Source organism: Kogia breviceps, chromosome 7, assembly GCF_026419965.1.
Source record: "Kogia breviceps isolate mKogBre1 chromosome 7, mKogBre1 haplotype 1, whole genome shotgun sequence".
NCBI lineage: Eukaryota > Metazoa > Chordata > Mammalia > Artiodactyla > Physeteridae > Kogia > Kogia breviceps.
This window is the reverse complement of record NC_081316.1, coordinates 2,048,875-2,120,963: the sequence shown is the minus strand read 5'-3', so window position 1 is coordinate 2,120,963 and position 72,089 is coordinate 2,048,875.

Below are 72,089 nucleotides of genomic sequence, written 5' to 3'. Positions count from 1 at the left end.
GTGTTATGACTGCTTTTCTTTAATCTTTTCATGGTTACACGTATTCAGTGCATTGTATTTTATTTGTCCTTTTTTTTTGTTAAGGAAATTTGCATTTCTAAAAGCAAGAAAACGCAACCCCATTTCAAGTTGTGCATTGATTCTGTCACAGCTTGAACATTTTAGTCCTTTGTAAATCTCTCCATACTGTGGTGTTTTCTCCTTTTTTAACAACTGGTACATTATCCTAATTATGAGGTTATTTTGTACCTGTCTTAATACTTTGAGGGTAATAAAAATGGCTTATGGAAAAAATTGTTACATACAAGTAAAAACTTTGACCAAAAACTAGTACATAAGCTAGGAGTAGAAGGAGAGTCAACCTCATCCTGAATTTATGAGTAGTTCAAAGAGCTTCTCACATGCTTTCTTTCTACAGCCAGGATTGACCCCAGAGATGGTTGCCTGCTGATATCTGCAGGTGGTGGTCAGTGCAGGAGTTATATCTTACTTATCTGTGTATCTAAGCAGGCAGGACAGCACTTAGTAAATGCTCAAAAATGTTATATGGAATAAATACTAAGCAGGTGTGCCAAATGTAATAACTGACCATATGTTGATCCTGAGCTATTGGGAAAAGAGACAAACAAGTCAGTCTGAGATGGGTCTTTGAATAATCATTACCACCAAGATGATGTGGAAACCAAAAGAAAAAAATTCACAACTAAAGGGGACAAATCATATACATGGCACAGTCAAGTCAGGAGGGTGATGAAGGAAACTACATCATTACCTAATGTGCTAAGTACGTTACATAAGTCATGGCAGCTAATAGAAAATTTTATTACAAAGGAAGGTAATATTTTATTTACGTGTTAGGGAATTGGAAACTTTTGAAACAAGAATACTCACCCATGGTCACTAAGCCAGAAAGTGGTTGACCCGGAAATCTAACCCAGATTTGTCTTACTTCACAAGTCTGGTCAGAGTTTACTCGTCTAGAAGGGGAGATCTGCATTTCTAATCAAACTTGAGGGCCATTTGGCATGTGTAGATTCTCACTGAGAAACATTGCATTTCCTGCTGCTGATTGCTGTGTTCTCAAAGTGCTCTGTTCCAGAAGAAGTCGGTTCCTCATTAGCTAACTAGGCAGCAAGCTGTATGTGTTATGACTCAAAAGCAGAATCTCTCTTTCACATAGATAAGCCTCCATCTGAGCAATGCAGGAGAAAAATAGAAGGACAAAGTTAAATATGGCTGAGGGCATCAATAGGACAAAGACTGCTCAGATACAGAACTAGAATAAGACTTGTTAACTCACTATCTCTGAGTTCTAAATGTATAGATAGACATTTTAATGGTATATATTTCCTTCTCAAATTTTGCTTTTGAGGGGACAGAGGTTGGAGGAAAGGAACTAGTGGTAAGTGGCTAGTTGTTTTTTTTTTTTTTTAATTCGTGGAAGACAATAATGACGGTGTAGTAGTATGATGGAGGTTGTGGTTGGCAGATGTCTAAGATAGCCTCCAATGATCCCTTCCTTGTAGTAGTAACGCCCCTTGTGGAATCCCTCCATTTGAGGGTGGACTAAACCCAGTGACTTGTCTGTAACCAATAGAGTACAACATAGGTGATGAGATGTCACATGATTAGGTTACAAAAGATTATAATGTCTTTCTTGATGGTAGACTCCCTTCGTTGCAGTTTTCACTTGTACACCTTGATAAAGCAAGACATCATTAGGGAGAGGTCCACATGGCAAGAAACTGAAGGAGGTCTCCAGCCAACTGCCATCAGAAACTGAGACTCTCTGTCCAACAGCTGTTGAGGAACTCAATCATGCCAACTGCTACCTGAGTGTGCTTGGAAGCCTGCGCTTCTCCAAGGGAGCCTTCAGATGAGACCACAGATGCTGGATGGCACATTGATTACAACCTTGTAATAGGCTATGAAACAGAAGATCCAGATAAGCGGTGCCCACATTTCTGACTCACAGAAACTTGGAGATAATAAATATGGGTTGTTTTAAGTGAGTAGATTTAGGGTAATTTGCTATGCAGCAATTGACAGCTAATACAGAAGAGTTTACTGATAATGGAATGGTTAAGTCAGCAATCCTAGAGTTAATTGTCTTTCTCTAGATTGATTATGTACCAAGCCCAATTTCAACCATCCTCAAAACCTGGTGTGAACCCAACAGCGATTGCAAACCCTTTCAACTATCTTCTGTGTGTATCTTGGAAATGAAATATTTCTTTTCCGTCATCTCCATTTTGCAGCCTAACCTGAACAAAGCACACAGAGCCTTTAAAAAGGAGGAAGATTGAAAACGGAAATGAGATGTGAAAGCATGAATTCAAAGAGAGAATATCCCGTGTTGAAGCCTGTAACCGTGGAAACAGTAACTCCAGTACTTGGGGTTCCTTCCAATAATTTTACCATAAATTATAATTGGAATGCATTATAAAAGAAAAATTGGAGTCAACTTACATCACTAATTTGGGAACATTCTTTGTGTAGAATTAATTGAAAAATTACTTTTAAACAACAGACAGTTGTCTTATTGTGTTAGTTTATAATTGAGGAAGTACATAACAAAAGACATTTCCTCTGTCAAAGAAAAATTGAGGTGAGTTAAATATTTGATTATATGGATATTGTCCTCTTTTATTTTTTTGTACTAAATCCATTTTTAACCTATTATAGGAAATGATATAAATAGTAAATGAGAAGCTATATTTTATGGGGTTATATAATTCAGTTTCACAGCACAACAGTATCTCTTTGCAGTTTCCCTTACCAGTCTAACTTACCACAACAGGCAAAACTTTTTAAAAAGCTTAAATAGATAGACTTCTTCCTTCAGAATTTCATAGATCTTTAAATATCTCAATTTTCATTGTGACAACTTAAAGGAATGTGTTTTTTTAATGCAGATTCTCCAGAGTGGCCCTCTCAACAACCCTCTGAAGTAGTATTTTATTGATCTCAATTTACATATGAGTTGGCATACAGAGGCAAATAGAGAATAAACAGCTTTCCAGGGTCAAATAGCAAAGGATAAATTCATACACAGGCAACCTGTTCTCAAAGCCCATTGACTTAAGCTTTATGGCATACTGGCCAGTATCACACATTGAACACTGATTTTTTTTAACCTGTGCTGCTTCCTCTCTCTTGATGGCCTCTCCTTCCCTCCCTTTCCCTCCCCTCTCCCCCACCACCCCTTAATCTATGTATCTATTTCCAACCCCCTTCTCTGCAGTTCGCAAACTTTGTAAACATCTCTTATTTTACCTATTTTTCCTGGTTATTTCAGACTCTCAGCTCTTACCAATAATGAATAAACATGATCTTAACAAAAGTTCCTACCACCAACAATATTCATGCTATTTATTTATGCTCTTTATTTTGATATCCACCATTAACTAGAATCTTAAGATATTTTAACTATGAGCAGACCCTGGGCTGAGTTAATAAGGAAGATAGCAGTTTGGTGTTTCTAAAAACTGAGTAAAGAATTATTATAAATTACAGATTCTGCCCCCACCCATTATGTCTACTTGTGTCCCACTTCCAGCTCAAACAGCTAGTGCTCTGTAACCTCTCAAATATCCTCCTCTTTCAAATATTTGAGCTGGAAAGCTGAGAATAAAGTCTATCAGGGGTAACCTCTAAACCTTGATGGAGGCTTCAGCCTAATGACCATGCTTGGCCAAAGCAGTTGTACAGGTCGGTTATTAAGACCAGGAATATGAAGCTACACCGTCTGGGTCTAAATCACAGTATCTCCCATTCTAGCTGGGCAACCGTGGGCAAACTACTTAACCTCTCTGAACCTCATTTACATTTATAAAATTAAGATAATAGTCTCTACCTCATAGTTTCATTATGAAGGTTAAAAGGGATTGATAACAAGTGCTACATAAGTATTTATAACATAAAAATATAAACTGGTACATGATGAAAAAGTAGAAGATACCAATGAGAGAAATGGACATGAGTGGAGTACGCAGCCCCTGTAAGATGGGCAAGTAGGTTTAGATCCCGACTCTCTAGTTTCTGAAGCCAAAAGATCTAGTACTGGGCTCTTAGGAGCTTCCTTTGCCCCACTACCATAAATTCTCCTTTTTTTTTTTACAATTTAAGCTATCATGGATGAGTTTGTCTTACAACTAGATAGGATTTATTGGAGTAGAATATTACTAATATAGAGTGAGAGGATTCAAATTGTTCATGTTGATAAAATGCTTAGCACAGTGTAAAGCACATAGAAAAACTGTAATAAGAGACAAAGTGTTGCTTCTTCCAATTCACTTGACTAATAGATTCATCTAACGTAGAGAAACAAAATCTATGATTCTGTCATGTCCTGCTCAAAAACTGCAATGTCTCAATATGGCCCAGTGAAAAACATATAATCTTAGTTAGGTTTGCAACAATCCACTTCCTGTTACTTTCCCAGTAGTTCACCTTTTGTTTCCTTAAAACGGGCTCAGTTGTGCGTCACTCGTGCTGCTCCGCCACACACTCTCGCCCAGTCTTGATTTTTGTGACTTCTGAACAAGAAAGACATCTTCTTTGTTATTCCTGTGCTGTACCTTTTTGCTCTTTGACTTTGACATAATTTATGCACCTTTCCTTTGCTAGAAATTAAAGTTTATTGTTCTTAGCCACCCATCTAAAAGGCCTTGCCCAGTCAAGTCCAAACAGTAGCTTGTTGTCATGTTGTAAATCCTCAAAACCTGACTCAGCACTGTATCTGGCATCATATTGTGAATAGGACCAAGGCATAATCAAGAGATTTCACAAAGGACCAGTCATTTCATTGAACTGTTACTCCTGGTAACTGCTTGGAGGAGGTTCATTTATGTTTTAATGTCCTCCTACCACGGGTCTTAGGTTATCAGAAGGTTTGGGAACTCAGCATGTATACTAAGCTCTCGTTCCCTCCCTTAACTGTACTCATGAGCGTAATGAGGTTGGTATTATGAGTGCTTGTAATCAAGAAGTTGGCTCTTGAGGGCATTTCAAAATCTTGAGCATCTGCTTTATTTAACTGCTCACAGAATGTCATGTTAGCATTAGCACCTTTATCCATTTATAAGCAAGATTTTTTTTTCATTAAAATCACAATTATACTTGATCCAGCTTCCTTTTTTATTCACGTTATATGGTGATTTATTATTTGAAAGTATTTAATGAAAATATTTATGGAAGTGTATCAGGAGGTAAAATCAGAATCGCCAAAACTAAAAACTATGAATGAATAAAGGTGACTTTTTTTAAAAAAGCTATGCAAAAACAGCCTTTCCCAGATGGATTTTATTTTCTAGTGAAAAGCAACCTCATGGATTGGTGAAATGCAGAGATCTGTTTCTTGATTTGGCTGAATTCTTTATTTTTCTGTGGCAAGTAAAATATCTTATTTTGAAAGTTGAAAATGTGTCCAAGTCATGTCAGTCTAGTGGGAAAAAATATAAAAATACAGGGCTTCCCTGGTGGCGCAGTGGTTGAGAGTCCGCCTGCCGATGCAGGGGACGCGGGTTCGTGCCCCGGTCCGGGAAGATCCCACGTGCCGCGGAGCGGCTGGGCCCGTGAGCCATGGCCGCTGAGCCTGCGCGTCCGGAGCCTGCGCTCCGCAACGGGAGAGGCCACAACAGTGAGAGGCCCGCGTACCGCAAAAAAAATATATATATATATATATACACACAGATGCTAAAGCTCATGAAGCTAACTGAGTAATTTGAGCGACTCTGTCTAGACAAACAACTTTTTTAAACCGTTTCGTCACAGTGATCTAAGATGGGGATGACAGATCCATTTATAAATAGCTCTTTCCTTGGTCTGTAGCTCCTCTGTGACCTCTGAAGCTCTTGATTCATTCAGTAATTATTAAATGCAAATATAAAGGACAATTATTCTTGCCCACATTTCTAATTTGCCCACTTTGACATTACAAAAGAGTAATTTTGATAGTTATCATCCAATAATACTGTCCTTAAAAGACTACACCACTGTAGATGTTTTTAGAACATTGGCTAAATATGTCTTTAACTTTCTTGTATCCCCAAGCTCAAAAAGCATCATAGAATAATTTTTTGGAAACTATTTATTCAACATTTTCTTAAACCGTCATTATATTTTCTAAGGTATATATTTCGCATTTCTTATCAGATCCCAGAACACATCAATCCCAGTGATTTCCCTTTTATTTCTCTTTATCTTCCCAGATCTAGCTTGTATCTTTGGGGATTCTCTTCTTTTAAAATTTAAGTCAGTGCTTTTTTCCTTGTTATAAAATAATATTGGATATCTTTTTGAAAATTCATAATTACCATAAAATTTCTAAGGAAGAATTTCACTTCTAGAAATCTTGGATTTCTAGCTCATCTGCTTTTATCAGCCATTTGCAGTTTGTATCTGTTAGGAAATGACCAGAAACAGACACTCAAAATAGTTGTTAGAATATTTACATTGTAAATAATATAACCATAGTTTTCTAAGACAAACTATATGCCTCACCCACAACACACAGACAACACACACACACACACACACACACACACACACACACAGCCCTACCAACCAATTCCTTAGAATTCTATGATATCAATTTTACTCTAGAGTGAAGGGTGTATATTTGCTATAGAAATGACATTTAGCAATATCCATTTGCCTGATGTGTATTAAGAAAGCAAAGATAAGACAGTTCTGCTCCTTTCACGTATATCTGGTACAGCTTTGTCAGACATGTGAAAGATTAAGCACTAGGACTGAACTGAAATTTCTAAGACTAGAAATAATAACAAACTTGAATGGTATAGAGACCAGAACCGTTTGTTTTTCAGCTTTTGCAACACTACCCATATGGTATACACACTGTTCTGCTTTCATGTTTACATTTTTCTATTTCTTCCATACAAATGGTCTGTATGGACCTACTTTGAAATGTACTTACCTAACTTGTGGTTGAAGAATATGATTGAGACAAAATACTATTTTTTGGATGAAATAAATCCAAATAGTTCACAAGACAGAGTAAAACCACCACATTTCAGTGGGTGGTTTTCCCAAACATATACCTTACATTTATATATGACAGAAAAGTATTATCAATGTTATTGTATATCATCTAAATGGTTCCGCCCTTTGATAAATATGTAACTTGGAAAGATACTCTTGTTTCTTAAATTTATAATTCCTGCAAATCATTTTGTAATCGAGTTTGGTAAACTGATGGCTGATGAAGGAGGTTTCCATAGGTGCATGCATGTGGCTCGCCAATGTTTTATATTCTCTTTCACCGATTACATCTTTTTCCCTCAGGGCAATATGATTCCATTTTAAAAGTAAGGCACCTTTGGGGAAAGTAGCAGTGGAATAGGAAAAGAAGAAATCTTTCTTCAGTCTCAAAGGAATCTGAGTTCAAGTTTTAACACCACCAATGCCAGTTGCCAATGTGAGTCAAGTCACTTGTTCTCTCTTATCTTTAGTTTCATTAGCTGCATATTAGGGCAGTGGCATGGGGTGGTGGTGGATTATCTCCATATTGGAGCGCTCTAGCAGAATCCAGTGATTATCGAGAGCTCCTAGCGTAAACTCCTGCTCATAAGCAGTGTTCCACAAACATGGCGAATGCCATATTTGCGTTTCTAAAGAATTTTTGAAAAGCCATTTTTTCTTTATGATTTTATGCCAAGAGATATAGAGGGGATGTTTTAGTTTATTCTGCTTTGCAAAACAAAACAAAACAACACAAACAGTAAAAAATATACTCCTTTCAAACGTGAAAATTGAAATTAGAACAGAGTACCAGCCTTGGATTTAAAAGAGATCCTGGAAGTTTTGTCAGTGCTTTCAACTACCCTCTCAGAATTTTCAAACAAATTCCGTAAGATCAATGTGTTTTAAGAAATGAAATTCAACATAATATGACAGCCTTTCTTGCGAACTCTTGGATTTAACCAGTGAAACAAATTTACAACCAACCTATTTATTGATTGTATCCCAAAGCTTTGCCAATGCACAGTATGGACAATATAAACCTTCCACAGCAATATCTTGCTTCACATAACAGTTTTTCAGTTCCTTGGGGAATATTCATGAAAGATTTTCTCTGAATTGTATTTATTTGTACTGAAGCATGTCGCTATTAAAATGATTGCATCATCGGTTGAGTTACGAACAGTGCCATCACATAATTATGCGGGCTCTCAGGAATAGCAGGTAAACCTGAAAAGCATCAATATATACTGTCTTAAAATAACTGTACACACAAATACACAACAACCCGTTTTGCACATGGAAACTACCCACTGCAGGCTTACTACTTTGAATTTAGGAATAGTGGTAATAAATATTGTTGGTGTTAATGCTGAGAATTTCAGTCTGACAGTTAAACCCGGCACTTTGGTTTTAATGGAATGTCCTGAAAAGCAGCCCATACTTTTCTGGGTGGCATAGCTTCAGTTACTAATTGCTTTAATTCTGCCATCAGAGAAATCCATCAACATGCCCTAGTCCTATATACTTATTTAAGCTATCACTTTGGGATTCACACTGGCACAGAGATATAATAATTGCACTTAGAGGGATAAGAAAGAAGATAAAATAAATCATATGCCAACTGAGTGTAGGGATTGAACATGGAATGTCTACCTGTTATTACAGCTTATCTTCTGAAGAACGCTTATATTAGATAAGTATCATCATCTGATCATTCTGTAAATATAAACAAAACACATTCACAGACATTTAGTAAATGGCCCAAGATCATACAGTTTGTAACAGATAGACACCTGATTTAAATGTGTTTCTTTTCAAACTAATGTATATAACAAAACAGAAACAGTCTCACAGATACAGAGAACAAACTAGTGGTTACTAGTGGGGAGAGGGAGGAAGGAAGGGCCAAGATAGGGACAGGGGATTAGGCGATACAAACTACTATGTGTAAAATAAATAAGCAACAGGATATATTGTACAGCACAGGGAAGTATAGCCATTATTTTCTAATAACTTTAAATGAAGTATAATCTATAAAAATATTGAATCACTATGTTGTACACCTGAAACTAATATATTATAAAGCAGCTGTACTTCAACAAAAAACAAATAAATAAATATGTGTTTTTCATGTGACTCCAACTATTAGCTCTACCTGGCCTTGATCTTAAGGGAAATAGAAATAGGTAGAAGATGTGGCCTGTAGCAGACAGATAGCCATACAGAAAGAAACTAAGAATGTAAATCAATACTGTTCTATCTGGCTCGTTAGCAGTGAATGATTTGTTTCAAAGCTTCCTCAAATAAGTAGACTGAGGGTGTGTAGACTAGCTGACTGAGATGGAGAGAGGTCCAAGATTACCTGTGGCCTCTCCTAGAGAGGAAATGTGAGGTGGTAAAGAGGACCAGGGCTGTGAGTCAGATGGAAGTGTATTCACGTCAGTGATGCATTATGTGTCCTTGGGCAAGTGACTTGACTTCATCTGCCTCTATTAAAACGGAGGGACAGTGTCAGCGAGAATTACTGATAAGTGTCTCTCAGCATGTTTGAGAAAGAAATGAGAAATATTTGCAGCATCTTACACAGTCCATTACACAGAGTATGTATTTAAACTATATTAACTAATTATATTAGCTCTTTCCCTGCTCCTCTTGATATTTTTAAAAGTTGTTTCTTTCTGTTGGATCCTGTGAGATAGCTACAGTTTTATTTTTAAATCTGTTTTTTTTAATCTTGGCAGGCGAAACAGCAATCACACCTTCATCTGACTAACATGCACATGTGTCATCCAAATACTTATTTGTTCCCAATGACAGTGCTTACTAGAGAGGTATGATTAGCAAAATACTAGCCATTTGGAATAATACATCCACATATTACGTAAACACCTCTCGTCCCCAAGTGTTTGATACATATGTTTAATGTATGAAAGTGAGAGACTGATATGCATATATAATTGTAGCAACTCAGATATGTGAGGGAGAAAAATGCCACCAGAACTACATGACCTGCAGCTGTTGTGTTTCCATTCTGTGAATAAGATATGGACAAAAACAGTAAAGAAAGAAAGAAAGAAAGTAGATTAGCATGAGTGGCTAGAATTCCCGAAATTCTATTGGTAAAACAAAAAGTACAGTTCTATGGTTAAATTAAAAACGCAGAGAAGGTAGACATGTTTCAAATGACGTACGGACATCACTTATTTCATATTCTTTTCAGTGTTCTTCAAGCACGATTGTTGAGAATGGTTAGGAAAGAATCGAGGATCAGATAAATTGGCGTGGAGGGGGGATAAGTCATGGAACACGGAGTGAATAGAAAGAAGGAAAAGAATGAGAGCAGGAAAGTTGAATAGACTAGATAGAGACACACCGCATGAGATCCCAGTGACAACAGCACGTTCTTCCTACGCTCAGAGCTCCTTTTTCCTTCTGGAGACGCGCCCATCAGCAGATCCCTTCACGCATTTGACCAGCACTTTTGAACATTGACCCCAACCTATTTAGATATGAAAGAAAAAGGGATGTATCGAAGAGTGTCAGAAATGAGCAATTATGTGACATTAAAATGATTCCCTTATAACATTATTACCAAAGGGTCTTGATTATACTAATGTTCATCACTAAAATCCAAAGTAGATAAATAAGATGTGGATTTCTAAATTTATTCAGAACAAAATTCCTTCACCGCAGTGCTTATGATGGAAACTAACAAATATAATCTAAGACATGTGCATTAGACACTTAACTTACAAACATTATGTGTAATTGCTGCATGCTAGAGCCCTTGGTTCTCAAAAGATGTTCTGTCCCCTGCTATCCACCCCCATGTGAGGGCAACTAGAAATGCAAATTGTCATTTTTTTTGATTGTCACAATGACTGTTGGATGGGGATGGCTAAGGGTATACATAGTTCCTCAAGCCACAGATACTAAATGTTCTGCAGTTCCATCCATTAATGAACTGACACCCCTGCCTTCAACCCCTAATGCCAATAAGGGCCCTATTTACAAACAACTGGCTAAACACATATTTGAGGATACTTTTTAGTGGAAAGTCCCACTTAAAATACATTGGTATTTGTTTGGGTCAGTTGTTAATTCTTGTGTATATCTCTTAAGCAATGACTGTTTATATCACGTAAACAATATACACATTTGATGCTGAGCGATGCAGGTTAACAATTATTACAAAAGGCAGAAAAGTATATTCAGTGTATATCAAGAGGGTGGTCTACAGAAACACTGGGCTTCCTAAATTGCTTTCTGATCATGTTAATCCAGTTCTCTGAATCCATCACTGAATCCTTAATATTCATATAAAAAGTGAAAATTACTTAAACTGATATATTCAAGGTTCTTCAATCTGCCTTTGCAGATCTGTTGCTTATTAGCTTCTTCCCAGAATTCCTATACTCTAACCATTTCATTGCTTCTCTTACATGCTTTTTATTTTCTTGTCCTGTACATTTGCCTGCATTGTACTTTCTGCCTGGAAAACCCTTTCCCAGTCTTCTTTACATGTCTCAATCCAACCTATTTTATCATTCTAAGCTTTGCTAAAAAGGCAAAATCTTCATGAAAACATTCCTCATCCTATTTTCTGAAAATGGAAAATAATTTCTTACTTTTTGAAAATTACTAACTATTGTTTTCTGTGCTTATGATATTTGTTATTCTCTATGTTGTATTATAATTACTTTTGCATATCTCTTTATTTCTCTATCTAAATTAAAAATACTTATAGAAATGGATATGTATCTTGCTCATCTTTGCAGCCTCATAGCACCTTAAAGCCTCCACACACATAGTTGACACTTAATGAATAATTGCTGAATTAATTATGAGGCCTTAAAAAGCAGATCTAGGGGACAGAAGTAAAAGAAGTGACTTAGGAGGAAGGAAAGGAGTTAGTACTGGATAGTAAACACACTTCTATGCATGGTTCAATGGCTTCTGAATTCACTAGGTTGAATTTAAAGGAATTTAAAGGAGTTGAATTTAAACTCTTGTCATCAATCCTTAGATCACCCAGTTATCATCCTAGGACATACTGTCTTGTCAGAACTGACCAATTTGCTCTCATTTTGAAAGGTATTCATCTTTTGTCAAGGCCTTTCAATCTCTAATCCTTGATCTTGTGTCATACTCAAACAACTATCAACCCTGAATCAATCTTCTCATAAATTGTTTCATGAAGTTTTCCTCTTATTCTGTAATTAAACAATTAGTTATTAGTAACTCCTTTCTTCATAGGTTATTTTCACTCCTTTATATAGTAACTATTCTCCTATTTGAAAATGCCAAATGGTCTCGTTTTCATTTCTTCAAATAAATTAACAGCCCTTTCACAATTTTTATTATACTAATCCACTTTTAAATCTTTCAGTCATCTGTGCTTCTCCCATATGCAAATGTACATTCTGTTACCTGGGACATAAGATTCTTAACCAGGTATGGTGTTGTGTGACTCAGACTTCAACTGGATTCTGAAAGCTACTGGTTAATAGCCAATAAGTTGAATGATTATCGCAGTCACAGAGTATGTCAAAATCAATATGTTCAGGGCTTCCCTGGTGGCGCAGTGGTTGAGAATCCGCCTGCCGATGCAGGAGACACGGGTTCGTGCCCTGGTCCGGGAAGATCCCACATGCCGTGGAGCGACTAACCCGTGAGCCATGGCCGCTGAGCCTGCGCGTCCGGAGCCTGTGCTCCGCAACGGGAGAGGCCACAACAGTGAGAGGCCCGCATACCGAAAAAAAAAAAATCAATATGTTCTAGTAAAACTTTGAAGTCATCGTAGGAAGTAAAGCACTTTTCAACATTCGATATATTTCTCTTTTTGACATTCATATTATTTTTCAGGTATACTAATCTTGTTTTGTTAAACTGGATACATGGCTGGCACACACTTCTCCCCTTAATAGCTGTTAGTTCTGTATGGCTGAACCTAAATATCAAAAATGATGGGAGAAAGTTGGGGTGCCAATATTGGAAAGAACTGTCTAAAAGGTTTTGAATTGTGCTTCAAAAATAAGGCAGCAAATTCACTCTTTCTCTTGTTAGTAAACCACGCCATCCAATAGAATCAGTACCTTCTGTTCATTAATCTCAAGGTTTGCTGCCTGACATGGACCTCTATGCATTTTGTAGGTAATGCCAAAAAGAAGCAAAAATAAATTCTCTCCTTAGCATCCAGTATGGTTTATTGCTGTCTGCTTTTTGACATTTAGCAATGATCTCACTCCTACCAGTGATAGGTCATTGAAACAAAACACATAATATACCCAATCAAGATCTTATTATTCTCCTTTAACACAGTCTCTTTACATACTGTCTCTCTGATATTCGCAGCCTCTTGTATGGAAAGAGTCATTTTGTGGATTTGTAATACAATAAATCTTTGTAAATAACTTGATTTCTATCTGTCTTTCTAGAATTGGTGATATATTTATACTCTTTTGCATTATTGTCAACACAAAGTAGGAAACATATATAGGGGGATGAATTGTGGCCCCCAAAACGTAAATCCAAGCCCTAAATCTGGTACCTGTGATCTTATTTGGAAATAGGATCTTTGCAGATGTAATTTAGTTAAGGATCTTGAGGTGAAGTTATCCTGGATTTAGGGTGGGCTTTGAATCCAATGACTGTTGTACTTATAAGAGTAGAGAGCTGGAGATTTGAGACACAGAAAAACAAAAGGAAGGTCATGTGAAGACAGTGACAGAGATGAGAAGTATGCAGCTACAAACCAAGGAATTCCAAGAGTTTCCAGGAGCTACCAGAATTTGCATCAAGAAAAGATGTACTTTGAATTCTAGCTTGGATGTCTTAGCTCAGAACCTTAGATAAGTTACTGAAATTATTGATCTCCTTATTCATAAAAATGAAATTTAAAATATCATTCTTATGGAGTTATTGTGGGGATAAAAGAAAATTACTTACATAACTGTCTAGAATTTTGTGGTTTTATTTAAGATATAATAAATATTTCTTCTTATCAAAAATATTTTTTTCAGAACTTTTCAATATTTCATTGAAACACAGTATACAAAATGCACATGCAAATTAATACTCTTTTCCTTTAAACTCTTTTTAATTCGAAAATAATAATTGCCAAGTCAATCACTTATCTAAAGTGATGCTTCAGTTGAAGTCTTTTCTAGATAGTAAAGCATTCATGCAGATAAAAATGTTTCTTACTTCTTAGCCACTCTTTCTCACATCTGATTTTGAATATGCTTGGGAAATGATATAATTATAAGGATTAATTAGTAGTCGGCAGAATAAAGTCATATTTCTCCACATTAGCAATATGTCAGTACAAAAACACTGAAGCTTTCAGAGAAATGAGATCACAAATGTTTAGTGCTTGTTAGGTCAGACAACCCAATGAAAATGTACCATTTTTGTGTGTATGCTGATTTACAAAAATGTAATAGAGGTAGTCAGAGGAAGGGGATGAAGATTCATTAAGTTTGCAAAAAACTCTTTAATTGCTGGTTATATAGGAGTACATCAAATTCAAGTTAGAAACAATTAGCTCTCTTTCTCCTAAGCAATTAATAATAAGGGAGAGAAGATACTTGAAGGGATAATGATATTTCAGAGCTCTCTTTTGGGTAGATTTGAGTATCAGGTATTTCTTTCCATAAAAGTAATTTGACAGCAACAATAGCAATAGGAGGGTTGTTTCTTCTGGAAAGACATCAGTCTATCTTGACAGCCCTAGTGATGGGGATATGTACCTCCAATGTGCCCCAATACTCCATTGACCTGTACTTTATTTCTTTGCCTCCCCCTAAGCTGAGATCCTTGAGAGCACAGGCTGTGAGCAGTTCCACACTGAGTTATATTGGAGGGTGAAACAAAAGAAAAATCAGTAATACTTGTCCTCTCTTTTAATACTTGATATTTTGTTCATCACAGATTTTTTTGCACTGGCTTTCATTTCTTTTAAATGCTGCCTTAAAAACTATCATTTATCTCGAGTACTGTATTTTTGGTACCTCCTTAAATGCCACACTTTAGGAGAGGAATGAAGGCAAAATTCAGTGATGTTTAGAATCCTCTATATTGGGTTGGGGTCCCCTGTTATTTGCTATATGCATTTTGATGATATGAAAATGTATTTAATATATTGATCTATAAATTTGCTTTAAATAGGATTAGGGATTCTTAATTAATTCAAATCTAAAATTATGTTCTGCCCAGGATGAACATTGTATACAATAGTATAGCATCATATATCTATTGAAAAATTAGTCTGTGCAAGAAGCAACACATATTCTAATCTAACTTGGCTATAGTAAATATGTAAAAAAATGATTTGTCCATGCTATTAAAAAAGCAAGATTATAGAGAAAATGTGATTTGAGGTTTGCATTTATGGTTCACTACAGATTGTACATTATATTAAAAATACATTGAATATTAAAACTGGTAAATCCTGTCAGCCACTGGTAGTGGCTTTCAGACCAACATATCTGGTATCTTCTCTCCTAGTTCAGTTCTGGCCTCATTATTGACTTGTATAGGTCAGAAAAATTAATATTAAAAAAAATGGAATCACATAACATATAACTACCTGACATTAAATTCGTTCATTTAGTCGAGAATTTTAAGAATATGCTCTGAGAACAGTACTCACAAAAACATATATGATATGATCATAAACAAACTTTCTGGAAATAGAGTGGTGACCAGTGGGAGGGGAATATTTATAGTATTGTATAAAAAGTAACAAATTGGGCTTCCCTGGTGGCGCAGTGGTTGCGAGTCCGCCTGCCGATGCAGGGGACGTGGGTTCGTGCCCGGATCCAGGAAGATCCCACATGCCGCGGAGCTGCTGGGCCCGTGAGCCATGGCCACTGAGCCTGCGCGTCCGGAGCCTGTGCTCCGCGAAGGGAGAGGCCACAACAGCGAGAGGCCCGTGTACCAAACAAAAAAAGTAACATTGTTTTTTTCTAGTTCAGAGCAGTGTCTCTAAAATGATTCTTGCCTTGGAATATCATCTCTAATTTCAGAAGTCAAGGAGGTCTGTAGTCTTTCCATCAGAGAGAAACCCAATTTTGCAATAGTAGTAGTAGTAATAATAATAATAATGTACTATTCAATAGCTGCAGGTGATTTTACCACGTGCATTCCAGCAAGCGAGTGAGCATTCCTTGCATACAGCTTTGCATGAATCTGTCCATTTATTAAAAGGGAAAAATAGCTATAAATAGAGTAGTATGAATGTATTTCTCCTTTAAATTCTGAACTTTGTGTAGTGTGAAGAAAGAATTTTCTACAATTTTAATACACTAGTTATGGAACTAGAAAGTACAGACCAGACTAAGGTATGAATTAACATGATAGGAAGCAGAAAAGTATATCTATAAAAAAAAGAATAGAGTCCAGACACAGAGAATCAAATTCTGGCTGAGATTTTCACAAGTGATATAATGACAGGGATTGAAAATTAATTTAAGAGCCATATCATGGACGTTGACTGTCTAGCTTTTCTATTGCTGCATTATAAGCCATAACAAAACATAAGGATGTAAAACAACAAAAAAAGTTCTTATCTCTCACTAGTCTGTGAGATAATTTGACTCAACTTTGCAGTTTTTCTGATCCAAGTGATATTGACTGGGCCAAGGTCAAGTGGTTGTGGAATGCCAGGCCATCAGGACAATCCCAGATTGGCCTGGAACAGTCAGGATTGTTCATTACCATGGCTGGCTGCTGGCTGAGAGCTCACAGGGGACCTGCAATAAGAGCAAGTTAGTTCTCCGTATGTGACTTGGCCTTCTCACACTGCAGCTTCAAGATTCAAGAGGAAGAAAGGAGAAGCAGTCAGTCATCTTAAAGCCTGGGTTTCTAGAATGTCACTTCTGCCACATTCCATCGGTCAAAGTCAGTCAAAAAATCTAGCCCTGGGCTTCCCTGGTGGCGCAGTGGTTGAGAGTCCGCCTGCCGATGCAGGGGACACGGGTTCGTGCCCCAGTCCGGGAGGATCCCACGTGCTGCAGAGCGGCTGGGCCCGTGAGCCATGGCCGCTGAGCCTGCGCGTCCGGAGCCTGTGCTCCGCAACGGGAGAGGCCACAACAGTGAGACGCCCGCGTACCACAAAAAAAAAAAAAAATTTAAGAGACATAGAATTAGAAATGAGTAAATAAAACTGCTGTTATTAAAAAAAAAAAAAATCTAGCCCTGATTTAAGGTGAAGGTCACTAAGTTCTACCTCTTGGTGTGAGGTGTGGCCGAAGCCTGGAGATCGGAGTAATTGTTGGACGCTGCCATTGGGCAGTGTCAGCTACCACATTACTTAATATATGTTCATCCTTGACAGTTTAATAGCCTGGGTCTGTTTCATTGCATAGCATAGGCCCATATTTTCTAAAATTGTCCCATTATTTTTGTTTTTATTTGAAAATCTGAAATTAAAATAACTCCTCTATTTATGTTTAAAGATAGCTGTCTGAACCATACAAAGTCAGTTAATAAATCCTGTAATGTTAGAATGGGCAAACCGAGTGTCTATATAATAGTATTGCGTGTACTATCCATGGCAGTGTGTAGAAAATACAGTCTTTTTCATGGTGTTGGAAGCTACAGGACTGGAGTTATGAAAAGTTGCAAGTAGAGAGTTGGCTTTAACTCAGGGTAAACATTGTTAAGTTGCTTGATTTCTTGGAACCTTTGTTTCCTCGTTTATTAAAGAGAAATCCTAACATACTAGTGAACAATTTCTAATCTAACAATGTAGCCATTACTTTATAACTATCCTCATCTAATAGCACCCAAATTTTGTTAGAATGACTACTCATTCCCCAAACAGCCTAGTGTGGGCCTTTCGTGATTTACCTAATTTTTGCATTTCACCCTTCTGGCCAAAATGATGGAGTCAAGAGTAAACTTGTAACTCGAACCAATCCAAAGGGAATAAATTTAACACTTGGAAGACTGAGACAAAGAAAACATTTCTTTCTCTGGACATAAACAAAGATCACGTAGCACTAGGAGTTGTTACCAGTGCTATTCCATACTGAAGGAGAACTGTCTTACCATGATGATGATGATATGGAGTTCAAAGAAGAGGAAATGAAAAACTCCATCCTTAGTGATGCTGTTGTGCTATTGGACCTACCTTTTGAAACTGAAGCTACCTCTACTTTTGGACATTTCACATTTGAGAGTCAATAGGAACCTTATTATTCTGAATCTCCCTGTATTGGAATTTCTGATACTAGCAAAATTAAAAGTCTTAAAAATGTATGTATTTTTCATAAGGTTGTTTTGAGGATGAAATTTAATAATTTTTACAAAACATTTAGCACAATGGCATATAAACAAAGAATCTTTGGGTTTTTTTTTCTTTTACTCAGTATGTTGAAATATGGCAATATTTCTAGTCCATCAAACTATTTTAATGTTTTCTCAAGAATGAGATTTAAATTTTTGTATTTAGTTATTGAACAAAAGAAAAAATCCTGAGAGTTCGACTCCATTTGACTTTAATTTAAATACATAAGGTAGAGCTGTCTGCAGTTACAAGCTTACCTACCAGAAGAATATGGTATAAATAAAAAACACAATAAAAATGTAATTACAGAAGCTGGTTAATTTTTTTGAAAGGAGTTTATGTTGGATAAGAAAGAGCTGATTTCTGCTATTTTTTATGATTACAGTATTCTATTTATATTCTCAGCACTGAATTAATTTCCTTGTCTAATGCTCACCTTGCTGAGGACCCTTATAAAATACTTTAATGACTTGAGTACATAAATCATCTGTGAACACAAATACTCTGCAGGGAGCTTTTTTAAGATTTTAGAGTGGTAGATAAGTCACTCAAAAGCTTCATGCCCCATTTTTTTTAATATCTCAAAGTGAGAAAATAACAGTTGCCCTTTTCATAGACTTAACCGTGGTGAAATCTTAAAAAAACATCAAAAGTAAAGTAAAGCATTGCATAGAGAGCTATGTCATGTATTATAAAAAAAGTCTGCCAAACATAGGTTTAGCATTAGTGTTCACTGTTGTGATTTTTAACCATAAGCTAGCCTCATTCCTGAATTGTTAATGAACTTTATGCCTATAGGCAAATATCCCTATTATGAATGAGAATTTCCTGAAGGCTGTACTATAATATAGTTGGGCTGAAATTTGAGAATTCACAGCTACTTGTTAAAAACCAGACTAAAAAGTAATTCATTCACACCTTTCATTAACTGTAGATATTCACATACGTTGTTCTGAATTCTAATTTTTAAATATTTTATATATTTTTATTCTGATATAGAAGAAAAATTTCTTAAAATGCCCAGCCTTTCTTAGTTTTCTCTGCTTTGATCACCAGGATCAGAATCAATACAGGTGAACATCAATTTAAAAATAAATAAGTAAAAGTGTTGTAGTTCTGGGCTTCCCTGGTGGCGCAGTGGTTGAGAATCTGCCTGCCGATGCAGGGGACACAGGTTCGTACCTCGGTCCGGGAGGATCCCACGTGCTGCGGAGCGGCTGGGCCCGTGAGCCATGGCTGCTGAGCCTGCGCATCCGGAGCCTGTGCTTCGCAAAGGGAGAGGCCACAACAGTGAGTCCCGCGTACCGCAAAAAAAAAAAAAAAAAAAAAAAAAAAGTGTTGTAGATCTGTAATGTGCGTGAGTCATAATTAAATACTTAAATTTATTAGAGGTTCTCACACATGTAACAAGTTCACTCATTCAGGTGGCAGATACTTGTCAATCACAGGGAGAGTTACTAGGTATTGAATAAACACTTTAATTTACTAGTTTGTAAAACTTCATTTTCATATATTGAATTTGCTTAAAGTGAATCCCATCTATATTTTCATTCAGCAGGAGCATCACAAACTTCCACCTGCATAGACACACCAAACATTTTAATCTAAATTAGAATCATTGAAGGGAACATAAAGACTCATCTATTATGTAATTGGTGATATAGTTGTAATTTTCAGTTTCTTTAAAACCATATATCTCTTGCACCCTGCACATCTAACTCATTGTTTGTTGGAGAACTGAGGAAAGCATATTTGTATAGGTTGCTTTATTCTCACCATTCATCATAGAGATAAAATTAGGAAACATCAAAATCCCATCAATACAGAAGGGAATCACAGGTCAAGATCATGAAAAGGAAATTGATTCAAGAACCATGATTCTGATCTGAGATCTATAACAGTAATCTAGCGTTTGTGGAATTTAATTTCTCTAAGCCTTGTGTTTTACTTTTGTTAAATGAAAGATAACAGTAACTTTTAGGCCCTCAAGGTACGTACATAAAGAATTATTAAGCCAAAGATGAACTAACCAACAGAATAACTATTCAGGTATAAATCAGAAGGTAACATACCGAAAAGCTATTTGCAAGTTCTATATTCACACTTTAACTCTCTAGGAGAGCTTTTGGGTCTTAACTACGTAAAACTTTCTGCCTCTTTGATAATCTAGCTAGGTTTCCTGCTTCTTTTCACTCTACAATAGCACAGCCGATTCTTAGGACTTTCCCCTGACCACCACCACCATCATGTTATTCTGGTCCCATTATTTAAATCAGTCCTTGTCTACTGCCTGATTCATTTCTTCATCATACACTTTGATCAATCCATATCATGAGCTCTGGTCATCGAAGAACATAATTATTTTGTTATAACTATTACGGTTTAATTTTGATGGCTAGTGAGAAGACCAAGAGAAAGAGAAATACTTTTCACTAGATATATAATATTTCATTTTTGATTTCTCATCTCCATATAAATATCTGAAAATCATTATTTTGTCATAAATGACTCCATAGAGATTAATCCAGTGCCTTCAAAATTTTCTTTCCATAATATGGGAAATTTGAAATGGCTTTTACTGGTACCTGTGGCCTGTTAAGACAGCTCATTCCTTAAAAGGCTGAAGAAGAAAATATGTAATTATTAAGGATTCTTTTCTCATGTTCAGACGAGGTGGAAGGAATAGAAAAGGAAAGAAGCTTACTTACATAAAATTAATTTTCTACTTGAAAAATAATAAATATCAATGAACTGTATTATAATTATTAAAATAAACAAATCTAATTCTAAAGTTTTCTGAATATAATGGAAATCATCTTAACCTTTTTCCCTACTGATAACCTTGCTTTAAAAAACTTACATCAGCTTTGAAATAATCCCACAATATGTGGCATAATTAACAGAACTGTAATCACGGTTGTAAACCTCCTGAGAATAGTCACTGTAATAAAATTGGCATATTAAATATACAGAAAAAAAATGTGGTGCAACTAAACACGATTAATGATAAACCAACTAATTTCACGTGCAAAGAATATTCAACAGCTGTGGACTTTGACTAGTATCAAACTTTCCATTAATCTGATCCTTTGATAAAAGCAGACATACCAGCGTATACCTTATTTTTCTCAAATATTCAAAATCTTACAATCTCGCTGTTTTATAGTGGATTTTCGTTGGCTACTTAGAGTGGAAATAGACTCTCAAAATTTGATGAGGCAATAGTACAGAAGGTAGCTTCCAAGATTCTTAAGTGTGTATGTTCCAATGCTCAATCCTGATAGAAAAATTTGGAAATCCCTCATTTGTCCCAATGTTATTATGTAGATAATCTCTTCTAAGTGACTTCAACATTGTGCTCAGTGCGTCTCCATGGCCTTGCAATTTTTAAGTAATTTGGTGACTAATGGTTATGCCCTTAGCTCTTTCATAAGCTCATTTCTAGGAAAATTCTAAATTTGAGAGAAATAAATTTCATAATGTCTCACCCATGTGTTTTCTATTAACCATGGAACTTTTATCCAAAGAAAGGACAGGAAATGGGCATAGTCATTATGTTAGAGGAAGGACACTGCCTCTTTATTATGCATCTTAAATCCTATGATTCAAAAATGGTCTTTTTTACTGTGTAATGAACTGCTTTTGATTCCAGCGATGTTTTCTCTGAGGAAGCTTCTGCTTTTGCAGTGACAATAACTAAGACCATGATACTGAGTAGGCAGAATGCACATTATTTACTTGGCCTGAGGAAGGTACCACCCAAGATTACTCCCCTGTATATGCCTGAAATATAACCATCAACTGTACATTGCTTTGTATTTCAAGGATCAACTTTTTGAATTTCTTGCTCTTATGTTCTTTTTCACTGTACTTTTTGCTTTGCCTTTCCTTGTATGTTTCTTAATTTTCACAGCCTTAGTGTTAATCTCTTTAAAAGTCCATGAACATATATTGGGACTACACATTGGGAATTGCACAGACATCTTTAAATTACATCCTTAATATTACTGGTAGCTACCTTTGGATTTTCAACATGCAACCTGGCCAGCAGGAGTAAACTTGGGACTCTAGCTGAGGGACTCAACCCAAGTAATAGCAGCAATGACAGCAAACCTTAACTGAGCAATTAATATGCACCAGACACCTTGGTAAACATTATATAACAAGAGTTGCCTGACAGTTATTAACTCTACAGGAAATGCAGGCTTAATGGGCTTAGCTATCCTGTCCAACTCATAGCTGGTAAGTGGTAGGTCCTGACCATCATGACTGAGCCAGTGTGCCCCATGCTTGAAGCAACCACTCCAGCCTTTACAAGTGAGTCTTCATTGTAATTGAGGCTTGCATATGGGATTCCAGTAGAATGACTCATAAATAGGATAACCTCCTTGAAATTGATTCTGAGTATATCTTGAAATCGAGTATCTCCTCTGTGTTCTCTCTCTTTATTTTTTAATAAACCTTGGTGCCTACATACTTCAATAAATGGGATCTTTCTTTACTACAAACTAACAGTTTTTACTGGGATTATAAATAAATGTGTTGACTATTTAGCCTGTTTTATACACCTGTGTACTGTGATATCCTTTATACTTGCATAGAAGCTTATTTTCTTTTTACCTTTTGCTACTATTTATTAAACATAAGCAATAACGTTGTTGATGATGATTACGTTGTATAGGTCTGCTTCTTTTCTAGATTTTTAAAATTAATCTAATTATTTATTTTTTTTAGCATCAGATCATGCAGGGGAAATGTCATCTATCTTTTTATGAGAAACTGAGTTACAAAATTATAGTGGCCAGAGTAGTTTTGGCAGAAAATCCATAATGTATAGTTGTGCTGAGGACTGAGTCACAAGAAATTGTCACCACTTACCACAAATTAAACATTGTCTTACCCATATATGCTTTTTTTGTGTCTCAGTATATTTTTAATCTGGCCAGTTTCTAAATGTAAATACAGACTCCTTGTTTTCTTTTTAAATTATTTTAAATTAAAGAAGAAAAAAAATCAATTTCATTAGACTATAATGAATGTTTACAGTTATTTCCTTGTTTGGTTTACAGCATCAAACAAATGTATCAGAATGCAGATAATAGGAAATCCCATCAAAATTGATACTATCTCATTTATATAAATTGATATACTGACAAAATTAAGTTAAAGTGGTTTTTTTTTTATCTTTATATCTCCTTGAGTCTTAACTCACTTATAGTTTCTACTTTTTATCACTTTAAAAAAATTTTTTTACATCTTTCCTAGTCTTATTCTTTTTAGCTGCTGAACTGGAAGGGTAATTTTTGAACTGCTACTTTTCTGTTTCTTCTTTCAGCTTGGCTCTTGTTTCCTTCTCTCTGCACCATCACATCACTACCTGTCACCCTCATCTCACTAGAACATGGCATTCCTCTTTGTGGAACTTTTGTCAGATCTCTTTCTTGTGATCCATAGCTCGAGTAGAGAAATTTCTCCAAATACACCGTGATTAAAATTTAAAAAAAAAAGAGTTCTCGGGTAACAAAAGAGACATATGACAGCCAATGAGCTTAAAAATTAATGTAGTAAAATTAAATATGAGAATAGGAAATGGATGGGAAGCCAGCAAAGGGCTGAAAAGGTATTTGGTGAAAATTCATATTACCGGCTATAAGAATTAGGGAAAAAGATCAAAATGGAAAATATGTGCCATACCTGCTCAACATTTTTTAAGCCTCTCAATGAATTCAAAAGTGAGAATCTTTAAAGCATTTGCTCCTGAAATTTTCAAAAATATAAAGAACTATCACTATATTTCTTGGGAACTCCCCAACAGTGAAGCATATTTACTGCTATAGTAACAAAATGACCGTTTGTGCCAGCCTAGGCTTTGTGGCCCATTTTTCAAGTATACACAATCAAAAGTTGAAATCCAGTAAGATTTAAGAAGATAGCTTTTCAAATAGTTTCAGGAGCTGCTGGAAAGCAGACTACTTGAAATTGGCTTTTAAAATAAATAAATAAATAAATAAACAGGCAAACAAACTAAGTCCAAACACCACATGAAGGTTGGAGAAGGGTATAGATGTTCAAGAGCAGAGGAAATTAAATTACAGCCAAGCTAAATCCTATGCAAGATCTATCATTTGATGGCTACTCATTTTATCTGTACTCTCAAATGTATGAAACAGAATAGGTAAAAAATAAAATGACTCGGAAAATAGAATTCTCCTGTTTTGGTTCCTTAAGAGTGTACTTTGGGCATTCAAGTTAATACAAGAAAAAGACGAAAAGAAAACAGGCTATAACCTAATTAGTAATAATATATGTTGCTCATTTATCCTGTTTTACAATATAGCATGTATAAATTAAACCACTCTAGGTTTTCTTTTTTCCCCTCCTAAAAAATTTGTACATGAAAGAAGAGCAAATCTAGGGTCCAATTCTTTTTCTGTTTCTTTAAAAATACAATCTATTTCCATATACTTTGTATGAGATAAAAGATTAAAAATTGAGATTTATATCATATATGCCTCATTTTCAAGTAACTTATCTATTCTTTTTGTTTTTTTCCTTTGCAGGAACAAAACTATTGGATTTAATTATTTTCAATGTGGCAACAGAAAGATGACTGAAAACTAGAATATCATAAGGTGAAGTTTATCTCTCCTCCTCCTAAATCTGGACTGACCTATGACTGCTTTGACCAATAGAGTGTGGCAGAAATAATGCCACACCAGTTTGGGACTTAGCATTTGAAAGATTGTAGCTTCTGCTTTGGTCCTGTGGAGCCATCAGCCAACATAAAAGTATGACTGTCCTGCTGGAGAGACCACATGGAGAGGCCTGAGATTACGTGGTGAGGATGAAGAGGCCAGCTGAACCCTGCCTTCTAGCTGTCACCTCCAAGATGCCACTCATGTAAGTAAAACCATCTTGGACACTCCAGACCTGCCCTAAGTCACCCTAGTTAATCTCAGGTGAGCAAATAAATTGCCCAACAAAGTGTTACCTGCATTCCCTGACATACTCAACTGGGAGATAACAAGAAATCATTTTGGTCAGGCCACTGAATTTTTTTTATTTTTATTTTTGGTTGCGTTGGGTCTTCATTGCTGAGCACGGGCTTTCTCTAGTTGCAGCGAGCAGGGGCTACTCTTCGTTGTGGTGCGCAGGCTTCTCATTGTGGTGGCTTCTCTTGTTGCGGAGCACAGGTTCTAGGCACGCGGGCTTCAGTAGTTGTGGCACGTGGGCTCAGTAGTTGTGACTTGTGGGCTCTAGAGCGCAGGCTCAGTAGTTGTGGCGCACGGGCTTAGTTGCTCCACAGCAGGTGGGATCTGCCTGGAGCAGGCCTTGAACCCATGTACCCTACATTGGCAGGCAGATTCTTAACCACCACACCACCAGGGAAGTCCCAGGCCGCTGAATTTTGAATTAGTCTGTTGTGCAGCCATATATCACCAGAACACTGGACATACAGACTGACTTTAAGCAGAGGAGAAAGCCATATCTGTAAAATTATTTCAGAGTTCAGAAAGAAAAACCTACTTCACTGCCCCATCTCAAAATTGGAATGAAAACAATATGGTTATCTCTTCACCTGTTTAATCCAGCTGGAAGTTCTTTTAACGCTGAAGTAAGTTGGATTGGCTCCTGTCAGAGATAAGGATAATTTATCAAGTTTTACAATTAATGTACGCAAAAATTTAGAACACCTCAATATATTGTTGTTTCTAAGTTGTAAATTCGATTTAGAAAAAAAATGAGTAATAGTACCCCTTATAGATTTTGCAATAGTGTATATCAAAATGTATGTCCATATCTAATGAATTATATTAACACATATTTATTGACCTCCAACTACACACAAGCCCTATTCTAGACAATGGAGATCATATTTTTCTAAATATAACCAATATTACTATGGTAGCTAAATGCCTCATATGTGTCCAAAACAGTAACAGTGACCAACTACCAACCACATGTCATTATATTTCAGTGACTTTAGTAATATCATTTAACTGCCTTCTCATTTTAAACATTTTTTACAATTATCGTGTATTATTTATATATATACAAGAAAATAAATACATCTGTGTACTTTTAGAAAGTCAACTGAGGAAAAAGCACGTAAGTAAATAGTAGAAATGTATGTGATTATTTTGTTTTAAACCAGAATAAATTGTAGTGGGAATTGCTCAAATGATCCCAAGAGTAGAAAATGGTTGGGAAAGAAAAGGTTAAAAAGGGAATATCACCCATACTTTTTTTCATCCTAGACCAACTCTAGAAATGCAGGAAAACATTTTTATCTACAGCCAATGTATTCTAATCAGCTTGGGAAGGGTGGTTTGCTTGAAAAGAGTGTCAAAATTTCATTTAATAGACTTGCATGAAGTAATGTTTCAGTGCAAACATTCACATTAGTGATATTAATGTCCGTACTTTATGTGGAGGAACAATACTGGTGTAACCTGGTCACTCATGCACATCAGGAGACTCCCCTTTTATCATAATAACTTCTTCTCTCTGCAATCTGATCAGGCTCAGTGACCTGGAGGTAATAAATAAGTCAACAAACCAAACAACAGATAAATAAATCCCCTGTCAATAATGTTCTTTCAAACCATCCAATCCCCTGGGACTGATATTTTTAATTAAGGAAAATAAATTGTACTGTGTTGAATCACTAATGATGTAGTGAATCAAATAGTATTTAAATGATTTGTTTTGCAATATTTGTGTACTAATTATATTATTCGATACTGTATGAGCAGGCAAGATAAAGGAAATAGAAATAAGATTTATTTTATCATGTGGTAGATTTTGCTTTATGAAATCATGAGCAATTATTCACTTATTTGAATCAAAACAGGAAAATGAGAATCATCATGACACATAAAAATTATATTTGTTTAAGTCACAGTTGTCGATTTAGGGTGCCATTTTGCAATGAGCCCACCAAACTCATAACTTTGGGTCATTATGGTGAATACTCTTCATTCTCTCAGTGAACACACTGTGATTAAATTAGGATGATGAGTTCCACCTGACTTAACACATTAACAAATGAATAAACAAACAGAATAGAGTAGACAAAACTAAACAGAAGAACAGTAAAACCACACACAATGCAATATCTATTGGCTCCTGTAACTAAAATGTGTAGAGATTTGGGTAAGGTTTAATGCATAAACCCAACATTGTCTTAAAGGAATCGTTTTCTATCCATGTTTTCACTGACTCTTACACTATGACCGCAACTCCATGTGATGACCTGTTATATAGGGTAAATATTTAGGAAGTTAGACTCCAGAACCAATGGCCTATATTTTAATCACTGTGTAGCCCTGGTTTCCTAATCTCTGCCTTAGTGTCCTCATCTGGGCCCTAGTGTCATTATCAGAAAGAGAAGACAACAAAACTACCTACCATGTATTATTGTGAAAATTAAGTTAACTAATAATAAATGTAAAGCTCCCAGTTCAGTGTCTGATGTAATGGATTGGCCAAAAGGTTCGTTCGTTTTTTTCCATAAGATGGCTCTAGTAGCACATAGCTGTCTTTAACTTCATTCAAAACAATTTTGTTAAATTTCTCAATTTCGAATTGGAGAATACGATACAGCATTCTATGTTGCAACTGGTGCAAAAAATTGACAAAACGAAATCTTTTATATGAAGATAGTAAGAACATGAACAAGACTGCAATAGATAGTGTATGTGAAAAGTAATAGAAAATAAAGTTGAAGGAATATTTGGCTTTGCAGTCAAGAGAGAGAAGTTGGACTTGATCCCAAGTCGGAAGCCATAATAAGTCCTTGAGTCTTTTTCTGACTTGATGAAACCAGTGTTTCACAAGAATTAGCCTGACTGAAATACACGGAGACTGCTGAAGGTAAGGGAACTAGTTCGCGGATTGTATGGTAATTTAAGATTGAGGTGATATAGAGCAGTAGACTAAAGTAGCAGCAGTGGAGCAAGCAGGAAACAAGGACAAGCCTTAGTGAAAAATTTAATTTAGAATATGAAGGAAAAGGTCTAGACCAATATGTTAGCTTAGTAATGAAAAATCATGGTAGTATTGATGCAAAAGTGGGGTCGGAGAAAAGTTAACATTGCTGTGTTTGTTATGTCTTGAAAGTAGGAATTTTAAAGTAGAGAAATTCCAAAACCAGTTGAATATATAAGGGTGAAGTTCATGTGAGAGGTCAAATCTGGAGCATCTCAAAAGAGTCCTCTATTTCTTCACACATTTCAAAGCTAAATTGGAGATTCCAAGGAAAGCTCATTTAAAATGTATCCTCTTGTTAGGTCTCCTTTTATTGAATCCTTTGAATTATCTGGTAAAAAAGAAACAAATGTCTTCTCACAGAATGACTCCATGATTAGATTCAAACATATAACTTACACATAACTGTGTTGCCATTATTTTGATTAAATTTGGTTTATTATAATAATCAGTGGTAAATAAGAGTTTGCACTCTATTTCCAAAATTTGTCTTTTTAAAGTTTTTCTTAATCATCAAAGAAGCCAAGGGCGTGGTCTAAACTGTGGAATCAGCAAGTTTGCTTTGCCTAAAGTAGGAGAGAAATTAAGTCATTATCCATTTAATATCTTCTGTTGTCAGTAGGAAGCAAGAACTTCTTACTGTATGCTGAATGCAAAACAGATGTTGTTCAGTAGGTTTGACTATGGACTCTTTCAATTTTTTACTTTTAAGACAACGTTAAAGGTGCCAGATTGCTCTAATCACAAGTGTCAACCATTCATTAGCTTAATGGAAAAAGGTAACAGGTTATGTATATAATAGTCACCAAGGGAGAAGATACACATTTACAACCCACAACACTTACGTAGATAGATTGTAGACATAATAATCTTCCACAGGAGAGAGAGAGAGAGAAACAATTACTCTAATGGAAAGCAAAGAACGTGATTAACATTAAATGCCACCCAAAGACAGATATTTGTGGTGGGAATGACATGCAGGATAGCTGTGTAACTTGGCCTTGAGTTTGGGGCAATAGAGGTAGGGAAGATAATAGAGATGCCGCAGTCTGAAGGAACCATTGTAGATTTGCCTTTTACTTTTTGAAGGAATCACACTGTTTTTTTTGCCTCGTGTGAATTTATAAAATGGCTTCCAAAGATAACACACCTTAATTCCCTGTAAATATGGTGAGATATCACTCTCATGATGATGTTAGGTTATATGTCACAGTTGACCTTAGGATAGGGAGATGAACTTGCTGGGCCTTATCTCATTATATGAGCTCTTAAAAACAAAGAAATATATTTGTCTGATGGCAGAAGTCAGAGAGATTTAGGACAGGGGAAGGGCTGGATGTATCGTGGGATTTAGGATAAAATGGATGACGTGAGAAGAAATGTGGCAGTCTTAAGGAACTGAGAGAGGCCCCTGGGGCTGAAAGCCAGCAAATTAAGGAGAACCTTGGTCCTATTACTGCAGAGAACTGAAGTCTGTGGAGAAAAGGAATGAGCTTGGAAGAGGACCCCAATTTCCAATAAGAATACAATTGGCTGACACTTGGATTTCAGCTTTCTGAGATACTGAGCATAGAACCCAGCCAAGCCCCCCTGGACTTCTGACGTATAGAACTGTGACTTAGAAAAAGTAACATCAGAGAACAAATCCATGATTTCATTAGAGCTGGAAAACCAACAATTTTGTTATATAGTAAACATGTACAGTATGGATTTAAAAAATAATTTCAGATCTGCAATATGGATCGCCATGAATGAGCAAAACATAGATATGCTGTTATCCAAAACTGATTTAAAGTGGAGATGGTTGGGAAAAGTGTAATAATACATCCATATTCATTTTGAATAATGGGTGTTAAATTGAGAAACCGAGAATTTCAAGAAAATGTCTTTGGTTTATACTGGTGGCCTTATTAATCTATAATGAAATGCAACATGTGGCCAAACATAAATTTTGAGTTTTCCTTTTCTTTGAATTACTATGATATTATTTATTAAATATCTGATTTATTTGTACTTACAAATGAGAGAAAGCATTGCACTTTTGATCTATAGTTGTCTCATGTAGCATTTCTTAATGAGGAAATAAGTACATAAGAGATTTCCTCTCTATTTTACTCTCCATTTTGATTGTGAAGATGATGACATGAGATAATAAATACTGATTTCAATTTAAGGGACTGCAATTTCAGATGTACTGTGGCAGGTAGCGATATGGAGCTTTGTGAAGTCGTAGATGAAGAAGGAAAGAAAATAAACCACTCTTTTTTAAAAGAACACTACCATCCATATATATGCAATCAGACTAATGTGGAATTTCTAGGTTTGAGTAACTGTTGTGGTATTCCCTCATGCTCTTTTCTTTTGTTGGACACGTGGTGTTTCCTGTATTTTTTTGCATTTCTCTCCTATGATTATTGCCACTAATTTCTAGGAAAATATGTCCATTACTATTGAGTTTGTGGTAGGAACTCATAATAATTCCTTATTTCTTACTTCATTTTTTATTTTTCCCATTTTTTTCTGCTGTTATTATAAAGCTTTGTGATTCTGCTGAGTGTGCATTTTTTTCTATCTGATTTCATTGGGGAGAATACAAATATTAACATCACCTTTGCTTTTTCTGTTACAGTTGTTTATTCTGATGGCTCTAATGTTAAGTGATCACCGTTTTAAATCATGATTCAAGAGTAGTAGATGTGATTGATCTCTAGTGGGCTGTACAAATGAACCATGAAAGAGATTCAGTGTGACCTCCAGATGGCCGAATTAGAGAACACTTGGAATTGCTGCATAGTTGATGCCCCTGAACCGAGCTGATAAGCTGTTCTACACCCTCGCCCTCTCTCCACTGTCTCTCGTCTTTTCAATGGACTCCAGTTTGGCTTCCTCCCAAAATAATACATGTAAGCAATTCTCTGTAAGGTCAGAAATCTATGTTTCTAAATCCAACATGCTTTTTTGAACTTATATTATGGGCTCTTTCAATATCTGATACTATTGAGCATACCTTCCTCCTTAAATCACACATTCCTCCGAACAACTTGAGTTCTTCCTACTCCCCACATGGCTTCTTGTCTGTATTTCTTTGTGTTCCTATCCTCGTCTTCCTGGCCACTCAATGCTGAAATCCCCGAAGTTTCTTCATAGGCCTAATTTGTTATTCTTTATTCTGCCTGTAGGTGATTTCAACTACCAGTGATGTGCAGGTCACTCCCTATTTTGCATGTCAAATCCAGACTCTCCTCTAAGCTCCCAGTGGATGTACACAACTACCAGTTTCTAATCTCCTCTTGGATATGTGGTGGCCGCTCAAACTCAATATGCCCAAAGCCAACCTCAGAGACTTCCTGCAGGTGTTAGTTATCTATCTCTGTGTAACAAATTACCTCACAACTTGGAGGCTGAATACAAATCAAACATTTGCTTTCTCTCGAAGTTTCTCTAAGTCAGGAATTTGGGAGTGGCTTGACTAGGTTATTTTGGCTTGGTATTGAGTCAGATCTTGCCCATGACTGCAGGCATTTAAAGCTTGAGGAAAGGTGGAGGACGAGTTTCTAAAGCACCTTATTCACAAGTCTGGCCAATCAGTACTGTCAGTTTTCAGAAGGCCTCCCTTACTCTCCACACAGGCTTCTCCCGAGGGCTGCTGAAGTGTCTTCACAATATGATGGATGGTCTCCCCAAGAGACCAACACAGGTGCTGCAATATCACCTCCACAGTATTCTCTCAGGTACTCAAGTCAGTCATGATTCAGAATAAGAGGGGGGGTAATACCAGATCGTAAGGATTGTTGGGGGCCATCTTGGAACCTACAAGACCTAAGCCCTTTAATTTTTTTCTAGATTTTTAATGATAACAAATAGGCAAGCCAGAGATCTAGGAGTCACTCTTGACACCTCTCTCACCTTAATTCAAATATGTTTTGAATCCACTGTTTTATCAAATCTACTGCTACCACCTTAACCATAGTGGGTCCGATTGCATATATTTTCATCTTCGTATAATCGGTTATTTGCACTGCAGTTCAAGTAAATTTTTTAAAACGCAAATTAATTTGTGTCAAAATTTTGCTTAAAATATTTCCCTGGTTTCCTGTTGATCTTAGCTAAAGACCCTAACATGACTTTACTATTACTTTCAAAATCCTATGTGGTTTGGCGTCCGCTTACTTCTACAGCTATGGCTCATATGATATTTCCCTTTCTGTCTGTTATTAGACATACACAAAATTATTCAGTTTCTTTGTCATGCCATTCTTCTGCACATGGGTATTTAGCTATCCTTCTAACTGGATAAATTTTTCCTTCTATCTTTTCTTAGTTAACTAATATCATATTATTTTTTTATATCCTACTTCCTCAAAGAAAAGTTCCCAACCTCTCTGACTAGTTTAAATCTTTCTATAATATGCTGCTATTTTATCGTGTACCTCACATTCATACTTCTTATTGGACTATAATGCTACTTTCATTTTTATGGTTTTCTGTTAAGTACTTTACCTGTTTAGCTACGTTAGTGTTCACTGTCTTAGGGCTTATCTGTCTTTGTAAACCTCTACTGAAGCAAAGCCAGTAGGAAGATGAGAATATTGTGAGTTCTTTTCTTCAGTTTGATAAAGATGAATTTCAATACACTAACAAATACTGAGTAGAAGCCCTGGCTGGTACTTTGATGAATACAAAAAATGAGTTATGTTGTCCACTTGGTTACAAGAAGGTTAACATAAAAATGGAAGAATCAGGCTTAGGTAAATATGTCAAGGTACAGGAAGATTGTATTATGAGTGAGAGAAACTAGAATATCTCCCCTGCATTCTAGTCATAAAATTCTAGAAGCTCATGGTAGTTAATTCAACTGTCTTTGTCTTTGGCTATATTTGTACAATACCATGTTAATATTTTTGGATTACTTAGACATTTGGTAACAACTATTAAAAAATGAAAATTATAGCCTGCCAACCCACAGCCAAAATCAATCATCATATTTGATCTGGTGAACTAATTAAGAAGTTAACTCAAGGTAGCAAAATAATCTTACGAAGGCATTGAACTCAAACACTTAAGCACCTGATATAAGTAAAACATTAGGTCATGGGTTGAGCTGCATAAAAGACTGTATGATATGTTCATTCAAGTTGCTTAAAGTGTATTTAGACATGTAAATTGAACATAGCTAACTGTAATATAAGGTAAATGTAGCAAGCGTCCTAATGTGACATAGGGTGTCTTCTTTAAGTTCAAGAACATTTTCTAGGAAGTTCGGGATTGTCAGGCTCTTCACTTGCCGTCTCCCATGTTATCAGTTCAACAATTCTGCCATTTCCATTATACAAACAGAAACCAGAAAAAAACAATTTGTCTCAGTTAATCAAGTGTTCACTTTTATTAAAACGTCACAGAAACTGTTGTGACAAGAAAGTCACAGAGTGATATCTGACCCTGTAATCCTTAGCGCGAAATTTCTAGCGACAAGTTAAACACCTGCTGGAAGCCTGCAGTTGTGTGAATTTTCCCAGGTAATCTCTTGACCCATCTCCCCAGGCCAAAAACCTCTCCAGCCTCCCAGAGTACCTTCTTGCACTAAGTGACTATCATGAAACTTACACTTACTTCCTCCTTTATACCACGTTGAAGAAATTGCTAGAATATTATAGAAATAAAATTCATTCACATCTTTTAAACTATGGTAGATATTTAAGTTTCTGATTGTCATTATATTTATACTTTATATTTGTATGGTGAGTGCTAGCTGCCTTGTGAAACGTGATTAAGAGGGTTCTTTGCCAAACGTAAGTTTAATCAGAAAAACGAACAAAACATAGTGGAAGAAAAAAGGGGGGGCCACAAGAGGAATTGAGGGGCAAGGTGAAGTGATGTGATTTCAAGTGGATTCAGAAAAGCTACCTGAAAGAGATGGTATGGGAGTATTAAGAATGGGTTATTGGGCTTCCCTGGTGGTGCAGTGGTTGAGAGTCCGCCTGCCGATGCAGGGGACACGGGTTCGTGCCCCGGTCCGGGAAGATCCCACGTGCCTCGGAGCGGCTGGGCCCGTGAACCGTGGCCGCTGAGCCTGCGCGTCCGGAGCCTGTGCTCCGCAACGGGAGAGGCCACAACAGTGAGAGGCCCGTGTACCACAAAAAAAAAAAAAAAAAAAAAAAGAATGGGTTATTCTACGGAACACAGACATACATGGAAGAAGGTGTTCCAGGCACCAGGGCTATCATGAACAGAGCACTGAGTTAAGAAAGTGCCAGGAACATTTGGAAAACAGTATTAGCCTCAACTTGGTGACCCTAGAGTATTGTGTTTCTGGCACTGTAAAATCAGAGACAGTGCTGTAAGTGCAAGTTATTGCTATATCACGCCATGTGTAAAGACATGGATTTCTTCTGAAGGCACATTTCATTATGAGTACATAGCCTTGGAACCTGTATACCTCTGAATACAAATAGTATCAAAAATTTTGTAAGCAACTCTGTTGGTTAGCATTCATCAGTTAGAAATTTAACAATATAAAATTAGATATTCTTAGTTGATTTAAAAAAATGTTTGTAAAACTTAAGCTAACCCTCACAAGAAATCAATTTGTTGTTATATTTAGACTAAATATACTCTGGTCTCTCCCTTGCTGTTAAGAGCAGAGTGGAAGGAGGCACTAGACTAAAGAAAGCGCTCGTTTAAAGTCTGTCACCGTCTCTTCTTCAATTTGCTGACCCCTCCTCAGCATCAACCAGGAGCCCCATTTGTCTTCTCAGAACTCTCAGAACTTAGAACTGTTTAATCACATATTATATAATTCTAGTGGGTTATAACAGTTAATGCTAAAATTAGTCTTTTTTTTGTGCTATCCAAAATGTTATTTCTCTAAGCAAAAGTTAACTTGTTTTATCTTGGTTGTGTCAAAGTAAGCCAGAGCTGAACACTAGTTAAAGTGGTAGAAACAGATTTTATTCAGGAAGTGCTAAAATAGAGGAAATGAGACCCCAGTATAGAAGCGGGCTCAATTCTGAACACAAAGAAAAGTGTGAATTTATAGTCAAGGAGCAGGGTGGAGGGGTCAGTGGATGAAAAATTACTTGGAGGAAGCATCAGGGGTAGAGGGGGTTCTAGCTAAAGGGACTTCACAGGATTCTCTCTGAAGACAGGCCAAGATGAACGGTGGGGATAAGATTTGATCAGATATTGAGGGAGGTGAGATATCCAGGGTGGGATTTCTTGCTAAAGTGACTTAGTGAGAGTCTTGCTACCATTGGGTAATGTAAAGAGGAACGCAGAATTCCAAACATTGAAGCCTCCAGGAGAATAGGATTCAGGAGAGACTGACAAAGCTCTGTCAGGGAGGTAACCTTGCCGTTTGAAACATACACATCTAAGTCAAATGCAGAATACTAAGGAAGGACTGACAGTACTTTGCTAAAATCTCAAGAAAACTGCAAATGCCACCGTGAGCATTCAGTGACACCAAATCTTATACATTCATCCTCGGTTTATCTTTAGGTATTTTTATGGAAAGTTTTTTCCAGCCTTTCTGAAAGGTTCTATGAGTCTTAAGTAATTAAAAGCTGATTAATCATATTTGTAGTACCTCATTTGGTTGATTTTTTTTTCTCTGCTGAAATGAATTCTACCTTTAACTAATGGATGATGGTGTTGATAACAGAGGACATCTTGATCACTGTGCTCTGATGATAGACGGTCAGTCCATTTAATCAAATGTTATTTGAGGGCTTCCCTGGTGGCGCAGTGGTTGAGAGTCCGCCTGCTGATGCAGGGGTCGCGGGTTCGTGCCCCGGTCCGGGAGGATCCCACATGCCGCGGAGCAACTAAGCCCGTGAGCCATGGCCGCTGGGCCTGTGCGTCCGGAGCCTGTGCTCCGCAACGGGAGAGGCCACAACAGTGAGAGGCCCGCGTACCGCAAAAAAAAAAAAAAAAAAAAAAAAAAAAATGTTAGTTGACAGAGTACTGCCTTCGGGGTTTGCTCGGGTAGTTATTCAGAGATGGGAAGCCCGTGGTGGGGTAGAGGAAACACTGTAAGTTTCTTTAATAATACGGTTAGGCCATGACGTGGAAAACAAGACTGAATCTTAGAAAATTTCCAAACCCACATTTACTATGAGTAAAGTGAACTATGATTTTTTTAAAAATCCTATGAGAAATACTTAAACATTAAATGCTGAATAGCTTTCAAACCATATTTATATTTTTTTCTTTAATTGAAATTCAACCATATGCCAAGAGAATGGTCAGCATCTTATGAATTCATCTCTTTTGTCATCTAAATAGTTTCTATATGTTTTAAAATATGTATTTATTATATATTAAATTCCTGCTGTATAAATCTTTGTCTTGAAAACTAAAGATTTTATATCACACATGGTATACAATTTGCTGAATAGCTCTCGCTTCAAATTTAAGAGTGCTTTAAAATATTGTTTTCCTATCTAAAGAGAGAGGTACTACCATGTTTAAAATAACTGTGCGGCTTGTTTAACATAGTAGAGCAAAACCGCAGTTCAAAACTTCCAAAATAGAAAAAATAAATGAGCAAAAAGCACCAACAGTACTAAATCAGTAGCTAACAGAAGAAAGAGTGATGTCATACAAAAGAAAAATAATCCTTAAAGTTTGGCTGGATGCATCCAAGTGAAATACGTAGGAGTGGAGCCTAAGCTTATATCTTCTTACAGAAATCTCCAGGGACCCGTGCTAAACCAGAATAGCAAAATCTCTGGCCATAAAGGAAAAGGATTTGTCACTGTACAAGTTATTCCTTGAGACAACAGTGCTGTGTAAACAGGCACCTCAAAACTCAAACGTAGAGCAGGTAGTCATTTATTCTGATAACGCGTGTGCAGTTCAGTGATTTAGGGACGTGGCTGTGTGGCTCATCTGGTGCTGGAACACTCACATATCGGGCATTCGGTCGGCTGCAGTCTGGACAAAAGGGAGTGGAGACAATGGTGCCTGTGATTCTTGCTTTCCAGCACGTTAGCCCAGGCATGTTCTCATGGTAATGACGGGTGGACTAAGCCCAATCACGCAAAGCCCATGCGTGGAGCAGGATTTGAGAGCCTGGGGGAGAACTGACAAAGCTATTGCTTGAGTTACAGTTACCAGTATTGCACTGGTCACTAAGTCAGACTGAGAGAGTACAGTCAAATTGCAGGGCAATCAGGGATGCCTGGGCAGTGGTGAAATACTTATAGTATAGCTAGTAACGCACTTAGTTAGCTGAATCCTCTACCAAGTGTCCAGAAACTTGTTACAACGTACTTAGCGGAATCACAATGAAGACATAATGGAAGGCGTGACTTTCTCACTCCCCATTTTGCCTGCCCTGTTCTGTGAGGTACAGAGAACCTGGTAGAATTTAACATCTGGCACCTCACATTGTAATGCCCTGAGGAAGATACATACATCTCAGATAAAGTGTGAACAAAGTAAAGAAAAATCCACTGAGCATTATATCAGTGAAAAGAGAAGAACTAGACATGACTGTGTTCGTTCAGTGTGATCGTGAATTAACAGCATGAATTGAAAGCCTAGGTTGCAGGGGAAAGGGAGGAATGGCATTCTTTAGAATTTAAAAAAAAAAAAAAACCTAAGAAAATATTTGGAAGAGAAATGTTAAGAATACATAGTTGAAGAGAATATAAAGCAATAAAATGAAGACCATCTTTATTTGGATTATTTGCAGTATGGGGCTATAGTGAATAAAGCTGCTACAACTTAAACACAAGTTTTATACAGCCATATGTTTTCAGTTCTTTGGACGAATGCTTAGGAGTGGGATCTCTGGATCATATGTTAAATGTACGTTTCCCTCTGTAAACAAAAACTGTCAGTTGTATTTAAAATTGTCTGTGTCATTTTGTATTCCAACTAGCAATATATGAGAATGAGAGTCCTAATTAATATATATTTTTACCAACACTTGGTATTGTCAATCTTTTTTACTTTTAGCATTCTAATGAGTATAGATTTAATATGAATTTTCCTAAAGATTAAGGATGTTGAACATATTTCATGTGCTTGTTTGCCATCTTAATATATTCTTTAGTAGCATATATGTAAATACTTTTTCTATATCTTAAAATTGGGCTCTTCATCTTATAGAGCCTTGTAGGATCTTTTTATATATTCTGGATACAACTCTTTAACAAACACAAGATATGTTGTGAATGATCTCTTCTAGTCTGGGGTTTTTTCTCTCTCATTTTCAAAATAGTGTCTTTCAAATGGGAAAAAATACATATATTTAATCTTTAGGAAGCCTAACTTAGTGGGGTTTTTTGTTTGTTCCTGTATTTGTGTACTAACAAAGCTTCACCTATCAGAGGTCACCCATATTTTCTAGACAAGTGATACTTGCAGCTTTTACATTTAGGTCTATTATCCATCTCATATGCATATTTGTTGTATATGTTGTAAGGTCCATCTTTCGCATTGAACTATCCAATTATTCAACACCATTTTTTGAAAAGACTATTTTTCCCCTATTGAATTCCTGACATCCTTGTCAAAAGTCATTTTGTACTGTATATAATCACTGCACTCTAGATGGTAAATTTGTTTATTTAATCAGGGTACAGATTAGCACTTCTGAAAGTTCTTTATATGTATACTGAGACTGAACATATAAGTAAATAAATTATAGATAATGGGAGCCATATTTCTCAGTGTCTCAGAAAAAATTACAAATAAGTAAGTAGAGAGGCTAAACTTAATCCTATTGTGCTGATTAGATTAGGGGGTTATCAGTATAAATGCATGCTTATATTTATTAATACACATGCAGATATAGAAATAATTACAGATACATACATATATTTTCTAGCTGTGTCCACTGAGAGAGCCTAGAGGTAGTGACATCTCAGTAGCAATTAGCATATATAGCATTCATTTATTACTTTCTAAATACCATTTTAGAATAAAAGGAACCTTGGCTTCCTGGAGGAATGGCTGATTCTAGGGCTGGAGCAGATAATATGATCTTGGGGCACCTCACAGTATAAAAAATAAGGCAGTGCTTAAAAAAAGAAAGAAAACGTATAAAGACATGTTAAAAGAAAATAAAAGTTCCCAGTGGCTGAAGATGGAACAATTTGAGCAATAAAATAGACAACAATAGTATTGGTTATAACCAAAGAAAAAATTAATACCATGAGTCCATATTGATAAAAATAAAATATTAAATAAAGAAGAGGCATGGAAAAAATATTTCTTAGAGAAAAATTCCAAGTAATATGAATGATATGTGTAAAAATCAAAATTATGAGAGGAACAGAACATAGTAATAATTGCTATAGGCAAGTTTCACAGAAAAAAATGCTAAAATTAGTGGGTGAAATTGTAAAGAGAAATGGGATATTTGCATGACCTCACATTATCTCCTCCAGAATTTACTAACTACTATGGTGCTTTTTACATATGATTTGAAATTATTTGATACTCCTCTTTCCCATGAGTGTGGTCTGGACCTACAGGCTTGCTTCTAACAAATAGAATAAGGGAAGGAAAAAATAGTAACTTTTTTGGAAAATACAACTTTAACCAAGTGATTAATTCTAATATCACCAGTAATAAATCATGTAGATACATATCCCCTGATATAATGCTATGAGTGTTATTCTTCATCTCTGCATTATACTTCCTAAAATTCATAAATCTATTCTAACCATGAGAAAACAACAGAGAAATCCAAATAGAGGGATATCCTACAAAATAACTGATCAGTAGTATTTGAAATTCTCAAGGTTATAAAAAAAAAGCAAGGAGAGACTGAGAAACTATTACAGATTAGAGGGGATAATGGGAGCATGGGGACTAAATTCAATGTGATATTGTGAATTGTATCATTAGAAAGTTAAAAGGTCATTGGTGGGTGGAAAATCTGTTGAAATCTGTTTGAAGTCTGCAGTTTAGTTGACACTATTGTACCAATGTTAATTTGTTATTTTTGATAAATGCCCCATGGCTATGTAAAATATGAATTTAGGGGAATTTGGGTGAAGAGTATATGAGAACTCTCTTTAACAATAGGTAAGTTTGGTAGATTGGACACATCAAAGGTGATTCTTGAACTGAAAGTACCAAACTGAAATTCAGAAGTAAAACATACAGAATATTTTTCAAAGAGTATAAGAGACGTGTGGGGTGCAATAAAAGTTTTTTAAATGACTGAATTTTTAATTCCAGAAAGAAAGTAGAGAGAGAATGGGACTGATGTAATATTTGATGTGATACTTTTGAGAGGTTTTCCAAAAATGGTAAAAAACATCATTCTGTAGAGTCAAGAAACACTGTGAATATCAAGCAGAATAAATACAATGGAAACCATACCCAGAAATTCCAGAGCCAGTGTGCTTAAAACTAAAAGTAAAGAGAAAAATTTTCAAAACATTCTGGAGTTGAGTGGGAGGGAGCAAAATAACATAAAAGCACAGCAATAAGACTCAACAGAAATGGTAAAAAGCAGAAAAAAGGAATGGTAGGTGAAGAGAAAGAGCAAGAGAAGAAATTGCCGACTTAGAATTCTATACCCAGTGAATATGTTCTTCAAAACTGAGGGCAACACTATTTTTTTTTTTAGACAAGATAAAACAGACATTTTGGCACTGGCATGCCTCCATTACATTAAATCCAAAAGGAGGTTTTTCAGCCATGTGTGCGCTGGAAGAAAAAAAAATGATAGAAAGGATAATTATATGAATTAACATAAATAAATGTTGACTATAGCAAGCAAAGTTAGTTATGTGTCATAATGTTTAAAATGTATCTAAATTGAAAATACATGATAACAGTAATGTAAAAGGTAGCACCAAGGTTTCAAATTGAGGAAGAGTGCTGTTTCATGGGTATGAAGTTTAATTATGCAAGATGAACAATTCTAGAGATCTGTTATACAACATAATACCTATAGTTAACAAATATGGTATTGTATACTTAAAATTTTGTTAAGAGGGTAGACGTCATGTTAAGCATTCTTACTAGAAAAAAAAATCATAAGAAAACTTTTGGAGGTGATGAATAGATTTATTACCTTGATTGTGGTGATAGTAGCATGGGTATATACATATGTCCAAAATGACCAAATCAAATTGTGTGCATTATATGTGCAGTTTTTTGGTATATCAATTATACCTCAATAAATGATTCTAGCAGGAGTTGCATTTAGAGTGCTGTAAAATTCATCTTTTAATCTCCAAGATAAAAACTAAGAAAACTATTATCTAAGAAGTTAATAAGAAAGATTAAATGATAAAAACAATAGATCAATTTTTTAATGGACAAATGTTTAAACAAAACTTTTTAATTGGTCTAATAGAAAAAAGAAGGATGTTGATATAAACACACCATATCAGTAGTTACAAACAGAAGTTACAAAGTTACAAACACCATATCAGTACAAACAGAAGGATGTTGATATAAACACACCATATCAGTAGTTACAATAGATGCAAGTGAACCACATACTACAAGTAAAAGAATAAAATTCTCAGCCTGTAAAAAATGCAATACCCAAATATATATGCTTCTTATGAAAGGTATACTAAATATAAGAAAACATAAATCATAAAAGAATGGAAACTGATATGAAGTACAATGGCACTCCCAGAAAAATTGGCATTTCTATACTAATTTCATCCAAAATTGAGTATAAGGCAAGATGCATTGTTAAAGTCAAAGATAATATTTTAGAACCACAGAAGAGCCATTTCATTCTGTATAACACTTTTAAATATGTGTGCACCCAATAATACAGAGTAAAAATTGAGATAAAAATATGAAAAATAGAGAAAAATAAATTCACTATCATAATGAAATAATTGAAGGCATCTCTCTTAAAAAAGGAAAGAACAACCTCACCATAACCTGGAAGTATACTGAAAACTGGAGCCACAAAGTTAACATGAATGATCTAAATGAAATATATCGAATTCTGAAACCAGAAACATAACCCCCCATTCTTTTTTAGTGCAGATTAAAAAATATACCAAAATTAACAATATGCTAGTTCATAAAGCAAACTTCAAAAGTTTCAAAAGACTGAAATTATTCAGAGAAACTCTGACCACTGTGAAATTAAGCTAAAAATCAGTTCAATTTTACAACTAGAAAAATCCCCGTATATTTTGAAATTAAGCAAAACACTTTTAAATAAGCTATAGGTAACAACAAAGGAAGCATGGAAAATGGGAAATATAGTTAACTAAGTAATGAAGATATGACATAAAGAAACTTGACAGATGACCATAACATAGTAATTAGATAAAAATGTGTAGCTTACAATGGATAGGTCATAAAAGAAAAAGACCTGATTATCAATTATCTAGGTATCCACCAAAAGAAGTTAGAAAAAGAAAATCAAGTGAAATTCTCAACAAAATTAATGTGCAGAAATTACTGAAATGTAATAATGGATAAGAAATATAGTGAGTAAAGCCAACAGTTGGTTCTGTGTAATATTAATTGAAGTTACAAACCTATCATAAGAAAGATGAAGAGAAATATGTTAGAAAACCTCAATTGTCAATAGAAAGAATGAAAAATGGATATTGCCACCAGTGATACAGACATTTAAAAATAGAGGATATTCACAAGTATTGGACAATTAAACAAAATGGACAACTTTTTAGGAAAACAATACCAAAACTAATGCATTAAAAAAATAGAAAATCTGAGCGTTACTAAATCTAGTTTAAATAATTAACTCCACTAGTTAAAACATTCACACAGAGGAAATTCCAGGGTTTTGCCAGGAAATTCAGCCAAACATCTATGAAAGTAATAATTATGTTTTACACAAGCTCTCCAGGAGAATAGAAAGAGAGCAGATTTAAATGTGAAGGTAAAACAAAGACGCTTTTAGAAGAAATTCTAAAAGAATATCTTTATGACATTTGGTTACGGTAAGCACGAATGTCAAAAACATTAAACACAGAACTGGTAAAATAGGATGCCATAAAAATTATGAGATTGCTTATTCATTTTTACAAAATACAATCCAATTATCTAATTTTTGATAGTTGGCATGAACAAAATGCTGTGGAAGTATTGGGAAAGGATTGATAAATTCCACCTGGGATTATTTGAAAGAGGCAGGGAAGACCACGGAGAACAGTTCATATTTGAACGAGACTTTAAAGATGAGCAAATATTCAGAAGATGGGAAGTAAGAGAAGGGATATTCCAGGAGGATAGACTACCATGAGCAAAGGCACAGAGAGAGAAAATGCATTCACATTTAGAGAACATATTTAGCAAATAGATTAAATTGGTTAAATGTAAAATAGACTGGGTGTATGTCTTCCAACCAGGTTTTCATGAAACACATTGAATCATATTATTTTTCTGTGTTGTTATAGATCCAAACAAGTTAAAGTAAACTTTAACTTCAATAAGCTGAAATGAAGTGAGAGAGTGGTATTGACATACATACACTACCAAATGTAAAATAGCTAGCTAGTGGGAAGCAGCCACATAGAACAGGGAGATCAGCTCGGTGCTTTGTGACCACCTAGAGGAGTGGGATAGGGAGGGTGGGAGGCAGACGCAAGAAGGAGGAGATATGGAGACATATGTATATGTATAGCTGATTCACTTTGTTATAAAGCAGAAACTAACACACCATTGTAAAGGAATTATACTCTGATAAAGATGTTAAAAAAAAAGTCAAAGGAAACAAAGAAAGAAAAGTAATGCAGTATTTTCCTCAGAACTATTTCTAATACAGATTGAATTATTTTATGTAGATTAAATGATGGAAAAGAGCTGCCTTCATCCTAGTCATCAATACTCATTACCAAAAAAAAAGCAGTAGACGATTAAAGTAAAAGAACTAAATGTTGGCCTTTTAAGATGTTCTGAGCAATCCAGAGAGAACATCTAATTCACACCTTTTCGTAAGACTTTTTATAGTAAAATTCCACTTGGTTCTGTCTATCTGTCTATGTTATAAACATCTCATCTTCTTTCTTCCTATTAAATCCTATCTATGTTTTAAATATCTCATCTTTTTTTCTTCCTTTTAAATCCATAAATGAGTTATAAGAACTGATTCATTATAAAAATTATATACTCACTATTTGTTCTCAATAGGTGTGTATTTGTGAGTCTCCTATTTTTCTATTTTCTTAATTATAAACTCTTTAGAAATAGAAAAATAAATAAAATACATAGGAGAAAACTGTATCAAAACTATTTTTAGACAATTGGGAAAATTTTAATAATGACTGGATGTTAGGCAGTATTTTAAAAAGTTGTAATTTTTAAAATGTGATCATTTCACAGGTATATTAGCAGATGCCTTTATTTTATTTTTCACAAAATTATTTAAAAATATTCCCTGAAGTATTTATGGGTGAAATGACATGATGTCTGGGATTTGCCTTAGAATTCTATAAAACAATAAAAGGGAGAGAAAGCACTAATGATGAAATATTTTGCTACAGATTTGATGGTTAAAATCATATGGGGAAAAAAAAATCATATGGGGGTTGCTGTATGTTCATTTTGGCATATATTTGAGATTTTAAATTATGACATATTAAACCTAAAACCTATCATGAAAAAAATGAATAAGGAAAATAAATATTTTACTAAATATTCTAAGCATTCTATTGCTGCATGAGTAATTGTTATTTAGAGTATTCTTAATAATACATTTTTTAGTTCATGACTAGTGATTATAAAATATTATAAAAAATCTATTGAACCTCCTAGAGTTTATTTCTTAGAAAATAGAATAATCTTTATGATGTGATATTTTTAAATGAAATATGGCTGCTTCCTTTGAGACAGATCAAGGCATGTATATATTTTTAAAATTTTGTTTTCCCAGTAAACAGTAGAAACATCATACTCTTTTCTAATTTACATTCATTGAGTTCCTTCAGTTTATTAGCACAGTTGCATATATGCAAAGACATATTTCTTCACTACTGGGAAAATACAATCCAAATTTAAAATACACCATATAAGAATACAAGAAGAATGTTCAATCTTCAAAAGTCTCATATATATATATATATATATATATATATATATATAGTTTATTTGAATCCTTCAAAGATTGAATTGCCTTTGAAAACATGACCCCGGGTAAAAAGTATAAATTTCAGTCAGATTTTAAAAATGGAGGGTGGTCTTTAGTAATTCATAGAACTTTAAGAAAAAAAAAAAGACCTTGAGGTGTTATTTAATATATTCTCAATAACTCTAAAAATAAATGTTTAAAGTAACTTCTATTAAATTTTCTTCATTTTTTTCTGAAAATACAGTCCAGTGATGTTGAACTGTGTTGGTCCAGTCCCACTTCAATTACAACTCCACAGCAAACATTGAGGGTATTTGAATTATCTCAATCATTCAGAGTGCTATTACAACATGCAAAGTTATGTCCAAAATGCAATATTGTAGTATGTAGAAACACAGCTGGTTTAGAGACTTGGTCCAGAGTTTCTTACCACATTTGGATCTAATAAACCATATAGAACAAATCTAAAGAGGTGTGATAATTTTCTCCCTCATGGAGTTGAAACCAAGGAGGAATTGAGTAAGAATGGGAACAATACCCGAACTCTTCATTTAATATCTCCAAAGCTAAGCCAGAATATCATGGGGATTCTTGGCTGGCTTAGAGGTATTTAGGTCACTTTGGCATACAGTTGAAGATAGACTCTATGTAACAACTTAAGATATATTTGATTTGGTCTAAGGTTAACTTTTATTAAAGTAACTAAGTGCAAGGTTCAAATTCAGGACTACTTGTATGTCTGCCATCATGTAGCTCAACACAATGAAGTCTAAAATGCACTTCCCAACTGCCATTTCTTAAACAACCTGCCTATGAACATATTAAAAATTGTACAGCATTTGCATACCTTAGCACAGTATCTTGTAGGCAAAGGCATCTGGGAAAAGAACAAGAACCAGGGGTCAGCTTCTTATCTTCTTCCTGCTGAGCCCATCCAAGCACAAAGCTTCTTTTTAAAAAAATTTTTTTTAAACATCTTATTGGAGTATAATTGCTTTACAATGGTGTGTTAGTTTGAAGACAGTGGGGGCTTTGTGCTTGAATCTACTCTGCAGGGAAACAGAGCCAGAAAACTGAAGTCAATAGATGCTGTGTGTGTTTGCGATTGCAGGATGCCCTCTCTAACTGGTGTCACATTTAAATGGAATCTTCAAGCCCCTTGTTCTTTCAGGTGATTCTCAAAATTATCCTGTACTCATTCTCTGTGGCTTACCCACCTTTTCTCCCCCTTGATGAAAACTCTGCAGCTCAGGACTAAAATACTGAAAGCTAGAAACAGGTGACTGAAAGCAGAAGTTGATACAAAGGGGTTCACCATGCCTGTAGCAAGATTTGAATTTGTCACAGAGTGTAGTGTTACTGTTTTTGTTATTGCTGCTGTTATTATTGTTATTTTTATTGTCTTTTATGGGATGAAAATTTACCTTGCATCTCAATTAACCAACAAATATTTCAGAAGAGGCTGTTATGAATTAACATTTTTACTTTCATTTTGGAAACATTTACCTGGGTTCAAATTTCTGTCCCCAAGTCAGGCTTTCAAGCCAGAGCTATAGATAAAAATGACTAAACCTAAAGCTATTCTTCTCTTGTAATAGTTGCTAGAAAATATGTAATGCTTATTAAGTGCCAAGTACTTTGTTAGGACTTTACATTTATTATGAGGACATATGAATCAACTGAGGCACAGAGAAATCAATGGAAGCACAGAGAAATCAAGTCACTTGCCAAAAGTCACATAATGTATAAGTGGTAGATTCACACCCAAGATTGATTTTCATTTTTCTTTTCTTTTTTTTCCAAGTTGGGTTTTATTTTTATTTTATTTTATTCTCAATAACTCATTTTCAGGCATGCATTCATTCATGCCCCAAATTCACTTCAACTACTGTGTCCCAAGCCTGGTGTAGGTCACTGAAGGCATTTATCCTTACCTCCCAGAAAGTCAGCCTATTTAGTAATTTTCTCCAAACACCAAATAATTTTATATTATTTCTAAATTACCTATAATTGGCTGGTTTGATTAAATAAAAACAATAGACTAACATGAGGTACCTATTGCAATCTATCATTTCCTTTCAGAATATAAAGTGTTTCTCAGTGGTCCAAGTGGGATAATGCTGCCAGATAGTTCCTATAGCAAAATACAGTGTTCAGTACAGGTATAGCTGCTGAAAGAAATGAGGAGCTTGGGTGAAGGGCACTGGCAGCAAATAGCAGCACAGGACAAACCTAGGGGTCAGGGAAAACAGGCTTTGAGCTATGCATAAGGCAGTGGAGAATATTGATACATCGGAGATGAAACAAGAGCAGGTTATAAGAGAAGAGACATGTTCAGAAATTTTGATTCAAGAATATGATCAATCAATCATCAGGAACTTTAAATATTAGTGAAGGAGTTCTCAAACCAAAACCGCAAATCATCTAGTCACACTCTTCCACACTTCCAAGGCAGGAAACTTCTACATAGGTTAAACAGGAAGCTTCTAGACTAGTCAGAAGTTGGTTTGAATTCTGGCTGTACAACTTAGCTGTAGTATGGAATCTATTTAACTAACTAACCTCCTTGAGGTTCAGCTTAGTCATTAAAAAAATGTATACACCAAGACCAACTGGAATTTATTCCTAAAATGCAAGGATTGTTCAATATGTGAAAATCAAATTAATGTAATGCATAACATTAACAGAATACAGGGGGAAAACATGATCATCTCAATTTATACAGAAAACATATGACAAAATTCGATACCATTTCATGATTAAAAAAAAAAACTGTCAACAAACTAGGAATAAAAATCACTAACTTCAATGTAATTAAGACCATAGATGAAAAGTCCAAAGGTACTATCATATTCAATGGTAAAAAATGAAAGCTTTCCCTCTAATATCAGGAACAAGTCAAGGGTGTCCTCTCTCACCACTTTTATTCAACATAGTACTGGAAATCCTAGCCATAGCCATTGGGAAATAAAAAGAAATAAATACACCCAAATTGGAATGGAAGAAGTAAAAATAATTCTGTTTCCAAATGACATGATTTTATATCTAGAAAACACTAAAGATTCCACAAAAATTTTGTTAGAATTAATAAACAAATTCCACACATTTGCAAAATACAAATCAACACACACAAATCAGTTGAATTTTCATGTACTAAAAATGAACTATCTGAAAAGCACCTTAAGAAAACTGTTCCATTTATAATAGAATCAAAAATAATAAAATACTTAGGAATAACTTAACCAAGGAGGCAAAACACTTGTACACTGAAAATCACAAAACACTGCTGAAAATAGTTGAAGAAGACACAAATAAATGGAAAGACATCTCATGTTCATAGACTGGAAGATTTAATATAATTTAAATGTCCATATCACCCAAAGCAACATACAGAATCAGTGAAATCCCTACCAAAATCTCAATGGCATTTTTGTCAGGAATAGAAAAATAATTCTAAAATTGTTATGGAATTTCAAAGGACCTCAAATAGCCAAAACAACCTCAAGAAAGAAAAACAAAGATGCAGACTTTACACTTTCTGACTTCAAAATATATTACAAAGCTATAGTAATCGGAAGAGTATGGCACTAGCATAAAGCTAGACATCTTGACCAGTGAAACAGTATACAAATTGCAGAAATTAACCATCATGTAACTTTCAAATGTTCTTCATCATGCGTACCAAGGCTAACAAATGGGGAAAGGGTAGTCTTTTCAATAAATGATGCTGGGGAAACTGGATAACTACATGCAAACAAATTAAGTTGGATCCTTATTTGGGTCCAAGGCTAACAAATGGGGAAAGGGTAGTCTTTTCAATAAATGATGCTGGGAAAACTGGATATCTACATGCAAACAAATTAAGTTGGACCCTTATTTTACACTATATATATATATATATATATATATATATATATATATATATATATACACATAACTTAAATCAAAATGGATCAAAGTCCTAAACATAAGACCAGAAACTATAAACTCCTTTATAAACTATAACCATAGGGATATAGTTTTATGACATGCACAGGCAATGAAAGGAAGAATAGACAAATGAGATTACATTAAACTTAAAAACTTCTCTGCAACAACAGAGTAAAAAGAATGGAAGAAAATATTTTCAAGCTATATATCTAATATATCTAATATATTAATATATCTAATAATGGGTTAATATCTAGAGTGTATAAAGAACTCCTATACGTTAACACCAAAAACAAATAATCCAATTTTAAAAATAGGCAAGACATTGAATAGACACATCTCCAAAGAAAATACAAAAATGGCCAAAAAGCATATGAAAAGTTGCTCAAATTCAGTAGTCATCAGGGAAACACAAATCAAAACCACAATAGTATATCACCTCTCACCCCATTGGATGGCCCCTTTGAGAAAAAAGAAAAGAAGAAGAAAGAAAAGGAAAGAGAAGAGGAAAGAACAAGTGTTAACAAGGGTATGGAGAAATCAGAACCCTTGTACACTGTTGGTGGGAATGTATTATAAAATGAATAGTGTACTCCTTTGGAAAACATTATATAGGTTCCTCAAAAACTAAAAAAGAGAATTACCATATGATCCAGTGATTTCATTTCTCAGTGTATATCCAAATGAATTGAAAGCAGGAACTCAAAGTGATTTTTTTCACAACCATGTTCATTGCAGCTTTATTTATAATAGCCAAGAAGTAGAAGCAACCTAGATATCCATCAGTGGATGACTGGATAAAGAAAATGTAGTATACACATACAATGGTATATTTAGCCTTAATAGAGAAGGAACTTCTGCCATTTGCAAGAGCGTGGATGGACATGGAGAAAATTGTGCTAAGTGAAATGTAGCAGGCACAAAGGGACCTAAAAGAGGTGTCTAAAGCAGTCAAATTCTTAGAAACAAAGTAGAATGGTGGTTGCTGGGGGCTGGGGAAAAGGGGAAGAGGGGAGCTGTTCAATGGGTATAGAATTTCAGTTTTGCAAGATGAAATAGTTCTAGAAATCTGTTGTAAAGTCCATATAGTTAACACTACTGCACTATACATTTAAAAATGGTTATGATGGTAAATTTATGTTTTTTACCACAGTAATAAATGTGGCCTTAGCACTGAAATATTGGGAAGTTCTCAAACATTGAAACATAGTATATAAATTATACGTTTATATTATTCATAGGAATTGTAATTTATGTTATTGATATTCATTTGAATGGATATTAAATACCTTTTATTTCTACTTATACACTCACACAATGTTCATCGAGCACTTGCCATCACCAGGCACTGAATTAGGTGGTGGGTACATAATAAGAAACACAATGGACATGCTTCCTGCCCTCATGGAGCTTACATTCTAGCTTAATATATGTTGAATTAATAAAAGTTTGGTTTTTCTTTTAAACACAGCTACCTGTATACACATGTATTTTTCATTGTTATTTTTTTAAAAAATTAGATAGGAAAAGAGAGTCAGAGTTGAAAGAGCGCAAGTTTTGTGTTATATAGCCCTGGGTTCAAGTCCAAGCTTTTCTTTTTGTTAGACTTCAGACCTTAGACAAGTCATTAATCTTACAGATTAATGTAAGACTCAGTTCCTTACCACGCCAGGCTAGTGTAAGGAAAAAATGAGATAATGCTATAAATTTCCTAGAACAAAAGTAGGCTTTCACCAAATGTTAGTTTTCTTTATACCTTCACCCTGAAAAACAATAGGTTTATTTTTCAAGTACTTGGCCATATTTATATAATTATTTTTCACAAATAGTTCTGCAAACTATATATCTTAACCAGTAATATCACATATTTCTCTACCATGTATTTGTGTATTGAATTTCCTTTAGGTGTTGAAGATACAGTCTCTTAAGACATATATTGGACTCAATCTTGCATCAGATACAGATGAAAATGTCTGCATCCAGAACTTCTTAATATACTTTAATGTTAAATCAAACTTAATCAAAATCTATCAACATTTTAGAAGGCAATAAGAGCAAAAATATTGTTTGCTTTAGATATCAAAGTGAGTCACTGGAAAACATCAGCGTGGACCAATGATTTTAGTATTTTCTAAATAAAATATTCTCAGAAAATGTTAGATTAATAGAAAATGATTTCTAAAGCAACTAGCCTCCTTGTCATGATTTCATTAACTGACATGGTCTCTTTTGTGTCATTTTTCAAAACACATCACTTTTCTGTGATATCAGAGTGTCACAAAACTCTGGAGTATTTCAGAATTCCCCTGTATAAAAAATGCTATAAAATGCTTGCAGCATTTCACAATGAGATTTTTATGTCATTAAAAAACCACAACGAAAAGGGAAAACCACAGATTTATCTTAATTAAACGCAAATTTCTGAGCTATAATTTTGTCTGAATAATTACAGGCTGTGATTAAAGAAGTGAAACCTTCTGCCTGTGCATGATTTTTGCCATAAAATGTAAGCAAAATAGATATTTATAATGGAAGTGCCTGCTCAGCCATAAGTCTTGCATCGCTATTCTAAAGCACTAATAAATCACTGGCAGATCTTCATTCACCAGCAATAGATCTGTTTTCGGTGATTATCAACCCTCTATGTTGAAGTAGGTAATCAAATCATTCAAGCACTTTGAGACTTAAATATCTTGTAGAAGAAATGAAAAAGTTCATGTTCATGCATAAACAGAAGACAAATATCTCCCTCTAGCCTGTGAAGCAGAAACTCAGGCAGTAGATAACTATTGAAAATGAAGCCTCGAAAGGAAAGGGTTTTGAAGGGTTATCTCCTGGAAGAAATATTTTTGAAATAACTTCTTGGGTGGTTGTATTCAATTTGGTCATCCAAGGACAATTATGGATTGCTAGAATTTCAGAGTAAGAAGGAAATTTGTACTAACTAGAGGGCAATTTTCAATAATGTTTTATTTTCCATAACTTCTAATAAAACTCCCTTTGGTGATAACATATATAACTGTTTCCCCAGATCAAATTTCAAAGTTGAAAATTTCTTAAAGGTAGTATTCATTTTGACTTGAAAAATAAGCTCAATCCCTTAATTCAATATAATTCTATAACTTAGTAAAGCAAAATATGAATACCAAGAGGTTAAGAAGTAAAAATTTTTTCTCTAACCCCACTCCTCCTCTAATAAACTTACTTGTAAATGACTTTGTTTTTATATCTATCTATCTATCTCTGTAAATATATCTATCATCTGTGTACATCTACATATAGATATAATCAAAACCTAATTTGAATTATATATTTGTGATTTACAGTTTTTTTACATATATATGTTAGCCTAAGTTTCTATATTAATATAAATAGTTTAACCTCAGCCTTTGTAAAGTCTTATAATATTTAACAATATTGGTATCCTTTATTTTATTTAACCATTCATCAATTGATTAATGTTTACATGATTTTAATATATTACACATTACATTATAAACACTGCTACAGGGAACATCTTTCATGGGCATCTTTGTTCATATACATAAGCAATTCTGTAGCAAAAATTTTTAAAGGCATACCGAAGTCTGGAGTATCAAAGCCTATGCATTTACAATTTTGATAGATATTTCCTATCGTCATCCAGGAAGTTATCAATTTACAAATTAGCCTATCATTTCCAGTATAATTTATAACCAGGCCAAAAGTTTCAAAAACAGTCCTAAAGAACTGAAATTCATGCTTGCTCTTTGTCCTTGCAAACCTTAGCTGTGTCTTTTCCCTGCCTTTATAAGTGTGGCCAATTGTTTTTATTGTACATAAGCATGGCCAATATTTTTGACTGGTAAATAGGGAATTAACGACTCAGAAATTTCTCATTGGAAAGGGAGGTTTTGTTATCAACTTTTGTGATTCTTTACAGAAGCAGAGATTTTGAGACAGGGACAGTAAATAACACTATTACTCTTAAAATCCTGCTGCTATATTTAGCAAGATTTCATCAAGCACTGAAATTGGAACTGGATTCCATTTAAAAGAAGGCAAATTACAGCATTTCCTCAAACTAAATTCACACACAATGTTATATTACTGACTCCTGAGTGGTTTAAACTGCTGTCAACTCTTAGCTGAATTTGTCAAAGACATTTCATAAGTCTTTCTATGTGAGTTTTATATTTGGGGGATACCTACCATTTTGCTTACTTTCACAAAAATCATATTTGTAATTCATTTTTCAAGCCCTGTGAATAGCACTTAGTCTAATCTAGTTAAACTACCATCTAATTCAAACTTTGCATGTGATTTTGTTTAGAAACTGGTATAACTATATGTAAGCACTACAATGGAATCCAGGAGATCTGTGTTTTAATTCTGGTTGTATCATTCACTAACCAGAGCTCTCAAATGTTCTCAGTCACCAAAATGTTCTAGATACCAGTCCCTTATTTAATATAGTTAGATGGATCAGGGGCTATTTCAGGTTCTTTCAGCGCCAAGAAAATTCTAAAGGCTAGATTTATTCTTTAATTCTAAAAAAAAATGATTTTTCTTTATACATCTGATTTTTCTTTGCTACAACAAGAAATTCTTCAAAACAGCTGTGTATCAAACTTTGTCAAAATCGATAAATGGCAATGGGAAATCATTTGATTTTCTTAAACAACGAAGCGCACCGTGATCGTTAAGACCATGGACTTTTGAGACCCTGCGAAGATCGGTTTTAGTTCCCTGCTCTGCCACTTGGTACTGTGCCCATTAGCTAGTTGCCAAACAGCCACTATCTGAAAAATCCGGTTAATAATGATAGTAACTCTCTTATAAAGATGCTGGGAGAACTAAATGAGTGTGTTGGTGAAACACAACATTCAATACCTATCAGGTGCTCAGATGTGCTATTAGAATTAATCTGTGAACATCAGAAAGGTGTTACTCTTTATTATTCCCTGAATCAACTAAGCCTCATTAGTTTACCCAAGATAATAAGAACGTTACCCTTCGATGCCCCACTTCCTTTAGCAAAACAGGACATTTGGTGAGCAAGTCACATCCAGAGCCCCAGATTTGCAAACCAAAGATCTCTTCTCAAAAAGAAAGTAAAAGCAAAAACCCATCACTACAAACATCTGGTACATTTTCAGGACAGAAAATTATCTAGTTGGGAAGACTGCACTAAACAAAATCCTGAAGATATTTCTAACTTAAGCCTGTCCAGGTAAAGCTGAAATTTCTACCAAAGTCAGAAAAAGTAACTTCAATAATTGGTGATTGGCTCTAGAGTTGGTGACGTTTGTTCAAGGATTTCTACTCAAAAGTGCTGTAAACTGTAACAAATAAGGGATCGGAAACATTCCTGAGAGTTGTAAAGAAATCTTGGTTTAAAGTAGTGACAAAGTACAACTTTGTGATATAACTTGAAAATACTGAGGTGTATGTTTGTTGGTTTGTTTGTGTTTCAAGTTTTAAAACTTAGAAAAAATTTAGTAACGATCAGTGGTTCAGTGCAGGTTTCCTCACATCCTGTTAGTATCAGGATCCAGCTGGTAGATTGAGTTCAATTCAGCTTCTTCCTTTATTTCTTATCAGGACTGTAAGTTCAGTTTAAATGACCTGTCTTTCTGAGACACTTGGTGAGGTAGTTTCTCCTCTTGAGAATCCTACTGAAATTTCTCATACTGATATATAGCAAAGCTTCTTAACTCTCCTTATATAATTTTGGAGAAAAAAAGCCAAATTCAGGCTTATTTATGAAAAAATATAAATTGGCATGATAACATACAGTAAGAATGAAATAAGACATAAATGAAATCATCCATTAGGACTTTTCACAGAAATGAATTGGATAAATATGGCTTATAGCATGGAATATATTTTTGTCTTGAAATTTTACTAGTATCTATTTTGTATCCTGGACTCAGAGACTTTGTTAAAACTGACCCTACGTCTTTATCTCAGTCTATCAGGTTATGCCCAAACCATGTAGTGAGACAACAGTTCATTGTTTGGAGTATAAATGGTAGAACATTTTAGGAGGAAAATTTAGGGCCATGAAAAAAAGAGTCTTAAAAATATTTACATATTCTATCCAGATAATTAAGTTCAGAAATTCATGCTAAGAAAACAAAATAAAATACTCGCCTTAAAAAATGTATGAACAAATCTATTTACCTTTCCATTTACTTACAATAATGTAAATCTAGATGATCTAAATATCAATTTATCCAGTCTATAAAAGCTATAAAATCTTTATCCACTCAATGGATTGTTGTGAAATTATTATAAGTTCACCATCTAATATGAAAAAGTTTAATGATACATGACAAGAAGTTAAGTAAGATAAAAAGTAAGATACATATACTACATGATTTTCTCTATATCAAGCAAGGAAATATGTGTTCAAAGTGACTATATTTTCTTTTTTCCTGGGAGATATTATTACAGGTAATTTCACTTAGATTAAGAAGATACTTTTCTATATTTTCAGAATTTTCCGTACATATGATATCTAAAATTAGAAAACTTTTTTGAAAGAGAGTTTACAAAGATCAAAATTCTCTGAAAGCAAAACAACGAAAACATTTAAATATTCCTTTATACTGATACCTCACTATACTACATATTATGTTAAGTGTGGGACACTACATTCCCTACTTAAAATTCAGACATTGCTATTCACTTGAAATTAAGCATTGCTATGTTCTACCTTCCTTCTTCCACCAGACACTCAAACTTCCTACCTGCCATTCCTGGCACATGACTCATCCTAGGTACCCAGAATGATGGTATGTGTGGTTCCTCTCATTACCTGATTTGTCATTTCTAATATTTCGTCCCTCTATTACTCTTGTATTTTCTAGGCTTCTTGCCAAAAATGTCTTTATTTATCCTCAGGAAGATGCTGACTTTTATTTGAGCCACTTGGTCTGGAACAGACTGTCTTCCTCAATCGCCCACATTTTAAATCAAACAATGCCTACCACAACTTAGTCATCAGACAGGACCGTGGTTTCAAATCTCGACTTGTTTAGTGCCACATGTACAGTCCTGTAGGTGTCTCCCAGTGAAAGAATACAAAGTTGACTTGCATATCAGTGTCTAAAGATTTAAATGTTTTACATCAAGGGAACGTATAACATTCATAACAACATAGAAAATCAGGGTTCAAATTCTGTTTTTGTAGACCCCTTGGCACGTGAAGCTGGAACGTGACAGTACAGGAAGGGGCAGTCCCTAGACTCCCTCTGGCACAACAAAAGCGCTACTGACCCCCCACACCCCTCACCCCTCATTCTTCCACCACCCTCCCCTAAAATACTTCCAGTGGGCCACTCTGTAAGCTTCATGCTTTTCCACAAGTGCAATGTAACCTGCCCTCTCAGGCTTGGAAGTGTATACGGAGCACGTGGCTAGAAAGGGGGACATGTGCCCTGCAAGCCCACAGCTTGGTGGCTGTCTGGACTCCTTGCCCCTAGTGGAAAACAACCAAAGGAGAGACTAAGTCAAGACCCCGAAAGGGCAGGGCTTCCTCAAACAAGTGGTACTAAGTCTGTGTTCTATTTAATTGGTTTAAAGTTAATGCAAGAAAATGTATCCAGAGGTGAAACAGCTTTCCTCGTTAATATCACCAGCAATTAGGGGGTTTACTATTTCTCTTTGTATTATGTGATAAGTCTACATTTTTACCTCTCAGCGTCCTGTGTACTGATTATCTGTTCGCTGATCTGTGCTAACTCCTGCCTCATTCCCGACGCGAGAATTGACGGGTAATTAGAGGCTTCAGTTTCATAATTAAGGTTCAAAAGAATCATCCTATCCACTGGGAGAACAGAATTTGGGGCAGATACCATAATACTTCAAGTCACAATTTAATATTTATGAAGAGCCAGATAATGGATTCTGTGAAGTTCCAGTGTCAAACCATTTTTGGTTATTTTATATTCATGATGCTTTTCAAGGAAGCTAAATTACTTACAGATAGTGGGTGATGTGGTTAATAAGAAGAATAATATTTTAAATGAAATTTGAAGGGAAATTGCCATTCTATTTTATGTCTAATCCCTTCTATTTCATCTTAGTAAAAAATAATTGATTCTAATATGTAAGAGCCAGGACTGTGTTCTAGCATGCCTTATACTGAAAATATGATTTGTGGTATTGTGGTCTTTCTGTAACCAACAGCCATTTTATTTGTTTATATTTAAATTTCCCAGCGGACTCACTTGTAAAAAAATCTTTGCTGAAGCTTGTTGTAAAGAACTAGAATAATAGGGAACATACATTTATCCCAAGGAACTAGAAGAAAAACAGTCTAGGGAGAAGTATAAAAAAATGAAAGCAGCTTGAATTTGCATACTCATTAGAAATATACTTTGTATATGTGTATACTAAGACAAGTCTAGCACCTTTGGACTTTGTGTTTTTTAATCAGTTAACAGGATATATATGTATGTATTTACATATGTCTTAGTTCCAGAACCAGGAGGTGGTCTGATACGCTTCCATATGGTTTGATAAGCTTTTTCTAATATATGGACTGAGATAAAGAAAACAATGGCAGCAAAAAATACTTGTGATTTGACTCTAGATAACTCTTAATTGGTCAAGCGGTATTCTACTTGTCCATTAGAATTCCCTCTAATTTTATGGACATTGGGGTTTTCTGTAGGGTTTGTAGCCCACTGATATTCTCATTCTGCATATTTCCTGTGTCAGCCAAGGTTCTTGCTTGCCAGAAACAGGCAATGTATTATCTTAAGAATGAGAGGAATTTATTGACTGTGAACAGCATGGAATCCAATAGTGTAGACAATCTGCCTGGAGAATGAGTAGGAACGAAGGCAGTTGTAAGGCAGATCCAAGGCATAGAAAGTACAATGACATCTTCTTAACAAGAACATTGTGGCCAGGCTGCCACGTTGCAAGGCATCTCCGTGCACCCCTGTACTTACAGAAACCAAATTCTCAGTCTTTGAGTCCCTCATGCCATAATAAAATCTATGAGAGAACCATTCAGGGGTTTGAATTTTGGCCACATGCTGCCAGAAAGCAGACTATGGGAGAATCTTTCCGCTTCATTTCTTGAAGAGGGAATTAGCACTGCTGTGTCCCTTCAGTATTACTTATAATGAGAAGCCCTCCATGTAAGAAGGGGAAGTCAGTTTTGGATAGCCCCAAATAACAAATATTTGCTATTTATTTCCTCTCATCACTCGTTTAGGCTTAACCGTCCCCAATATACTTCCCTTTCCCCTCATTTCACCTTTAAGCCCAGATTTATATGTCCAGTTTCCTGCAAGACACCTCCAGCTAGTTTTTCATTTATTCAACAACTATTTTTGAGATGCTACTATGTACTAGGTGCTGACACTTCACTCTCAACACCTTTGAAACTGAGCTCGTCATTTTGCTCTCTTGCTCTTTATTTTCTACGCTTTATTTCTTGGTCTGTGGTAACACCATGTATTTAACATTCATCCTAGAGTTCTCCCTTTCCCTTCTCTAGCCTATTACCAAATCATTCTAATTTTAATTTCTTAATATTTCAGGAACATATTCCTTACTCTTTATTTCTGCTACTGTTAGTGCCTATTACCCAGTTATATCACATAGCTATAGGGCAACTTAACAGCTTTTGTCCAAATAAACTGAGTTTTATTTTACTTTAAGTTTTGGTCATATTCTATGCATTAGTAAATCTGATAGCATGTAAGTAGTCAAAGGAAATTAATTTTACATTATGCTTGTTAAAGGTTAATTAAAATTTAGTCAAAAGCTATTGAATAATTAAACCTACCAACAATCCCAAATTTTATGTCCATTTTCTTCCTGTTTTCATTTAAATGAGTGGTTATGAGAACTAGGAGAATAATCATGTAAATCTTAATGTCCCACAACATATATGCTCTGTCTAGGTTAATTAATGACACTTATGTTTTCATAATTAATATTTTTTACATTTTTGTTTCCAACACCAGTTTAAGTCAAGAGCAGGTGTGGCCAGCTCTGCACTAGTTCCAGCATCTGGAACAAAATAAGAACTTAAACTGTTTTTGAATGAAAAGAACAACAGAAATCTGTCCAACAGGCTCATGTCCTTTAATCAAGCCAGAATTACCAGCCATTAGATATTATTCTCATCTGTGTGTCAGTTTAAATATGAACTACATTGCTGATATAAGGAGAAATCTGAACTTTTAGGCTTTCAGTAATTTGTGAGACATTTTATCTAGTTTCTTATTGCATATTATCTCCTTAGAAGGATTCCTCACTTTCTATGCCTGACCTATGCTCAGGCATAGCTGTTAAATGAGCCACCTTCATGACCCCAAATCTCAAACTACAGATGTTAGATTTTCTAGGTGAAGTCCTCAGTATGGTTGGGGAAACTCTGGCTGTCCCAGGAGATACACAGTATCTGTCCTTGTCCACAGCACAGAGGTATACACAGCCCTATAACCATGTTGTATTTTATTTAAACTTGTGTTTCTTTATATAGAGAACATTATGCTGGAATTATTGGGGAAACCTCTAGCCTCTGAGATAAAATGTACCAAAATGTGCTTAACAGACCTCTTATTATAAGGAAATGAACAAAAAATACACTTCTTCCTTACTATATAAATTGACACTAGGCTTTAGCTCTGGCAGATTGCACAGATCCTGTCTATTAAATGTTAAGTCTCCACATCCTAAAAGATATATCTGTCTATCAGAGGATAAGACTACACTAATCCCCCCTTTAGGATTGGAAATGAAATTGAAAGGGTGCTCTGGGGGAATTTGCCCTATTGGTTTAGAGTATAGATCTCATAAAGCCCTTTTGCTGCCAAGTAGGATTGATTATTTTTCAAATCCAGAGGATAGGATAGACATAAACTATCCTTTCCTTCCCTTTACCACAAAAGTCTATGGTATTTATAAGATGATATTTTTCAGTGTCAAAATCCAGTGTTCATATACATGATAGATCTTTTGTCTTATGAGTAAGGGTTCCAAAAATCTTTTCTAAACATATTTGCATCAATTTTAAGAAGTTCTAGAGAGCTATCTAGGGACAATCACTTTACATTAAAATATACATTTTTTAATGTGTTTAATCCTTTCAGTGACAAAAATAAACATTTCAAGGGCATATTATGAAGGATTTAGAGAGTTATACTGTACTGTAAAAGACAATTAAGTGGTAGTCTATTTGTATAATTTTTCTGAAATTTTACATACTGATTTGGTAAAGCTAAATTAAACTATTTTAATAAATTGACACTCTTCTGTTATTTGCTCTATTTTCTACTCTTGATCATGATGCTGCACCATAAACTTTGAGCACTGATGGCCATGGTTAATTTTACTCGAGAATTTATTAGTAGACAGACTGCAATTGGTACCCCAAAACTTAATCAAATCAAAAACATATTTAAGTGCTGCAGTGTTTATTGCAGCACTATTTACAATAGCCAGGACATGGAAGAAACCCAAGTGTCCACTGACAGATGAATGGATAAAGAAGATGTGGCACATATATACAATGGAATATTACTCAGCCATAAAAAGAAACAAAATTGAGTTATTTGTAGTGAGATGGACGGACCTAGAGTCTGTCAAACAGAGTGAAGTAAGTCAGAAAGAGAAAAACAAATACCATATGCTAACACATATATATGGAATGTAAAAAAAAAATGGTTCTGAAGAACCTAGGGGCAGGACAGGAATAAAGACTCAGATGTAGAAACTGGGCTTGAGGACACAGGGAGGGGGAAGGGTAAGCTGAAACGAAGTGAGAGAGTTGTATCGACATACATACACTACCAAATATAAAATAGATAGTTAGTGGGAAGCAGCTGCACAGCACAGGGAGATCAGCTCGGTGCTTTGTGACCACCTAGAGGGGTGGAATAGGGAGGGTGGGAGGGAGACACAAGAGGGAAGGTATATGGGGATATATGTATACCTATAGCTGATTCACTTTGTTGTACAGCAGAAACTAACACAACAATTTTAAGCAATTATACTCCAATAAAGATGTTAAAAATAAATAAATATATATATATATGTATATATCTCCACTCTGAAAAAAAATCATATTTAAGGTACAAATATCTTATTTCTTATATGTGACTCTTTCTTTTAATTCATATTAATTACTCCATTTCCCTGAATAAGATAAAAACTAGTTTCTCAAAAGCTACCCTAGGTACATATAGGAAAGACCAGTGACCTTAACAATGTTCTTCACTCCAATCCCTAAGTTTAAGTGGTTCTAGGAGGCTTTCATATATTTTACCCTCTAAAATCTCAGCTTTTTGTTACCCAACAGCACTTTCTGGGATAAGAGATATGCCTGCTAATGGCATTATAAAACATTTCATAGACACCATTTCAAATTTATACAAAGAGGAAAAATACACAAACAGGTTTTAAAACAGAATAAAGTGTGATTAAGTCCTAAGATGAGCCAGCTGGTTTGAGGCTGGTAGAAGACACTCCCAGCACTTTGATGACAGGGGAAGTCTTGTTGGGCTGGAAATTAGTAAATTGATGTGAAATTATAAGTAATTAGCTCTAACATTTTTCACAGACCCTCTGAAAATTTAAAAAGAAAGGCTGTTGGTTAATAGAAATAGAGTAGTTGCTGAAAAATGTTTAAAATGACAAATTAAAATGCTGTACGGTTTCACGGGCAGATATATATTTAAGGGTATTTTGAATGTGGAATTAGATAAATCAGAGAAAAAGCTAAATGGTGACCAACCTCTGGGCTCACAGTACCTATGTGTGTCCACATCAGTTGGCTGTGACCATTACTGGCTGGACATAGCTGCTTCTTACCTGGTTCAGTTTATTCACCCCACGTTTGGAAAAACTGATGTGAGAGAAATAATTTAGACCAACTTGAAATGTTTAGAAAGGATGAAGAAGAATATCGTTAGGTCTTTTGTGTTTGGTTTCTCTATTGACTGTCCAAACAACATCTCGATTCTGTGGATTAACCATACCTAAAATGTCTACTTCAGCATTAATTTACCATAAAGGATTACAGTGAACCTTAAACCAGCTGTTTTAATATCTTATTTAAATTACATATTTATAATATTTTTAAGAAATACAACTTACACATACTTACATATATGATAATGTTAGGGGATGAAAAGATAAGATATGGGAGTGATAATGTTTAGGGCCATCTTCAATGTAAATTGGAAAACTTGAACTAATTTTAATATCTCTGTGGCAGCTAACAACATGATGGTCACTAGTGAAGACATATGCCCTAAAATACAACATTTCTCAAAGTCAACAGCAAATTCATCTTTCAGCAACATAGGTTTTTTCACATAATCCTGTCGAGTATACAGTGCCATTTGTTTCCATGGTATTCTGAAAAACACTGAATGATATTGAGCTTTGAAATATAACTGGAAAAAACATGGAAAAAAGATTGTCATAATAGAGTATTAACATTCTAAAGGACAATATTTATTAAATAGATTTGTAATTAAATATTAAATTCATATGATACTTGATTACAAGATATATCTGTTCTCCTAAAAACAAGCAGTGAAAAGATGCGGCTGCATATTTAACTTAATTGCCTGTATCTATAACCAGCACACACTATTTTTTTTCCTAAAGGTAGGACATTAGATCCTCAAGACTCTGCCTTGAGATGATCAAAAACATATGGGAGTGACAAAATTGTTGTAAAAGCTAGAACAATTAAAAACATATATTAAAATAATAGTCATGGTATATAACTTAGAGTCCAACTTCCAAATCAACATTATAGTTGATTTAAGAAAGAGTATAAGAATGAGGATAAAGGTTACAATATGCACAGAATTTTCCAGAAAGAGTATTTAAAGCTAAGGAAGGAAATTTTGATAAAGACAAGTTAGGTTCTTTAGAGTGACTTCTTTCAATTAATAACTACTCTATGAAGCATTTTTAATACAAACTGTTATCACCAAAATATTTAAAAGGTCAAAAAGACATCATTTTTATACTCCTCCTCATACCTACCAACTCTACTCTTTTTTCTTTTATTATTTTTTTCTTTTATTATTCTTTCTTCTCTCATTTTATTGACTAAGTTAACCAATGCCATACATCTTCAAGCCTAATTATACATAAGTAATAGTAAGCAAATTTTAATGCAAATTTCAAATCACCTAATTTCTAATTATTACAAGATATAAGTCATATGATGAAAACGGTTCATTATACATTTCTATACCATGTGTCCTTTGGCCACAGGAATCCTTTCCTTTCTATTTTGCTACCATAGAAAGATACAGAAACATACAAAATCCTAAATGATTTTGGGTACGAAATTTATTGCATCAACTTTGGAAGTTCAGAACTGGAGTTATAAACTCCATTGTTTACAGTAATATTAAGACCACTAGACTTTATTCAAATAACCTTACCAGAAAGTCTGTTCATCTTTTATAATATTTTACATCTTGAAACTTAGACCTTGACTTGTGGTGAAACTGATTGCTGGTTCCTAAAAGTCCTCTGATTTACTAGATATTCACTCATTATTTGTTGTGTCGTGTGATATTCAGCTAAATGTTCCGATTTGGCCATATCCTTCATTAAAATATTAAAACATTTTGAGTGTAAATAACATGTGTATTTGTGTGGGGTGAGGGAAGTGGGGTAGAATATGAATCTTGGGGGAGAAGTTATTTACACTCAAAATGTTTTAATATTTTAATGAAGGATACGGCCAAATCAGAACATTTAGCTGAATATCAGCTCTGGCCTTGAGAAATAAACATTTCTCTCTAAGAAAGTGAAGACACATGCAGACGAGTGTTACATTAAAACAAATATAGTCAAAACTATATTTGAAGGTTGATAAACACTGAAATTTTCAATAAATATTGTTGATATATATTATTTGGGAGGTGTTTCCCTTTAAACCACAATGATAATTTGTAACAGAGAACAAATCTGACTCCATATTGGATCTATTCCTTTAGCTCTAACCTTTGTGCTCTGTTGCCTGTGCTTAGTTATGTTGGGTCTGCACCTTTGTGAAAGAATGTTTCCTATAGCCTGAAATATACATGATAGCCCTTCTCAAGGCTCTACCTCCAAGGTTTGACCTTTAAAGGTATAACACTTTTCAGTCATATAGAGATAAAACGTTGCAGAACAGAAAATAGCAATTGTCTTGTTGGAGGCTTATAGGAACATTGTGAGCAGACCTACCTGGACAGCTGCAAGAACAAAGGACTCCAACACAAAGAAGTTTGAAACAACCAGCCACACCCCCTCCCGTTTCTGTATAAAAGAGGTCTGAGTTCTATCTTGGGTAAGATGGTTGTTTGGGACACTAGCCCACCATCTTCTTGGTCTGCTGGCTTTCTGAAAAAAGTCAACATTCCTTGCCCCAGCACCTCATGGCCTGTCATGTGGCAAGCAGTACAAGTTTGAATTTGGTAGCAAATTTATTCTGGAAACATTTTTTGAGTTATGATTATTCATTGGGGATGAAACAGTAAACGTGACTGTCATAGGCACTGCCCCCTTGGAGCTTCCATTCTAATAAGCATAGAAGATACATAAAAGCAATAACAAATAACTGTGATAAAGTGTTATGAAGAAAACAAAGATAGTCCTGAGATAGACACTATAAAATAAAGATAATATTTGAGATGCAAAACTGTAAGTGAATAAGAAAGCCACTGTGTACAGATGGCATTTAAGATGAGATCTAAAAGATAAGAAGGAAGTGTCTAGGAGCAGGGGTTTAAATTTCACTTTCTTCCTAAAAAAAATAAATAAATAAATAAATAAATAAATTTCACTTTCCTTGTCTTTGAATTGGACTATAAGGAAAGTCACAATAAAAATTAACTGGCTGAAGGACTGTGTTTGTTTCCTTGGGACTGTGAAAGGGCAGTAAGTAAATAAATTTAGCATGTTTATTAAATCTTTAAAAATGTGTTCAGCATGGTTACTATCCTCAAGAGAATTAAAATCAACTTGTGGAGGCAAAATTACAAAACAAGAAATAATTAGAGGAGAAATAAAACTTTAGAGATGTGATATTGAATTGTAAGAAAATTAGATCTGTGTCGTCTGGTGTAATCCATCTAGAAAGTGATACAACTCCCTAGACACAGCTCTGAAGGAGATTTACTCTTTGTAGGGCAAAGATTATCATTTGTGAGCCTCCTCAAGAGAGTAAATAAGACTTGAATATATTCAACAGAGAATTCAAGTCAGTGTATAGTGGAGGGAACACTGTATTCAGAGGCTAATGATTGGGGTTTTGTTGGCCAATAAAAATGTGATCTTGGGGAAGGAAGTCATAACCATTCTTAACCACTGATAACCATTCATAGCCATTCTCAGTTTCCTCATCTATAAAGTGGAACAATAACATCTTTCGTGTCTAACAAAATGTGTGCTGTGAGAATTTAATGAGGTAATGTATTTGTACAAACAGCACAGATATTAACCTATGCAAATTGTTATAGGAATAAGATTACTTGTTATTTATTTAGGATCAGGCTCTGCAGAAAGTGTTTTACGTGAATTATTATTTCTAATTTTTTACAAATATTCTGTAAATAAATTTCTTTTCTGAAAAAGGTCAACACATGGAAGCTAAATAATTTCCCATTGTCTCTTGCCTATTAAGTGAAATTGCTAACACTTAGCAGCATGTTTTTCTAATGCCTGATTCATGGCTGTTCTCAAAACCTCTTGGATGAAGTTAAGAACGAAGACTTTAACGCTAATACTTTTAATTTTAATTTAATTGCTTGATTCACTGTTAAGTTTCACTGAAGAAATTCTACTAACAGATATATCTAGATTTCAGAGATCATGTATAAAAGTCTTTTCAGGGTTGCTTAAGGAGAAATGGGAATTTTGTGGTGGTGTAACTGGATTACTGGATGGCACAACTGGATTAGTCTACTCGAAAGGTACTAATGGAACATTGTTGATCTGGAAGGAGGGACTTGAGCTTAGGCGTGTCCTGATCAAAGCTTTTTCTCTTCATTGCCTCATGCTCATGGTCATTTATTGTGCTTATGCATAATGGTAGATTAGTATTATTCCTGATCCATTAGAGTATCTAAACTATAATTCTGGCTCAGCCCACTATGTGGCTTTGGCAACTCAGGTAGTTTTTCACTTGTCTTTAAAACTAGAGGGTCTCACCGAATAAATTCTTTGGTTTCTTTCAGCTTCTAAATTTCAAAATCAAAATTCTATTATTATCTTTTTCTTCTATTTCTTTGATTAGAGAATGTCATGTAAATAAAATCACCTCTAAAAGGAAATCCAAATATAAGGACAATGGCTGAGATATGTGACTGTATGTTAATCATGCATGCACATACACACACACACACACAGACACACACACATCTTCCTGCATTGAGGTCCAAAAAATCAAATGTAAGTAAAATGAGAAAACATTTTTATATGCCCAGATTTATTCTAAGCTCTATACATTCTTGAATTGTTAAATATAGGTCTACTAGAATATAATCTCTATGAAGATAAAGCCGTTTTCCTGTTTTGATCACTGTGGAATCCCTACAACATAGAAAGCATTTGTGACATCTTAGGTGCTTGATATATATATATATTTTTTCTTTTTTTAGTTTTTAAAAAAATTTTTAATTTAATTTTATTTATGTTTTTATACAACAGGTTTATTTTTTTTTTATACAACAGGTTCTTATTAGTCATCCATTTTATACACATCAGTGTATACATTTCAATCCCAATCGCCCAATTCATCACACCACCATCCCCACCCCCCCGTGGCTTTCCCCCTTTGGTGTCCATACGTTTGTTGGCTCCACATCTGTGTCTCAACTTCTACCCTGCAAACCGGTTCATCTGTACCATTTTTCTAGGTTCCACATACATGTGTTAATATACGATATTTGTTTTTCTCTTTCTGACTTACTTCACTCTGTATGACAGTCTATAGATCCATCCATGTCTCACCAAATGACCCAATTTCGTTTCTTTTTATGTCTGAGTAATATTCCCTTGTATATATGTACCCCAACTTCTTTATCCATTCATCTGTCAGTGGGCATTTAGGTTGCTTCCATGACCTGGCTATTGTAAATAATGCTGCAATGAACATTGGGGTGCATGTGTCTTTTTGAATTATGGTTTTCTCTGGATATATGCCCATTAGTGGGGTTGCTGGATCATATGGTAATTCTATTTTTAGTTTTTTAAGGAACCTCCATACTGTTCTCCATAGTGGCTGTATCAATTTACATTCCCACCAAGAGTGCAAGAGGGTTCCCTTTCCTCCACACCCTCTGCAGCATTTGTTGTTTGTAGATTTTCTGAAGATGCCCATTCTAACTGGTGTGAGGCAATAACTCATTGTAGTTTTGATTTGCATTTCTCTAATAATTAGTGATGTTGAGCAGCTTTTCAAGTATTTGTTGGCCATCTGTACGTCTTCTTTGGAGAAATGTCTATTTAGGTCTTCTGCCCATTTTTGGATTGTGTTGTTTGTTTTTTAATATTGAGCTGCATGAACTATTTATATATTTTGGAGATTAATCCTTTGTCTGTTGATTCATTTGCAAATGTTTTCTCCCATTCTGAGGGTTGTCTTTTTGTCTTGTTTATGGTTTCCTTTGCTGTGCAAAACCTTTGAAGTTTCATTAGATCCCTTTTGTTTTTATTTCCATTACTCTAGAATGTGGATCAAAAAATATCTTGCTGTGATTTATGTCAAAGAGTGTTCTTCCTTTGTTTTCCCCTAAGAGTTTTATAGTGTCCAGTCTTACATTTAGGTCTCTAATCCATTTTGAGTTTATTTTTGTGTATGGTGTTAGGGAGTGTTCTAATTTCATTCTTTTACATGTAGTTGTCCAGTTTTCCCAGCACCACTCTTTGAAGAGACTGTCTTTTCTCCATTATATATGCTTGCCTCCTTTGTCATAGATTAGTTGACCATAGGTGTGTGGATTTAACTCTGGGCTTTCTATCTTGTTCCATTGATCTATGTTTCTGTTTCTGTGCCTTGATTACTTGATATTGTCTTGAATACTGTAGCTTAGTAGTATAGTCTGAAGTCAGGGAGTCTGATTCCTCCCACTCTATTTTTTTCCCCCAAGACTGCTTTGGCTATTTGGGGTCTTTTGTGTCTCCATACATATTTTAAGATTTTTTTGTTCTAGTTCTGTAAAAAGTGCCATTGGTAATTTTATAGGCATTGCATTGAATCTGTAGATTGCTTTGGGTAGTATAGTCATTTTCATAGTCATTTTCACAATATTGATTCTTCCAATCCAAGAACATGATATAACCCTCCAACTGTTGGTATCATCTTCAGTTTCTTTCATTAGTGTCTTATAGTTCCCTGCATACAGGTCTTTTGTCTCCCTAGGTAGGTTTATTCCTAGGTATTTTATTCTTTTTGTTGCAATGGTAAATGGGAGTGTTTCCTTAATTTCTCTTTCAGATATTTCATCATTAGTGTATAGGAATGCAAGAGATTTCTCTGCATTAATTTTGTATCCTGCAAATTTACCAAATTCATTGATTAGCTCTAGTAGTTTTCTGGTGGCATTTTTAGGATTCTGTATGTATAGTATCATGTCACCTGCAAACAGTGACAGTTTTACTTCTTCTTTTCCAATTTGTATTCCTTTTATTTCTTTTTCTTCTCTGATTGCGGTGGCTAGGAATTCCAAAACTATGTTGAATAATAGTAGTGAGAGTGGATATCCTTGTCTTGTTCCTGATCTTAGAGGAAATGCTTTCAGTTTTTCACCATTGAGAATGATATTTACTGTGGGTTTGTCATATATGGCCTTTATTATGTTATGGTGGATTCCCTCTATGCCTACTTTCTGGAGAGTTTTTATCGTAAGTGGGTGCTGAATTTTGTCAAAAGCATTTTCTGCATCTATTGCAATGATCATATGGGGTTTTTTCTTCAATTTGTTAATATGGTGTATCACATTGATTGATTTGCGTATATTGAAGAATTCTTACATCCCTGGGATAAATCCCACTTGATCATGGTGTATGATCCTTTTAATGTACTGTTTGCTAGCATTTTGTTGAGGATTTTTTTTTTAATTTAAGGAATTTAGTGCTTTTCTTTTCTTTTCTTTCTTAACATCTTTATTGGAGTATGATTGCTTTACAATGGTGTGTTAGCTTCTGCTTTACAACAAAGTGAATCAATTATACACATACATATGTTCCCATATCTCTTCCCTCTTATGTCTCCCTCCCTCCCACCCTCCCTATCCCACCCCTCTAAGTGGTCACAAACCACTTAGCTGATCTCTCTGTGCCACGCGGCTGCTTCCCACTAGCTATCCACCCTACGTTTGGTAGTCTATATATGTCCCTGCCACTCTCTCACTTCGTCACAGCTTACCCTTCCCCCTCCCCATATGCTCAAGTCCATACTCTAGTAGGTCTGTGTTTTATTCCCATCCCACCACTAGTCTCTTCATGACATTTTTTTTTCTTAGATTCCATATATATGTGTTAGCATATGGTATTTGTTTTTCTCCTTCTGACTTCACTCCGTATGACAGACTCCAGGTCCATCCACCTCACTACAAATAACTCAGTTTCCTTTCTTTTTATGGCTGAGTAATATTCCATTGTATATATGTGCCACATCTTCTTTATCTATTCATCTGTGGATGGACACTTAGGTTGCTTCCATGTCCTGGCTATTGTAAATAGAGCTGCAATGAACATTTTGGTACATGACTCTTTTTGAATTATGGCTTTCTCAGGGTACATGCCCAGTAGTGGGATTGCTGGGTCGTATGGTAGTTCTATTTTTAGTTTTTTAAGGAACCTCCATACTGTTCTCTATAGTGGCTGTATCAATTTACATTCCCACCAGCAGTGCAAGAGTGTTCCCTTTTCTCCACACCCTCTCCAGCATTTATTGTTTCTAGATTTGTTGATGATGGCCATTCTGACCGGTGTGAGATGATACCTCATTGTACTTTTGATTTGCATTTCTCTAATGATTAATGATGTTGAGCATCCTTTCATGTGTTTGTTGGCAATCTGTATATCTTCTTTGGACAAATGTCTATTTATGTCTTCTGCCCATTTTTGGATTGGGTTGGTTTTTTTTTGTTATTGAGCTGCATGAGTTGCTTATAAATTTTGGAGATTAATCTTTTGTCAGTTGCTTCATTTGCAACTATTTTCTCCCATTCTGAGGGTTGTCTTTTATCTTGTTTATTGTATCCTTTGCTGTGCAAAAGCTTTTAAGTTTCATTAGGTCCCATTTGTTTATTTTTGTTTTTATTTCCATTTATCTAGGAGGGGGGTCAAAAAGGATCATGCTGTGATTTATGTCATAGAGTGTTCTGCCTATGTTTTCCTCTAAGAGTTTGATAGTGTCTGGCCTTACATTTAGGTCTTTAACCCATTTTGAGTTTATTTTTGTGGATGGTGTTAGGGAGTGTACTAATTTCATACTTTTACATGTGGCTGTCCAGTTTTCTCAGCACCACTTATTGAAGAGGCTGGCTTTTCTCTACTGTATATTCTTGCCACCTTTACCAAAGATAAGGTGACCATATGTGGGTGGATTTATCTCTGGGCTTTCTATCCTGTTCCATTGATCTATATTTCTGTTTTTGTGCCAGTACAATAATGTCTTGATTACTGTAGCTTTGTAGTATAGTCTGAAGTCATGGAGCCTGATTCCTCCAGCTCCATTTTTCTTGCTCAAGATTGCTTTGGCTATTGGGGGTCTTTTGTGTTTCCATACAAATTGTGAATTTTTTTGTTCTAGTTCTGTAAAAAATGCCCGAGGTATTTTGATAGGGATTGCATTGAATCTGTAGATTGCTTTGGGTAGTAGAGTCATTTTCACAATGTTGATTCTTCCAATCCAAGAACATGGTATATCTCTCCATCTATTGGTATCATCTGTAATTTCTTTCATCAGTGTCTTATAATTTTCTGCATACAAGTCTTTTGTCTCCTTAGGTAGGTTTATTCCTAGATATTTTATTCTTTTTGTTGCAATGGTAAATGGGAGTGTTTTCTTAATTTCACATGCAGATTTTTCATCATTAGTGTATAAGAATGCCGGAGATTTCTGTGTATTAATTTTGTATCCTGCTACTTTACCAAATTCATTGATTAGCTCTAGTAGTTTTCTGGTAGCATGTTTAGGATTCTCTGTGTATAGTATCATGTCATCTGCAAACAGTGACAGCTTTACTTCTTCTTTTCCAATTTGTATTCCTTTTATTTCTTTTTCTTCTTTGATTTCTGTGGCTAGAACTTCCAAAACTATGTTGAATAAGAGTGGTGAGAGTGGGAAACTTTGTCTTGTTCCTGATCTTAGTGGAAATGGTTTCAGTTTTTCACCATTGAGGATGGTATTGGCTGTGTGTTTGTCATATATGGCCTTTGCTATGTTAAGGAAAGTTCCCTTTATGCCTACTTTCTGCAGAGTTTTTATCATAAATAGGTGTTGAATTTTGTCAAAAGGTTTATCTGCATCTGTTGAGATGATCATATGTTTTTTCTCCTTCAGTTTGTTGATATGTTGTATCTTGTTGATCGATTTGCATATATTGAAGAATCCTTGCATTGCTGGAATAAACCCCACTTGATGATGGTGCATGATCCTTTTAATGTGCTGTGGATTCTGTTTGCTAGTAGTTTGTTGAGGATTTTTGCATCTATGTTCATCAGTGATATTGGCCTGTAGTTTTTTTTTCTTTGTGACGCCTTTGTCTGGTTTTGGTATCAGGGTGATGGTGGCCTCATAGAATGAGTTTGGGAGTGTTCCTCCCTCTGCTATCTTTTGGAAGAGTTTGAGAAGGATAGGTGTTACCTGTTCTC